Below are 72,089 nucleotides of genomic sequence, written 5' to 3' on the forward strand. Positions count from 1 at the left end.
AGAGAGTGTCAGCTCTCCTGGCACTGGAGTTACAGCTGATTGTAAGGTACAAAGACAGGGCTAGGAATCAAAGTGTGGTCTTCTAGAAAAGCATCACTCTTTACCACGGAGCCATATCTGCTGAGTCATCCTAAAAAGATCTCTCCAGCCAAGCAGTGGTGCTGTCGCTTTTAATCCCAGCACTTGGGGGTTTTTATATTTATTTATTCATTATATGTGCTGAACTTCTGCTCCTCTGAGTTCTTACTGATCTTGGGTTTGCTTCAGCCAGCAGGAGTTCCAACAGGAATTCCAGGAATGAAAACAAGCTTTAAGACCCTAGACCTGGGGATAGTGGGCAGGGCCTCCATTCACCAATGAATGTTGCCCTGGTGCATAAAACCACATCATAACCAGCTTGTGGAAACTGGCCTTCCAGAGCCTTGGTGACAGTGGAGGGAGGCACACAGTAGTCTTGCTTCTAACGTGTGTTGACTGCTGTCTTTGGCTGAAAGTCTCTGACACTCATTGTGATTTCCACAATTTCAGGTTCTACAGAGGCTCCTTGTGCCCTAGAGCGATCCTTCTCCCTCAGTAGGGAAAAACAAAAGGCAGAGTCGGAACTCCACTGACCTTTCTATAGCGGGACTGAGGAAATGCCACCTGAAAGACAAGATTAGAGAAGATCAGCTATGTGAGAAGTGTCCTTTGACACTGCCACCTCCTTCTGTCTTGGTGGCCTAACTGACCCCAGCGCCAAAAGAAACCTGTGCTCTTCCCCTGCGGATTCTGACCTTGAACCACCATGTCTGGTGTGGATAAGACATCTCCCAGTTGACTAAAGGACCCTTCAGCCATCAAGGGGACAACCCAAGAACTCCCACAGAACGACCAGCTGACCTGCACTTTGACTTGGACATCAGAAAGCTGTGTTGCAGCAGGCAGCCAACACCTGAGCAAAGACAATCCAAGTAGTCCCTCTATAAGGCAGCCTTCCAAGCAGGGTAAAAGAATGAGCCCTGAACAGCCAGAGAAAGGCCAGAAGAGGAAATGCCAAGAAGACAAAGAGGATGATGTGTGGTCCGAAGAGCCAGTCCAGTCCTGGAAGAAGCTGAAACAGGAACAGCATGAAACAGAGCTTGGGGATGAAGAGCCTGACAAGAGCCGAATATGGACACCCCAGGAAAAGGGTCCGTTACAGCTAATGGCCCCAGAGTGTGCCAAAGGCCCTGAGGAAGAGGCTGTGACTGAGGAGTCTGTGGGTGGAGGCCAGGGTCTCAAGCCCCCCCACAGCAACAGGGAGGAAGAAGTTCAGAAAAACCACAATGAAAAGTTCCCAGGGCTGTTGGAACTCCTCCAACCTGACGTCCCCGTGAGCTCTGGCCCTCACAGCACTCACACAAGCACCATGGACACCTCCAAGACTCTCAAAGGTTGTGCTGAAGGGCAGAATCATGAATCGGAAACACCTCAAATCTATACAGACAGTGTCAGCAATGGCATGCCCAACAGCAAAGTGTCAACACCTGAGGTCAAGAAAAAGGCTCTTGAAGACCAAGAGAAGGGCAGAGGGCTGGACTGTGGTCCTGATATCACAGTGGACATGGAGAAAGAAATCGGCAGTGTGCTAGGCCCTGGGTCAAAAGATGAGATCTTGAGCTGTGCCTTCAAACTGCAAATGACTCGAGGAGACCTGTGGACCCTAAGGAACACCCAGTGGCTCAACGACAAAGTCATCAATTTTTACATGAATCTTCTCATGGAAAGAAATCAAAGTCAAGGCTACCCGGCACTTCACGCATTTAATACCTTCTTTTACACCAAGTTAAAGTCTGGTGGCTACAGGTCAGTCAGAAGATGGACCCGGGCAGTAAACATCTTTGCCAAGGAACTTCTCCTGGTCCCAGTTCACCTGGGCATGCATTGGAGCCTGGTGGTCACAGACCTAAGAAAGAAGAGTATTGTCTACCTGGACTCCTTGGGACAGAAGAGACCCGACATCCTTGAGCTGCTTTTCTGCTATCTGCGGGAGGAGAGCAAAGCGAGAAGGAACAGCGACCTGAGCCCTGCTGAGTGGAAGCAACGTAGCATGTCGGCAGAGGAGATTCCTCAGCAGCTGAACGGGGGCGACTGCGGCGTGTTCGCCTGTAAATATGCAGATTACATTTCCAGGGACCAGCCCATCACCTTCTCCCAGCAGCACATGCCTCTGTTCAGGAAGAAGATGGTGTGGGAGATCCTGCACCAGCGCTTACTGTAGCAGCGCCCCCTGGCGGCCACTGCGAAGCAGCTGCTCCAAGCTCTTTCCCAGGTGAGGCTAAGGACTGCAGGTACTGGGTGTGGAAGAGCCTTGAACAAGTTCTGAGTGTAAAGACTGCGGCCAGGACAGCCACGGCTGCACAGAGAAACCCTGTCGGGACAGAAACAACAACAACAACAGAAGACACGTGTGCCCACCGAAAGTTAGAAACTATCCGGCCTGCACAGCGCATGCTCACAAGCACGTGGCTTTCAAGATTTATCTGTGACTGAGGTCGATGCTGGATTGAATTTTGCTGTTCTTGTTCACAAGTTTTAGCTAACTGGCAGTGGACGGCTTCCGGTGCTTTTCGGCCTTTCGTTCTCGACTGCTTGTTTGCATTAGTTATTACTGAAAGGAAGGCCACCAGTTGCCTGTCTCCGAGTGAATCTCAGGTTCCTTCCGGTACTGTGTGCTACCACAGAAGCGTCACAGTGTGCTGCTGTTCACGGGACCCGAGCAATCCAGGAGAAGTAAGAAACCCACCGGAGGCATCTCAAGATACTTCCCAGCCTGGAAGTAAAGACACCTATTTTATTCTCCGAAGAGGAGTAACTAATGATAGATGTGCATTGTAAACCCGGGACTCCTTGAAGCCTCACCCTCCTGAGGGCTGTACTAAACTGTTTATTCCAAAAAAATAAATATATATATTTTTATATATATATATGTAAATAAACAAATATTTATATATAAATAAAAATATATTTTATATATTATATATATAAATATATATATTCTTAAGCTATTTTTAAGATTTTTAAGCTATTTTTCTTTGTATATATTAAGCTGAAATTTAATATGTCATGTTAATATTTATATTCTGTCATCTTAGCCCCACTATTGGTATAGACTTAATATATTTAGTGTGAATATTGCCAACTACATGATAATCTATTTTTATACAGGAAACTTTAATTTTTTATTAGCAGTAAATCTTACATTTGTGTTGTTATTCATTAAAGTTTTTATTTAATAAAGTTTGGAGTTTTTTGAACATACTTCTCAAGATCCTGTGCCTGCTGTTCCTTGCATGGTGTAGTGAGGTTGTCCGAGAGAACTGGAAAGCAGATGTCCGAGACAAGATCCAACAGTGTAAGCCGGAACCTGTTCATACATCTGCATGCTGAGATTGCTCTCGTTCCAAACGTCTGACCTGAAGACAGGGCACTTTAGCCAAGACCTGTCCTCCTCCTGGGAGAAGCTCAATATCGCAGCCACGGCTGCCTTGAAAAACCAAACAGAACAACCAAAACAAACAAAAAAAAAAATATGTGATATCAAGACTTCAAAAATTCAAAGTTTTAACATAATAATCAATGGAGTTCTGATACCTAAAATTACTTCTCATCATGTTAAAACCACCTCTGTCCAGACCTCTGGACAAAAAAAAGAATGTTGATTTTTTTAACCCCAGATATTTTTTTTTTAAATCCCCAAGCTTTTATTATGACTTAAAAGTAGAAGGCTCCAGAAGTTCATCTTTTGTAACTTAAAAGAATTCATGAGAGCCTCACGGAGTTTGCAACTTGGATCTATCTACCTGTCACAGGTCAATTGAACTCCAATCAACAGACTAAAATTTCCCAACTTTTGCCTGTTCCTGATGGAATAGGTGTGTGTGTGTGTGTTTGGGGGGTGCTCCAAATGTAAGAGTTTCCTTTAAGTTCCTTAACTTTAGCTTCTGTCCCTAGTCTGAATATGTCTCAGCAGATTTCCACTCACCTGACAGTCACCACCCAGGAACCAGAATCAGACAACAAAGCACTCCAAAAGTGATCTACAGCACCCAAGCCCCAGGCAGTCCTACAAAAGTGGAGAGCCTGGGCTTGCTAGGTGATGTGCTCCAGTCCAGCTGCCGTGATTGCTTCCTGTCTTTTACCTTGATCAGGAAACCAGATGCTTCTGATGAGTGCCCCATTTCCTGAATGAATCCCCTCCCAGGCTTTGATTAACATTCCAGCCTTCCTGGGCCCCTACAATGGCATCCTAATTTCAGTTGAGGCCCATTTACAAAAGCATCTATGTCACCCTTATCCTCAAAAAAAGACTGAAAAAGTTCAGTCCAAAGGAAACTCTCTGGCAAGGAAGACAAATGGCTACTTGGTGTGCCTACCCAACAAACCAGGCTGGCTCATACTGACCTCCAGGCTCCCTTGTTTGAAAAAAATAAATAAATAAATAAAAAGGTACCTGTAAAAAACAACTAGATCAAGATCCATCAGCAGGTTGATCCATTAGCTGAAGCAGTTTTGCAACATGATAGAGCACTCACCATACTCTTTGCAGAACAAGGATGTGATTGTGTGGCTGTAAGAGAAAATGTTGTTCTATGCAAACCACTCAGCAATCATTAGAGATTCCTGTACTCTCAGGAAAACAAAAAGAAAAACCAGCAAACAAACAAACCCCGTACACTGCAGACAGAAAAATGACCCAGAACAGGGCAAGCCCATGGTTGCCATTCTCATTTCTTTGATTTTCCTGGTGATAACTCTGTCTTCAGCTACTGCAGAACACCAGACACTTCTGCTTCTGCTGATCATCGCTGGCTTGTGCATCATAAATGTCTTAACTAGATACAGAAATTTTGGTCTGGGTGCCAGTATACTGATGTTTATTAAATCCCCATGTGAACAGATGTTAGGCCCACCGAGAGCCCAATTACCAGAGAGACAGATGAAGGTAACTTGGAGATTTTTTGCCGCAAACAGAAGAGGTTTATTCAGGCCAGTGAGTGATGGGGCTGCTTTGCAAGTGAGCAGGGAACAGCCCCGAGAGACAAAGGCATTGGGTTTTTAAAGGAAAAAGCAAGGGAGGTGTGGGGGTTGCAAGCTTGGCAGTACATGATTGGGTGAATGGGGTTATGGGGTAGTTGACTTTTAATATCATTGGTTCCTTTTAGGCACCCACGTCCAGTCAGGCCTGCCCCCAACATCTGGTGGATATCTGATCTTCAAGTTACACCCAGAATGTCCTGGATGGGGGAGCTGTGGCCATCGGACCAGTTGCCAGGCACCCTATCTCATACTGGAGGCCTGGACATTCTTCTGCAGCAGGGTGGGTCTTGTCCCCATTCTCCCACTTCTCCTTTTGTCTGTGTCCTTCTGCTTTCTGGAAAACTACCAGGAGAACTTAGTTTAATTAATATGGGGTATAGAATTCATAAAGAAACCTGTAAAGCTAGCCTGTTCCTTTCATAGGTAACCACCACAGGGTCAATAACTTTACTCAGGATACAACTTAAGTGGGGGATGGAAGTGATGGTGAACATTATGTTTAAAGTTACTGTGCTTAAGAGAACTATCAAACAAAAAGCATGTCTAGCCTGTAAGTCCTACTTGTCCAAGGACAGAGGAGGTCTCAGAATGCTTGGGGTTGTTGTTGTGATTGCCTGGTCTTGTTCATGGAGGATACAGACAATGTGTGGTCACTCCTGTGAATAAGCTTGTTTGCCCTTGACTGCACCTAGATGGAGGTGTCTGAGGATATGCAGGCAGGAAGTCTGCCAGTGTTCCTGCCTCTAGGTGCACAAGGCCAGGATGGACACAGCCTGTGAGACTTTAGGAACACATGATTATTGTACCTTGGGACTGCATCTTGAGAGCACTCTCAGGCACACTCTTCACACCGGGGGTATCTGGTGCTAGCATCTGAATGAAGTTTCTTCTTTGTTAAAATTTTAATAAATAGATAAAGAAATAAAAAAGCTTTGTTTTCTGAAAGTACGGAGATCTGTGTTTTTGGAAGTTGAATGAAGTATTTCCAAATGTACATTTTCAACACTGGTATCTTCAAATATAAGTCTCAGCCTTGTTTTAAGTGCTGTACCAAACTGTTTATTCCAAAAAGGGTACTCAACTTAAAGCTACTTTAACATTTTTGGTACAGATTAAACTGAAATTAATTTGTTACTCATTAAGAGTATTATTCCCCTTCACATCCTCACTGTGATTTAGTATTTAGCCTCAATAGTTCCAGTTTCATAATAATCAGTTTTACATGTAATAGTTCAACCTTTTCTGTTCATTGCATAATTTATAATGGTATTATGAAGTCTTTATTTTATAAAGTCCAGAGATGTCCAGAACATACTTTATAAGATTATGCTCCCACTGCTACTTTTATGATGCATTCAAGATTTCCTGACACAACCTAGATAGCTAGGGGATAACCCATCAGCATTTCTGTCATTCAAGCATCCTACATCAAGTTCTGATTACAGTACTTAAGGGCTTTGTTGCCTGAAATTCTCCAATCTTCCACATTTCTTCTGCAAATCACTTCCAAAGTATTAAGAATCACATGGTCAGGGTATTGTAACAACAGCCCAACTCCCATTACCGATTTTCCGTATTAGTTCCTTTTCTTGTTTACTATGAAAAAATGTTTTGACAAAGCAAGGAGAGAGTTCATAATGTATTCCACAATTCAAGGGTATAGTTGATATATATAGGAAGACCTAGTTGGTAGCTGGAGCTCAAGCAGTTGGTCACATTGTCAACTGGGACCAGAATAAGTTCCTTTGCAAAGAGGTTTAGTGCCTGTGTCCATATTTTGACTAACCTGTAGCCCCCGTTCCATTTTTAATTGGATTATTTGCCTTTTTTTTGTTATCCAGTTTCTTGAGTTCTTTACATAGTTTGGATATTAGTCCTCCATCAGGTGTGGAGTTGGTAAAAATATTTTTGCATTCTGTAGGGTGCTACTTTAATTGATAGTGTCCTTTGTATTACAGAAGATTTACAGTTCCTTGAGGTTCCATTTATCCTAGTGCCTGTGAGATTGGTGTTCTGTTCAGAAATTCATCTCCTGTGCCAGTTAAGTACAGAGCTGTTGCCTGCTCTTTCTCCTATCCAGTTCAGTGTATCTGTTTTATGTTGACTGAACACAGCTGTATCTGTTGGTCTGGTCAAGTTTTGAAAGGTATTTCGGTGAATAATAGTACTATTGAACTTTTAGCATGATTTCAGCAGAACCCGTTGTAAAAGATTTTAGATCACCTTTTAAATTTCCTCAAGCTCCCCCAAAGCATCTATTTTGCCTGATTCCCTCCTTTTATCACAAATTCAATTCTGCAAAAAGGGATAGACCTGACACTCTTACAGATAAACACTGAAAATCCTTTCTTTCTTTTTTCATCCTGAGATCCAAGGTAATTGGCTGCTGGACTGATGGGACACACAGCAATCACCAGCTAAGATAGTCATCAAACCATCTTCTGTAAGACAGCAAGCAGCAGTAAGCTAACAGCTCCAGGAACATGACCTGGTGTCTCAGGTATTGCCAAGTTGACAACTGTTGGCTCCTAACCTTCCATGCTTACACTATCCTGCCATCTTCCTAGGATGAACACTTACCGTCCTGAACTCTAGTCACAGCATGGAGTCTGTTCTAAAGGCTGTGGAGCCATTAGAAGGGGACTGGCTGGCAAAGCAGGTCCTGTGAGACTTTTACACACCTCTCTGTAGTCTGGCGTTCTTCTACCTGGTCAGCCATGATGGAAATAGTTGATGCCTGACAGTTCTGCTAGGCTGGATACATCTATTCTTGCCTCCTTTCTGGCCTTGGTACCCTGCAGATGTCACAAACTATGAGCCAAAATAAACCTTTCCCCACTTGTTCCTGCTGGCTATTTTGTTACTATGTTAAGGACACAGATGCTTTTCATTCTGAGAAGAGAGTATGACCAGTTAGTTGGCTTGAGAAAAATCGTCATGGAAACAAGTTTTTAATGTTTTTTTTCTGACTGCAATAACCAGTGTTTTAACATATAATGCTGTTTCCCTAAAGTTTGCAATTTCTAATATCGGTACATAAAATAGAACGTGTTATCAAGTGCAATGTTTTGGGACTGTATACATTGTATACTAGCCACAACTAGCTAATTCACATACAAATCACCTCAGAGTTGATACAGTTTGTGAAAGCATGTAACACCCACTCAGGCACCTTTCAATTATATTAAAATAATTTCCATGTTGTATAGAAGAGCCATTAAGTTCATTGATGCTATCTAACCTTGCAGCCATTGTTCAGCATATATCCTGTTACTGACATGACCAGATGTCAGCCCTAGTAAATAGTACTCTATCAGTTAGTTCTTTATTTTATGTGTCATATGCACTTGTGAGCATGGAAGACAGAAGAACATGTCAGGACCTACTGAGCAATACTTACAGATGGCTGAGTGTGTGCCATGCATGCTGGGCACTGAACTCAGGCTATATGCAAGGATAGTGAGCACTTTCAAACACTGAGCCAGCACTCCAGCCCCTAAAGTGGGTTAAAGTCATTGAGCACGGTCAGTAAATGCTGGCTTCTTGATCTCGGTAGAATTGAACCTGAGTCACCTGTCTACCTATCCATCCATCCACCAATCTATCTATCCACCTATTTGATGTGTTTGTGTGTGCATGCTGTTGGGCGGTCACATGACAGCCCATGAGACTCACTTCTCCCCTACCGTGTAGTTTCTGGGGGACTGAACTTAGCTCATCAGCCTTGGCAGTAAGCACCTTTAACCACTTAAGGATCTTGCCAGGTCAGCCTCAGTAAAATATCGCCATTTCTTTGATCTTGTATACAGCAGTAGCCAAAAAGGAGAACATTTGGTCCCTTCTGTGAAACTGAGTTGATGGAGCCGCCTTATCAAGTGCTGTACATATTCACTCTTAGGAACACACACTTACAGCTAGGTATGATTAACCTTTATCATTCATTAAAAAATGAGCTTTCTAAAATATTAGTAAATTTCCACTTTAGTTCTGTTTTGAAGTATTGGTACCAGTGAAGTAACATTTTTCTTCTTTGAATCTTTTCTTGTAAAGTTAGTCTTCTCCTTTTCTAAAATGGCAGGAAGCTCCTTCCAGTCCTTGATGAAGATAAAGGGGGCACCCATGGCCTTGAGTAACTGCAGAGGAGCGCTGTGGTGACTGGACATGTTTCCACAGTGGCCAGCTGTCATCACATCTTCTACCACAGGAATGGAGCCAAACGAGCAGGCCTCATATATTCTGTAACACTCTGTGTTCACTCCTACAGGACACAAAGTGAGGTCACTCTGAAGCAAAGCATCTTGGTAATTCTTAAGACTTTCATTTGTCTCCTGAGGCTACCACCTAGGAAATTAAACAAACAACAAGGAAATCCCTGTAAGGTTTTACTTTCCTATGGCATCTTTTTTGAAGCAAATCTTTTAATGTCATTTATCAAAAATGTGAACACATCAGAGAGATGATAAATATGAGAGGCATTGAAAATGTTGGGCCAAACACATTTCTTAAAACTTCTTTAATGTTTGGGGGTGTGGGTATAGCCCAGCTGCTAGAACTCAGACCTAGTATTGATCATCATCTATCCATAAACTGGGTATATAATTCCCTAATTCTACAAGTTGGGAGGCATAGGAAGAATCAGGAGTTTAACATCATCCTGGGCTAAATACCGAGTTTGAGGCCAGCCTGTGCTACGTAAGACTACCTAAAAAAAGTTTTTTTTTTGTTTTGAACATTTGGAAATAATCTGAACATTTTATTACTTTATATTTAAAAATATCCAGTGATCAATCTTCGAATGGGTAGTATTCATTCAATCGTATTTCCGGAGTGTTGTGTCCTCTTGTCTTACTCTGATGCAGCTGTGCTTTATCCAGTGGTGGGCATTAGGTCTTTCAGTTAAGTCAGGACATTTTCTAGAAAGTCTGAAGCCCCAAGAACTGGTAGGGAGGCCAGCAAGGTGGAAGTAGGGGAACTTAGGCGAGCAGTCAAAAACCATGAAGTCTGCTTACAGAAGACTCAACTGTAGTGTTCTGAAGAGGGAACGACATAAGCAATAAACATTTTAACAATCAATCTGGCTGTGGTCTTGAGAATGGAATGAATATATAGGCCACATACATGCAGAAGCTGAGCCTGGCATTCTTTTCTATTTGTATTCTCTTAGTGAAATAAGCTCCAATCTCTAAAGGGAGACTGAGGAGGTGTCAAGAGGTTAGGACAGAAGGTATAAAGCAGTCTTTGAGGACGAAGGGGGAATACTTTAGGAAATATAAGAGTGATGGGTTCTTCAGCTTTCAGACTGTCTAAACTTATGCACAGCTGCGTGAGTATGGCTATGGGGTGGGCAGAAGGGGAGACTAGACAGGTAGGGCTCGCTAGATGGGGGAATTAGAAAGGGGAACATATATGCAGGGCTGGTTGACTGTAGAATTTAAGCTGTGTAATTCAGAAGTTGATACAGGGACAGGAAGAACAATCTGGGCATAGTAAAAACCATGTTGTAAATTCCAGCTGAACTGTGGAGTCCCATTACAGAGAATGAGTTGGAATGGCAAGATAGGATGATTACCAACAAAAATGCTAGAATTCCAAGTCATGGAGAAACCTTGTGGTATGTGAAATTAGGTCATTTCCTAAATGACCACAACAGGAAATGGCTGATTGAAGCCTATGATCTATAAAGGGGAGAAAGGAAAGAAACCTTATACCAAGGTGATAGAAGGATTGGCTAGACTTAGAAGTCACCAAGAATTCAGACAAGACTGGTGTCAGCCAGAGGGGCAATGGAGCTCCAGTCTTTAAGGAATCAGGGAGGTAAGGTGAAGGTGAAGGCTCAGGGCTACAGAGTTCCAGTTACACACACTGGCATGAGACTGAGAACTGGGGTTCCGGGTGCAGAAGGACAGAATGGTCTAGAAGCAGCAGGAGCACAGAGGGTACTACCTGACCTCTAGCTCAGCTCAACCAGAACCATTTTATTAGTGCTTGTCCTCCAGTAAGACTTTGCTCTCTCATACCACCTCTCACTCACCAGCCCTTCAGCTGCTGTGTAAGCACCCCCCTGCCTTATGTCCTTTGCCTTGGCTCCCCTCTCTAAATGGACCCTGCTGACTCTTGTGCCCTCTTCAGGCCTGTATATAATATAGCCCTCCACCTGGTGCTCTCCTTCGCTACCTGAAAACAAATGTTCTACCCTCCACCTCAGTCCTCTCTGTGGCCTTCTTGTCTTTAATTCTCTTCTCACACGTCATTACCATCTCCTGACACACACTGTTTTACTTGTCTCCTCCAACAAGTGCTATGAGGGCAATGTTTTTGTTTTGTTTTCACTGTTTTTATGAGTAAGATGGTTTTTGTCATTTGGCAGTTGTTTGATAACTCAGAGTAAATGAATTTAATACAATTACATTAACAGTAATTGTATTAAATTCATAGTAATTAGTGATATCCATCTAGAAGGCAATTTCTGTCACAATTAAAAAATAAATTTCTAGATCTAGAAGCATATGTTTTAGGCATCCATTCCCTGGCCACTCAGCTTTATACTCCATGTGTTTATTTAATAGCAAAAGAAATTATTGCAAAATGACTTTCATTACTCCATCAATACTTGCTTCTGATTATAATGGGAAAGACTGGAGAAAAGTCAGTTTCCTAAGTTTTAGTTACTACTGTACCTTTAGACAGGAGGCTGGAATAAGCAGTTACCACTGTTTCTCTGGAAACCTATTTGTACACAAGGTGACATTCGGATTGGAGAGCAACAGGAAGGAACCATGCAAACATTGAAATTACTGCTCTCTTGCAGAAACCCAACAAAGTTTATCACTTCCATCTTGTTTCAAAATGTTCATTAGTGCTTGTCTTGATGAGTTTTCATAGACAGTTCCTAAAAAATTACATATGTAGGGCCTCTCATCATGCAGCATCGACCAGCTGGCTTCAACCATGGGAAACTTTCTGTATCTATAAAAGCAAGTAATGAATTACTATATGGTAGGATGCCCCTCAGCTTGGCTTGTTAAGCCATCTGTTAAGGACAATGATTTCTAAGCACATTGTACACCATAGACATAAACAGTCCAATTTGTCCACTAAAAAGAAAATATACTGTTATAATCATGATCTCTGAAGAGTTAATTTCAAAAAAATTCCAAAGAATAAAACAATGAATAAAACCTGTGTTGGTATAACATTCTTTTGAAATGTATACACCTTACCCTTGTTCATTCAAATGCTGATTCCCCCCCCCAATCTGTCTGGTTTCAATCTGGATATTGCCTTGTGATACTTATTTTAAGCATACTGTCTCAACTGTGTGCAAACATCCCAAAATAAAGAAATTAGACACAATATTGAGCTGAAAGGAGCCAGAGGACAGGAAAGAGGGGAGGAGCCAGAGGGCAGTGGGAGGAGAGGAGAGCTAGGAGAGAGAGCTGGAGGAGAGATCTTGGAACTACGTGGAGATGGCCTGGACATAATATTTCACAAAAAGCAAGTATAACATGGGAAATCTAAATGTTAGGAAACTATGAGGGCTTGGATGTTTAGGATGGAGTAATTATTGCCCAGCACTGTGTTCTAGGTTAACTAAATAAAGCCAGTCTCTATGTGGTGATTTCGTTATACAGATGTTAGGACTATCAGCAGTTTACTAGAAGATATATTAATCACTGCTTACAACAAACCTGTTATTCTACAGAGGGGGCTCATTCCATGGGCACTGGTTTGCATATAAATGTGTGCCTGTAGTCTATCCTGTACACAAGATTATTATGGCATTTTGGGTCAAATAACTTTTTGTTTTAAAGAGTGCCATAGACTGCACCATGTTTAATAACATTCCTGGGCTCTACCCCCTTGACACCAGTTGTTATAATTCCCCCTCTTCAGTTGAGACAACCAAAAGGTTTCCGGATGCTACCCAATGTCTCCTCATCGGGAACAGGGTGAGGTTGGCAACACCAAAATGACTATGCTTCTGTCTTCTATTAGGCGAGTAGGTGATGTTATACAATGTGGAAAAAGTATAAACATTTCTACAAATACAGGCTCTTTTCAATAAATAGATTTTTCTGAAGGTTGGCTGTACTTACAAAGTTTTTGAAATTTTAAGGCTGGTCCCAGCCTAAACCTGTTCGCCTGGAATGTTGTCCACATAGGGGTGGGAATACCTGTCCCTGGCATTTCTCTAGTGACATTTGTACAGCTAAAGCAGTCTGAATTCAGACATGGTGGTAACCAGTGACATAATAACGAATGTCGGATTTAATTCTATCAGTGAGATGATTCATTTCCTCAACAAATATGTGAGTACCTACTGTGTATAAGCATTATTTTAAAATTTACTTTTTTTAAATTTATGTGTATATTAGTATATTTGTGTGCCTGCTTGTCTCCATGTGTAGCCAAGCACCCACAGAGTTCAGAACAGGGATTCAGAGCCTTGGAACTGTAATCACACATGGCTATGAGACACAGAATGTGGGTGCTTAGAACTGAATCTGAGTTTCCTATATGAGCAGTAATTGTTCTTAACTGCCCCAGCCACCTCTATAGCCCATTTCTACAGAACTATTTTAAATCTGGGAAGAAAACTCCTGACCTCAGAAAGTTTATATACTACTGAGAGCCTATCTCTTACTATTAAAAATCTATCCACAGAAAGTTTAAAAAATGTTTTCCATTTTTTTTTTAAACTGGAGGATGATTATATATTGAGGATCCTAAACTATCATTTAATTAACCTCTGCTTTTACAGTTGAGATTAACATCAAGTCAGCCAATCACAAACCCAAGGGAAGTCTATACAGTATATAAAAATATTGCCACAACAGTATTTGTTTAAACTAGAATTATGGCTCTGTCTTTGTTCATTCTCTGCTAAACCTCTCTTCAGGGCACTATTAAGCTTAAATTTTTATCCTATATCCATTTTTAGAACAAACAAGTACTCTTCATTTCTCCTCAGAAGATGGTAAAATACAACAAAGTAGTTACTATTGCCACTGAGGCTCTAGGCCACTCTTTTTGATGGTAGGAAAGATAGGCCTGCCTCATCACCAGTGAACCTACTGCCATTTAAAACACCATCTTCATGTGTGATGCATTAAATCAACCACTTTCTTTCAAATATGCAAATATTTCATAATCAAATATAACAGTGTATCAGAGGAAAAGATAACTGACTAGATTTGGATTTCTGCTTAATAGCACATGGGGAGGCTAAAGTCATAAATTCTATTATGCCAAATTGTCAAGCACATTACTAATTATGTAAGTCTGTATAAAATCTACAAACAAATTTGCAAATTCCAAACAAATTCAAATTCACATTATGAGTTTAAAAATAAAATAAAATAAAACACCATCTTCCCTGTTCTGTTCAGAACACCCTAGGGTTGCCTTTCTTATCTTGTACTTACGTTGCTACACCTAAAGGCCACTGGAAAACATCTGTGCCATTAATCCAAGGGCTGTCGTATGTTATGAAAAGTAGGTCCACAAAGCCTCCATTTCTTTTGAGGAACTGCATTATCCAGTCATTGTCACAGTATTCATTTCCAAGCAAGACAACAGCCAGATGCTGCAGTTTCTGGGTTTGCATTAAATTCTGTGCATAAAGTAACCACTGGGTGGCATGGGAGATCTTTGCTTTTTCTCTTCCATTTAACACAAGGACCACATTGTCCACCTCTATGGAGAAGTACCCTGGAACCACACCCGGGCCAGTGATGAAGCTGTTGAAAACAACACACCACAAGCAAGAGATAAACAAAACTGAACAAAGAAAATTTCAATCGTTTTATATAAAATCTAGAATAAGATTTAATTAATATTCTTGTTGGAAGTGCAATTTGTATAATGCAAGTTCTTCTGAGCAAGTGGGACAGAATAATAGAAAGCTTTGGATGTAGAAATTCAGCTAGTATATGAGAGTGGACTCTCATTTCTTCACTGAAGGCAAGGCATTAAGATACAATGTAAAGGAATGCATCAAGCTTCAGGAGATTCTGAGCATAATTAAAAGGATTTATGTGCATGCGTGCCAAGGCGTGCTTGTGACAGCCAGAGGACAACTTGGAGGAGTTGGTTCTCTCCTTCCACCATGCAGACCTTGGGGTTGAATTCAGGTTGTCTGAGTTAAGGGCAACCACTTTTACCTGGCAAGTCATCTTACCAGCCCTTAAAGGATAATTTTATGTAAATATGAAAGTACATAAAAATAAGTATTGAAAAATACTTATATATCTTCCATCAGTAGAAATATAAAAATCTGAGTGAGATTATACATTAAGTTCCTAATAGCAATTCTTTAGTGAAGAATAAAAAGAGTAAGAAACAAAGAAAAGGTTTTATTGGAAACTATTCTGTTAGGAGGAAAGTTAAACATAGAGAATTCCTGACAGCTGAGATATATTAAGTCTGAATGGTTAGCAAGTTGGAGAATGTTGTATTTTCTTCTTTGCAATATATTTTTAAGAGTCTTCATAAAAGGAATAGACATGCTCCAAAACTCACACTGTCATCTGCTGCCCCAAGCAATCACTGCCGCCGAATTGTTCTGAACTTTGGGAGTCAAAGTGCAAGGGAATGAGCAGTTGGGAAGTGAAAACAGTGAGTGGGGACAACCATTCTGAAATTCCAGATGAGGATCAACAGAATGTAGTGGGGGAGGAAAATGAAGGAGAGAGAGGCAGCACCTGACAGAACATGGTCTGAGAAGAGAAGGATGGAATGCACAGAACATCCTGGAGTAGGGAGATCACCTCCCAGAGAGCTCAGGGTGAGGGAAGGCTCGAGAGAGAAGGGGTATAGATGCCTGCGCATCTAGTTAAGGGAGAGAATTACAGATGCCCTCACTCTCAGTGTGCTAGGAATAAGAATGTGCGCCCCACTCCCTGTCCATGTGGCGCTGGGAACCAAGCGCAGATGTGCGCATGTTCAGTGAGAGTGCTACTAACTGAGCTGTATTTCCAACCCTTAGCTTAAAACACGAAAATACACTAACATTATAAAAATAAGGCTTGTGTATGAGTAGTATAATGTACAGAATGAGTGTTGTGTTCTTTGTGTTCTAATTATCTAAGGTTATTACTGAAAATCCATTAACTGAAAATAATCATGTACAGAATTCTAATTTGCTCTTGTGGGTTACTCAGCATATGTGTAAGCATCAGAACTTACAATGTTCAATATATTTTTCTACCGCTTGCTTCAACTGAAAAATGTCTTCAGAGTAAGCACTTCCATATAGCGAGCCCAAGGAATCATTTCAGTCCGAAGTAACTGTGCAAACAGTAGAGTTTTGAAACTCACTTAAGTTAGCTTAAGTGTAACTTGACTGAGACTACAACTTGCGATTCCATGAGACTTCATTCACTTTGCATACATTATCTACTACTATTCATTTTTTAATAAGGTATTTTAAAAGTGTGTCACAGAACTTGACTACAAAGTTCTCTAAGAGGAAAGAACAAGGTTTCTTCCATGATTGTAAAATCTTGCGTACAAACCTCAGAAAGGAAAACTGGGCTTAGACTTTCTTCGTGGTAGTTAACAATGTTTTCTATCACTGTGGTAATACCAAGTAATCATAAGCTTAGGGTGACAGGCATGACTGTGCCTTCAGGGAAGAAATGAGAGTCTCACATATTCCATTCTATAGACTAGTTGAATTCCAGAAACGTCTCTGCAAAGTTAGTCCACTGACATGTTCACAGCTCAACTACAAACACAGAAAGCAATTTATGCATGCAATAGACATTCACTTTTTTTTTTTTGTACTGGCCATTGAACCCAAGGTGTTGCACATTCTATGACAGCCTTCATGCCACTAAGATCCACTTACTCTTTCAAGCAGTGAAATCTAACTAGTATGAAGCTTAGGAGTATACACAACCTACAATGAGATTAGAACAATGAGGCTAAATACTTGTTTACACTGCATGCATGATTCCTTTGAGAGAGTCAGCAATGACAGGCTAGGGAGCTAGCTGGGTTGGCAAAGTGCTTGTGCCGTGAGCATGAGGACCTAAGGACAATTCTTGAACTAAGATGAAAGGCTGATGTCGTGATGGAGAGGCAGATCCCTGGTGCTCACTGTCCAGACAGCCTAGCCTAATCAATGAGCTTCCACATAAACCTGTTCTCAAAACCAGCTGATAGCTGCAGGCTGCCGAGGTGTGTATGTGGGCACACATGTGAACATAAGGTTGAAGGGAGAAGTGATGGGTTGTACAGAGAAGGAACTGGAGGGGAGGGAATGCAGGTTGGATTGGATCATGTATTCATGATCTAACATGTATTCATGTCCTCATGTACTAACATTATATAAAATATTTAATTGAAGACAAACCGGGACAAGCCGGGTTCAGTGATGTACACCTGTAATCCCAAAACTGAGGAGGCAGAGGCAGGCAGATTGTTGTGAGTTTGAGGCCAGCCTGGTCTACAAAGCAAGTCCAGGGCAGCCAAGGCTACACAAAAAAACACTGTCTTGAAACAACAACAATAACAAAAATGAAGTAAACATGTAAAAACAACTAATATTTATTTCCGTTAAAAGCCAACTGGAAACAGTACCTTCATGATAAAACTAAGTTTTTTCTAATTAAAATCACCTTAATTCTATTTGAAAATTAAGAAATTATACAGTGATATGTAAGTTAAATAAAAGTAAAATCCTTAAAAGTCTTGGCATTGCACTGGTTTTTTAGAATCTAAAAATCAAAACAGAAACAGTTTTGAATTTTGGAAAAAAAAGGAGCCTACATAATTACGTAAATCATAGTAGATATGACATAAAAATGTTTTAATAAGTAACAGTTGGACTCTGGGTATTTCCAGGTTAACCTAACTATGAACGAAAAGAAAATCATGAAAGTAATGTTTACTTTCGTCCTCTAAGGCATAGAACATTGTGTTCATTTACCAGTAAAGTGTATGAAATGCGGAACATGAAGTTTTCCATATCATTAGCTAAAACCAAAATAGAAATAAGACTCCCCAGGATTTATTTACAGACTTTTAGTTTCAATCTTCTCTGCACTGGGGACTGACCCCGGGGCCTGGCACATGCCAGGCAACTCATCTGCCACTGAGGCAGGTCTCCAGCTTTCCCTCCAAAATTACCTTGAAATGTCTAATTCAATAAGCAAACGTTTACTAAAGTGTAAGCTGGACCTATTTATTTATTTATTCATTCCCAGGATTGATTTCTGTTTTCTTCCCAAGCTGAAGCATAAAAATATAAAATAGGTTTATAGAAGTATAAATATACTGTGCATACTATATGATAAAATATAGAGCATACTTATGAGAGTATATTCCCTCCAGTAGGTCCATGAGGCGTCACGCGGCAGGCAAGGTCAGTGTTGTCTAATAGTACCTGTACTGTGTTCTTCCTACAATCAACTGTCCTTCCCTCCATTGCGCAGTCACGTCTGGGGGATCAAGAGTGCCTTCGAAAACATGTTCCCACAGATACAAACCTGGTAGTCAAAGAACAAAACCAGACACATCTGCTGTCTCATCCATTTTAGAATGTTAGGAAAATGTATGTTTTATTCTTTTCTCTTTTTACTCTGAGCTGAGACGTTTCTCTCCATGGTCGGTTGCAGGCAGTGACCGAGACAATCCTCGATCATGTGTGGCAGCTTACTGTATGCGGGGCAGACTTCAGTGGCTGTAGTTGTAAAGATGACAGGACATTGTACTTATACCGAGGAACCCCAAATGTTCCTGAACCCTGGCTACCCATCATATTCTGAAGCAAAATGTATATTATAAACTAAAATACCATCATTATTAGAATTAATTTAATATCGTGACTGGAGAGACTAATTGTCTTGCGCTGAAGCTACAAGTACACCAAAGCATTTAGTGTGTCAAGGGGATAGATATCACCTCCCCATTTGCTCAGACATCCTTGATGGCATGATCCCATCTGCAAGCTGACAGACACTTCATCCTGTCTCCTAAGGGCAACCATGATGCTTTGTTTTGTTACATGAGGTAACATTAATATGCAGGCCTACAACCTCTGAGAACCCCTTGTCAGTTATTTTGAAAGATATTCTTTGGTCCATTTCCATTATGCCATGCTCTTAAAGCCACACTAACAACCAGTATGAAAATGTGGGCCATTGTATAAAACATCCAAATGTGTCAGGCTAAATAATGCCCCGCTTCTCCAGGTCATACCCTAATCTCTAGATCCTTTGACTATTGTCTTACACAGCAGAGTGTCTCAATGTGACCTAGCTGCTGAGGTGCAGAGCCTTCCAGAGACACAGACACTCCCGCCTTGAGGAAGGCAGAAGCTGAAACGTTCTCAATGGCTCCATTGGCAGTTCGCTACAGCAGCCTCAGCAAACTGTACTATGTGGGTAGAACACCTGGAAGGGAGGTGCCACTGTAACAAACAGTTATATGTGGAAGGGGCTTGGAAACTGGGAAATGGGGGTGGCTGGAAGAACTCTGAAGAGTAACTTTATTTTTATTTTTATAAGCAAAGTCTACTTTAGATTGCCTGAAACAGACTGCAGAATAATTCAGATGCTCACAGTTCATTTAGTGAGCAAGACTCAGAAGAGAGCAAGGAACACAGTACAGAAAACCTACATTGCCTTAAGAACAGACTCCCTGAAACTGACTTCGTTAAAGGAAATACACAATCTAGCAAATTCCATACCAGGACAGGATACACTTTACACTGTCTTCTCATGCTTTTCCTCTTACACTGACTTACCAATGGCTGCTTTGCCCCACATTTGTACACTGTGTTCATGTTTCTCTTTTGTGTGTTTCTTTAATATTTGCAGATGATCTTCTGGACTCCTCCAAGGGTCTTGGGTCACTTCTCCAGCCCCACCCCCTGCAGCACACACAGCTTGTATTCTAAGCTCCAGAAGGCTCTATTCCATTGCTGTTGCTCTTCTTGGTGGTCATCTTATGTCACTGCAACTGGGATGGACTTCCCCAATAGCCTCTCAGAGGCTCTCTGCATGGTCCCTTTAATCCTGGGTCTTCAACTGCTGCTGAGGCTGCACCTTCAGCAGTGGCCTCTCCTGGCTTCTCACAGAGCCAAGTCTCAGCTGATCTCCACACTCCTTCATGCCTTCAAAACCAGTACCACCTGGGTGACTCGTACACTACCAAGTTCTGTTGCCAACAGCCTTGGCCACCTCTGGAACACAGCACCTGTGTGTTGACTCCGAGAAAACACTTTCCAGAAGGGTTTACGTTAATGATGCTGGGCTCTTAAGCACTGCTAGTTCCTCAGCTGAGGCTGACCAGCACTGATTGTCTCAGTCACAAAAAGCTTTGTCTTCAACGGTGCTGGCCTTTTGTTAATCACAGCTGATTCTTCAGCTCCAGCTGTACAGACACCACAGATTCCTCACACAAATAGCCCAGCAGAGTCTTTGCTTTCCTCTGAAACTTGACAAGCCAGGCCTCTATTGTCAGCGCCACTCTCAACATCCTTATCTTCCAAGCTCCACCAGCTGCCCACTAAGCTGTCAACACTCAATGGTTTTTTCATCCAAAGTTTTAAGTCCTTCTGCAAACCTCCCAAAACATCACGGTCAGCTCAGTCTCACAGCAACACCCTACAATCCTGGTACCAACTTGTCTTAGTTAGGGCTGCTATTACTACAATGAAACACTGTGACCAACAAGAAAGTCAGGGAGGAAAAGGTTTATTTGACTTACATATCACTGAAGGAAGTCAGGACGGGAACTCAAGCAAGGAAGGGACGGACCTGGAGGCAGGAGCTGATGCAGAGGCCATGGAGGGGTGTTGCTTACTGGCTTGCTCCTCATGGCTTGCTCAGCCTGCTTTCTTATAGAACTAGGACCATCAGCCCAGGGATGGCACCACTCAGGATGGGCTGGGCCCTTCCTCATCAATCACTAATGAAGAATATGACCTACAACTGTATCTTATGGATCAATTGAGGCTCCCTCCTTTGAGATGACTCTAGCTCATGTTAACAAAAGACTAGACAGGACAGATACCAAGGGACCTTGGGGATCTTCCTGCCTCTGCCTTTCCATCCCTGGGATTACTGTGTCCTGGGACAGAACTGGGACCTTTGGACCTTGTTCTTCTTTGCAAGCACTTTACTGATCGAGCCTTTTCTCCAGCCTGGATGTTCTAATGTCTTTCATTAAACTCTTTATTTATATGCATATTGGATCTTTTTGTTTCATTTTTTATTTTTTTTTCATGTGAACTTAGTTAATTTCTATTGTGATTTCTGAGAAACCTGGGCAGTTTTAGTAGCACAAAAACTTTTATAAATGTTGATAAGAGTAGAAAGGCTCTTTAGCCTAAATTTAAATCATACATTACAAAATGTTTTTACTTATCCTCTTTATAAAATTACTGGTATTTTGACCCAGAGAACATCTAAAATTCATGATACCATACATTCTATTTTTCAGTACCCGTGGTGTTATTAATCCCCTATTATTAGTACCAGAGCAATGTTAATTAGTTATTAACATTTTTTCCATCCCCACAGAAGAATCTTATGTACTTGTCCTGTTGTTTGGTCTGATCTGTGGCCATCTAAAATTGCTTTGATTAAGTTTTGTTTTGTTTTGTTTTTTGGTCTCATGGCTCATGTCCAGTAAAACAGACTTGCATCTCTCTTTAGAAAACTGTTGGAATCTGGAGAATGTTCTTAAACACATGTGCAGTCAGCAAGTAGTTATTTAGCACCCTACATCCTCATCACTTGTTTGAGCAATGTGGGAGAGCAAACAGAAACTTGGTTTTGTCAAAATGCAGTGTGTGGCCACCTTTGTCTTGTAGATGACCCCTGTGTGTGCCTGACGGCTACCATGAGCAGGTACCGGTTAATATTGACTAGCATAGGTCATCCTACAAACAGGAACCATGCCTGGGAGATGGTAACATAGTCAACCTGGAGAAACATTATTATAAATCATAAATCTTGCGGGTTTTGGAAAAAGAACTCAATCTTTGTAATACATTTCTTCCATGCTGTAGCTTCTTAACATAGCAACAAAAGAAGTCAGTAGAACAAAATGAGTAAACTGTCATTAATACAAAAGAAGTCAGTAGAAATAAACTGTCCAAAATTTGCAAAATTTTGCAGTCGAACACTTTTGCCAAAATAACTTTTCTTCTAAAAGGTAGATGGGAAACTGCACTTACCTATAGTTAACAGAAGAGGGCACTGCAGGCACACTCTTAAAATATATGACCATGGTATTAGAGGTTTCTGATCTAGTCTAACAAATTCTTTAAAAAATAGATTATAGAAGTTGGGTGCTTATGTGTCAGTGAATTTGTGATGCTTGTTCTGAGTTAAAAAATCAGAATGTTACAAAGAAAATTCTGGGTTTGTTATTAAAGAGATCTGTGTGCGTAAATGTGGCTAATCTTTTATGAACAAGCTGTTTCTAGGTCACTCCAACTGAGGGAACAAATGGAATAAAAATGATAAAAAGAAAGATTTCTCTTGTTGGCCCCATCAGCTGTGCACTGAGGCTTGTCCCCTCCCTACTCTTCCTGCTCTCTGATGTGCGAGTGACCTCCTCCTTCATCATGGTTGGCTGTATTAATGTCTTCCACGTGCCACACCGGGCTAAACCCAGACAAATAGCACTGTTCCTCGCTCTGGGAGACGTGTACACTGCCACAGTGATGTGGATGCCAAAGGGCACATGGCACTGTCAGTTCTGTTGATAGGGCATGCATGCGGCCCTAAGGCGACTTGATATGCTGGCGTGGGTTGGTGATGGTGGGGGCTCCCAGTTTGTAAGGAGAAGGGGAGGGGGTCAAGGGAAAGAATGAGGGGGTGGGATCAGGAGGAGAGGGGGAAGGGGGCTACAATTGGCAGGAAAGTGAATAAATAAAAAGAAACAGCTTTTTTTTTCCTTTTTTTTCTTTTTTTTTAACTAATCAACTCATTTCATTACAAACAAAACAGTTTAATCTTGTTTTGATGAACCTCAAAATGTGCCTGGCCTTGCCTCCATTCTAGAAGAAAGACATTTTGGAATCAAACTTGCAAAGGTAGGGGCCTGTGTGATCTCTTGCCGGTCCGTGGCTTGAGCTCGCTCAGGCAGGTCAAGATGAGAATTAGCACTAGCAGAGCATTTCCATGAAAATTTCTGCTCCTTTCATAACAAAGAGGGCTGTGCTACCCTGCACTCAGTCTTAACTGCAGCTCGGCTGTGTATGTCTGGAGAAGCCCAACCTTGAACTCTAGAAGCAATATTTATCTGTGTGCTGTGTTCTCACACAATAGGAGTAGGACAGTTGGGATCTCTGAGCACTAATTCACTTTCACACCACACTGCACCAGGACTCACCTTCCTCTGTCAGCTGTTTATTTATTTTTGACTCCCTGCTTTAAAAGATAACAGTTTGAAAACTCCCAGGTTGGTGATGCAGCTTGATTTCTATGTCTGTATTCTGGGGCTTCTGACTAAACTTCCCTCTTATTAATCAACATCTAGACTTAGGGCTTAGTTCTATAATTTCATAGTGGGCAGGGTAAGTTTCACTTCTGATCCCTACCAAAATGTCACCAATGTTTGGCACTCCTAGCTCATACACTTTGTCTTGTTTGCCCAGGTCTTCTACTAGTGTGACAACATTTCCGGTTCTTTGAACTGTACCTCATGTGACACAATGTCAAATCATTCCCCTAATACTTTCAGAGAGAGCCACTGTGGAAAACAGCATGTCATTTTCCTACAGCCTGGCAATGTAGAGTTGCCAAAGAAAATAAAGTTTCCATCTTACTATAGTTCCAAAAATGGGAATTAACTTAAGTCCATAGAAGCATGCAGGAGAATCTTTATGATAAAATACAATGAGAATAAAATGAAAAGGAAAGACCCAAATTGCTGAGGACATATAGCACATGCATTCATCAGAGAACATGTGCTTGAGGTAACAATTATTCCCTAAATTATTGATGGAATTCAGTAAATCCAAATAGATAATGAATCTTGAGGCTTTAGAAACACGGACAAGTAAAAGCACATGAGGGAAGCACAAGAATGACAACAGTCTGGAAAAGTGAAAGAAATATGGAGGAGGCACAGTACTCCAGACAGAATAAAGCCACAGCGACCAAGGCACTGTGTTGTCAGTGAGCCCAAGCATTCAACAGAACATCTTAATGTCGATGTGCAAGTGAACAGTTAGTTGGTTTTTGACACTGGTGCAAAAACAATAAAGAAAAGGTAAATTTTTTCAAGAAATGGTGTTGGAATAATTAGATATCCATGAGCAAAATAGTTACACTTTTTGCAGCCTATGAAAAGTTACCTTGAAAAGGACTGTAGATTAAACATAAAATTATTATAAAGTGTTTAAAAGAAACCATAGAAAATGATCTCCATTACCTTGAGGATTGATGATAAGTTTCCATATATGACTCCAAAAAAAAATCTCTGAAAAAAATATCAACAGCAGCAGTTTGAAAGGAAATGTTTGCGAGTCATATACACGAACATTGCAAAATGTAGTCTCAGTACAAAAAAACCAATGCCTGGTGGAAAAAAATGGGCAAAATATTGGAAGATATTTGTATCATTTTTTTCTTTGATGTGAAAAACAAATAAACAAGCAAACAAACAAACAAAACAACAGACAAAAGCAAGCTAAGAGCAGCCAGGTGTCTGTTGGGTCCTGGTTTGCAGGTCCTGTCGAGCAGGAGCCCCAGCGGGTGAGGCCGGGCATGCCAACAGACTGTGTCCATCCTGGCCTTGTGTACCTAGAGGCAGGAACACTGGCAGACTTCCTGCCTGCATATCCTCAGACACCTCCATCTAGGTGCAGTCAAGGGCAAGCAAGCTTGTTCACAGGAGTGACCACAAACTGTCTGATTCCTCCATGAACAAGACCAGGCAATCATAAGAACAACGCCTAGCATTCTGAGACATCCTCTGTCCTTGGACAAGTAGGACTTACAGGCTAGACACGCTTTTTCTTTGATAGTTCTCTTAAGCACAGTAACTTTAAATATAATGTTCGCCATCACTTCCATCCCCTACTTAAGTTGTATCCTGAGTCAAATCCTTGACGCTGTGGTGCATATCTGTGAAAGGAACAGGCTAGCTTTACAGGTTTCTTTATGAATTCTAAACCCCATATTAATTAAACTAAGTTCTCCCGGTAGTTTTTCAGAAAGCAGAAGGACACAGACAAAAGGAGAAGGGGGTGAATGGGGACAAGACCCACCCTGCTGCAGAAGAATGTCCATGCCTGCAGTATGAGATAGGGTGCCTGCAACTGGTCCGGATGGCCACAGCTCGCCCATCCAGGACATTCTGGGTGTAACTTCAAGATCAGATATCCACCAGATGTCGGGGGCAGGCCTGACTGGACGTGGGTGCCTAAAATGAACCAATGATATTAAAAGTCAACTACCCCATAACCCCATTCACCCAATCCTGTACTGCCAAGCTTGGAACCCCCACGCCTCCCTTGCTTTTTTCTTTAAAAACCGCATGCCTTTGTCTCTTGGGGCTGTTCCCTGATGACTTGCAAAGCAGCCCCATCACTCACTGGCCTGAATAAACCTCTTCTGTTTGTGGCAATCCATATCCAAGCTACCTTCATATGTCTCTCCAGTAATTGGGCTCTCGGTGGGCCTAAAACCTGTTCACACTGGGATTTAATAAACATCAGTATACTGGCACCCAGAACAAAATTTCTGTATCTAGTTAAGACATTTTCGATGGACAAGCCAGCGATGATCAGCAGAAACAGAAGTGTCTGGTGTTCTGCAATAGCTGAAGACAGAGTTATCACCCGGAAAAACAAGGAAATGAGAATGGCAACCATGGGCTTCCCCTGTTCTGGGTCATTTTTCTGTCTGCAGTGTACGGGGTTTGTTTGTTTGCTTGTTTTTGTTTTTGTTTTCCTGAGAGTACAGGAATCTCTAATGATTGCTGAGTGGTTTGCATAGAACAACGTTTTCTCTTAGAGCCAAACAATCACAACCTTGTTCTGCACAGAGTATGGTGAGTGCTCTATCATGTTGCAAAACTGCTTCAGCTAATGGATCAACCTGCTGATGGATCTTGATCTAGTTGGTTTTTACAGGTACCTTTTTTTTTTTTTTTTTTTTTTTTTTTCAATCAAGGGAGCCTGGAGGTCAGTATGAGCCAGCCTGGTTTGTTGGGTAGGCACTCCAAGTAGCCATTTGTCTTCCTTGACAGAGAGTTTCCGTTGGACTGAACCTTTTCAGTCTTTTGTTGAGGATAAGGGGTGGCATAGATGATTTTGTAAATGGGCCTCAACTGAAATTAGGATGCCATTGTAGGGGCCCAGGAAGGCTGGAATGTTAATCAAAGCCTGGGAGGGGATTCATTCAGGAAATGGGGCACTCATCAGAAGCATCTGATTTCCTGATCAAGGTAAAAGACAGGAAGCAATCACGGCAGCTGGACTGGAGCATATCACCTAGCAAGCCCAGGCTCTCCACTTTTGTAGGACTGCCTGGGGCTTGGGTGCTGTAGATCACTTTTGGTGTGGTTTGTTGTCTGATTCTGGTTCCTGGGTGGTGACTGTCAGGTGAGTGGAAATCTGCTGAGACATATTCAGACTAGGGACAGAAGCTAAAGTTAAGGAACTTAAAGGAAACTCTTACATTTGGAGCCCCTCCACACACACCTATTCCATCAGGAACAGGCAAAAGTTGTGGAATCTTAGTCTGTTGATTGGAGTTCAATTGACCTGTGACAGGTAGATAGATCCAAGTTGCAAACTCCGTGAGGCTCACATGAATTCTTTATGTTACAAAAGATGAACTTCTGGAGCCTTCTACTTTTAAGTCATAATAAAAGCTTGGGGATTAAAAAAAAATTATCTGGGGTTAAAAACTTCAACATTCTTTTCTTTCTCCAGAGGTCTGGACAGAGGTGGTCTTAACATGATGAGAAGTAATTTTAGGTATCAGAACTCCATTGATTACTATGTTAAAACTTTGAATTTTTGAAGTCTTGATATCACATTTTTTTTTTTTTGTTTTGGTTGTTCTGTTTGGTTTTTCAAGGCAGCCGTGGCTGTGATATTGAGCTTCTCCCAGGATGAGGACAGGTCTTGGCTAAAGTGCCCTGTCTTCACGTCAGAAGTTTGGAATGAGAGCAATCTCAGCATGCAGATGTATGAACAGGTTCCGGCTTACACTGTTGGATCTTGTCTTGGACATCTGCTTTCCAGTTCTCTCGGACAACCTCACTACACCATGCAAGGAACAGCAGGCACAGGATCTTGCAAAGTATGTTGAAAAAACTCCAAAATTTATTAAATAAACACTTTATTGAATAACAACACAAATGTAAGATTTACTATTAATAAAAAATTAAAGTTTCCTGTATAAAAATAGATTATCATGTAGTTGGCAATATTCACACTAAATATATTAAGTCTATACCAATAGTGGGGCTAAGGTGACCGAATATAAATATTAACATGACATATTAAATTTCAGCTTAATATATACAAAGAAAACATCTTCAAAAATAGCTTAAGAATATATATATATAATATGTAAAATATATTTTTATTTATATATAAATATTTGTTTATTTAAAATATATATATATATATATATATATATATATATATATATATATATATACATTTATTTTTTTGGAATAAACAGTTTAGTAAAGCCCTCAGCAGGGTGAGGCTTCAAGGAGTCCCCGGTTTACAATGCACATCTAGCATTAGTTACTCCTCTTCCGAGAATAAAATAGATGTGTTTACTTCCAGGCTGGGAAGTATCTTGAGATGCCTCCAGCGCTTTTCTTACTTCTCCTGGATTGCTCGGGTCCCATGAACAGCAGCACACTGTGATGCTTCTGTGGTAGCACACAGTATCGGTAGGCAACCCCGGAGATTCACTCAGAGACAGGCAACTGGTGGCCTTCATTTCAGAAATAACTAATGCAAACAAGCAGTCGAGAATGAAAAGCACCGGAATCCATCCACTGCCAGTTAGCTAAAACTTGTGAACAAGAACAGCAAAATTCAATCCAGCATCGACCTCAGTCACAGATAAATCTTGACAGCCGCATGCTTGTGAGCATGCACTCTGCAGGCTGGGATAGTTTCTAAATTTCGGTGGGCACACGTGTCTTCTGTTGTTGTTGTTTCTGTCCCGACAGGGTTTCTCTGTGCAGCCGTGGCTGTCCTGGCCGCAGTCTTTACACTCAGAACTTGTTCAAGGCTCTCCCCAACCCAGTACCTGCAGTCCTTAGCCTCACCTGGGAAAGAACTCGGAGCAGCTGCCTCGCAGTGGCCGCCAGGGGCCGCTGCTACAGTAAGGGCTTGTGCAGGATCTCTCACACCATCTTCTTCCCGAACAGAGGTGCTGCTGGGAGAAGGTGATGGGCTGGCCCCTGGAAATGTAATCTGCATATTTACAGGCGAACACGCCGCAGTCGCCCCCGTTCAGCTGCTGAGGAATCTCCTCTGCTGACATGCTGTATTGCTTCCACTCCACAGGGCTCAGGTCACTGTTCCTTCTCGCTTTGCTCTCCTCCCGCAGATAGCAGAAAAGCAGCTCAAGGATGCCGGGTCTCTTCTGTCCCATGGAGTCCAGGTAGACAATACTCTTCTTTCTTAGGTCTGTGACCACTAGGCTCCAGTGCATGCCCAGGTGAACTGGGACCAGGAGAAGTTCCTTTGCAAAGATGTTTACTGCCCGGGTCCATCTTCTGACTGACCTGTAGCCACCAGACTTTAACTTGGTGTAAAAGAAGGTATTAAATGCGTGAAGTGCTAGGTAGCCTTGACTTTGATTTCTTTCCATGAGAAGATTCATGTAAAAATTGATGACTTTGTCGTTGAGCCACTGGGTGTTCCTTAGGGTTCACAGGTCTCCTCGAGTCATTTGCAGTTTGAAGGCACAGCTCAAGATCTCATCTTTTGACCCAGGGCCTAGTGCACTGCCGATTTCTTTCTCCATGTCCACTGTGATATCAGGACCACAGTCCAGCCCTCTGCCCTTGTCTTAGTCTTCAAGAGCCTTTTTCTTGACCGCAGGTGTTGACACTTTGCTGTTGGGCATGCCATTGCTGACACTGTCTGTGCAGATTTGAGGTTTTTCTGATTCATGATTTTGCCCTTCAGCACAACCTTTGAGAGTCTTGGAGGTGTCCATGGTGCTTGTGTGAGTGCTGTGAGGGCCAGAGCTCACGGGGACGTCAGGTTGGAGGAGTCCCAACAGCCCTGGGCACTTTTCATGGTGGTGTTTCTGAACTTCTTCCTCCCTGTTGCTGTAGGGGGGCTTGAGACCCTAGCCTCCACACACAGACTCCTCAGTCACAGCCTCTTCCTCAGGGCCTTTGGCACACTCTGGGGCCATTAGCTGTAACGGACCCTTTTCCTGGGGTGTCCATATTCGGCTCTTGTCAGGCTCTTCATCCCCAAGCTCTGTTTCATGCTGTTCCTGTTTCAGCTTCTTCCAGGACTGGACTGGCTCTTCGGAGCACACATCATCCTCTTCCTCTTCTTGGCATTTCCTCTTCGGGCCTTTCTCTGGCTGTTCAGGGCTCATTGTTTTACCCTGCTTGCAAGGCTGCCTTATAGAGGGACTACTTGGATTGTCTTTGCTCAGGTGTTGGCTGCCAGCTGCTACACAGCTTTCCCATGTCCTAGTCAAAGTGCCGGTCAGCTGGGCGTTCTGTGGGAGTTCTTGGGTTGTCCCCTTGATGGCTGAAGGGTCCCTTAGTCTACTGGGAGATGTCTTATCCACACCAGACATGGTGGTTCAAGGTCAGAAACCTCAGGGGAAGAGCACAGGTTCTTTGGGAGCTGGGGTCAGTTAGGCCACGAAGACAGAAAGAGGTGGCAGTGTCAAAGAACACTTCTCACTGAAAGACTCCCAGGAGCCTATCTAGAAGTGGAGACCCCGCTTCCCAAGGAACAGCGAGACCAGCCTTCAGATGCAGGCCGCAAGAGGTTTATTTTGATACACGGGTACCCGGGGCGACCAAGCCTATCGGAGGACTTGTGCGCCTCTTGGTTGGGCTGACGGGTTTTTATAGGCCTCGGGAGCAGGAGGCGCGGTTACAGAAGTGAGAAGCATAGTTACAGGGGTCTGATTGGGTGGTTTGAACAAAGCCATAGTTAAGTCACGTACCCAGAACAGGGAAGGCGGGAATGCAGATTGTGAGCCCAGTCACGTACCCACCCAGAACCGGAAGGCGGGAAAGAATGCAGCGAGGTAGCTCTTGCTATACCGCGCCTACTCTCCATAGTGTTAACAATTGCTGCTTATCTTTTGGTCTTTCATTTCCCCCTTTCCTATGATCATTTGAAGACCCAATCTTGGGTCTTCCAGATATGACCCCTTGTATCTTATAGATTTATTTTTTTATAATGGGATCTGGGGTTCCTTCAGGGTGGATATAGGGGTAGTAAGCCAAGGAGAACTATTACAGGATCTCTCTAGGCTTTTAGCCCAGTTGCTGCAATATTAGTGTCCATTTCAGCTAAGCAGATGTCCAAGACAATAGCTAATGCCAGGGAGCCCCTTTTGACTTAGCATTTCAGCCTGCTAGGGGGGATTTGGGCATAGATCGGTCTTCTGGAGCTTCTTCGAGCTGACCGTTGGACCGTAGGCATCAGGGGCTAGGAAGGCTGAAATGCCAGTCAAAGGCTGGGCAATGGGGAAGTCCCAAGCATCTGGTTCGTTGATCCACCTGAAGAGGCAGGGAGCAATCCTGTCAGTTTCCAGGAAGTCCAGATCTCAGCTTGCAGTCCACAGCTGATCCTGGACAGAGTTAAACAGGTGAAGATCTGCTGAGACAAATTCAGACTGGAGACAGGAGTTAAAATTTGTCTATTAAATGGGTAAGATCAGGGAAAATCTCATCTGCGATCCTTTTGAGCTATGCCAGATCCAGGTCACATCCCTGAAGCTCATATGAAATTTTAGTACACAAAAGAAAATATACATAATTTTAAATACTCAGAAAAGTAACATATCAGCAAATCAAACATTTTGAGAGGAACAGGTAAAACTGCATCCCACTGAATGAGTATCAGTTAGCTGTTTGTTTTATAACCTTTATACACAACCTAAGTATGTCCACAGTAACACATTTTTTTCCTGTGGGCATAGCTGTTTGTAATTAGTCACGAATGAAGCTTGGCCATTTTTATACACTCAGCATATACTTTTAGTTTTCACTTTTACTTTTATGTTTACACTGGAAAGTTAGGCAGAAATACATTACTGGCTTTTAGTGCTAAACCCTGGATGCTTGGACTTTCCTTAACAAAGCAACTAGAAGGAATAGGTTTAGGATATTTCTGTGTCAAAATCTACCCCAGAAATGGCAGATATTAAGAATACCATACTAAAAGCTATGACTTTTGGGTCAGATACACACATTAAACAGAAGTTTTTAAAATAACGAGAAGTACCTTTAGTCTATCTTCAGAAGCCAACAAAGGAAATTAAAATCTTAACCTGGTGACTGAATAATAAGCAGTTATTGCTCCATCCACTTATCAGAACTCTATTGATCAATGTCAACACTCTGAACTTTTAAAATTTTATAACATAAGCACAATAGTAGCAAAGAGGGGGGAGAAATTTAAAATATTTCCCATTTTTAATCTGCTTTAAAATATTTATCTCTTTATAACTTATAATTATATCTTTAAAAAACTACTTAGACTCTCCAATCTTTTGAATTTATCAACCCTGAAACATTTTTTTAAACTAAATAATAACACTCTAGATTTTTACAACCTAAACTCCTGTATTCTCAGACCCTATATAAGCTCCACTTATTTATCTTAAGACATGAGTCCTGTGAGCAAGGCAAACCTGTCTTTTTTTTTTTCTAAATAATGTATCTAGTACTCTGTGGTTCTAGCTAATGATCAATGAGCTAACAGTCGATCTAATTGTCTTTTCTCTAGCTGCAAAGCTACCGTAAGCTTAGCATAGCCGTCAAGGTGTTCAGAGACCTGAGAAGGATAAATTATAAGCTAAATAAATACCAATCCATGTGCCAATCAAAATGACAGGGATGACTAGTTAGCCCATTACCTAGGCTGTGTCCCTGGCTCCTGTGTTTCAGCATCCTGAACAGACGCAGTTCTGCCAGGCACATACGATGAGAGACTGTTTCTGTGGAGAAACTGTTTCTGTGGAGAGAATGGCCTCACCTCGCCCTTAGCAACGTGAAACATTGACTCCAGGTGTCCACAGTTTTGGCTGGGCCCTAACAGTAGGCCAGTTGAGGCAGTATTGCCCAGTGGTTAGCATACCACAATCCAGAGTAGCATTCATCTGTCGTTGTGCCCAAATCTTCTCGGAGACCTTGGGGGACCTACTGCCAGGATTGCGGGACTTCCTGTCACAATAAGCTTACATATGTTAAAATGCCTAATTCAGATTTCTGACAAGCTTGAGGGCCAGCATATCCGAGTTACTCTGTTTTTATCATCTGCTCTAAACTGTGTCCTATAAAACAGAATGCTATGATCTCTGATTCTAGCATATTTTCGAGATGCATGTCCTAGAAGTATATATTTTAAGACAAATAGATAAGAGACTAGGTAAGGCTCAACTGCAGTATTTAGCATGACTTTAAATCTGTTCTTTCTGAACTAAAATCAAAGCAAACCTTTTAATCGGATACAGTTCATAGAGAGGCTAGCTAATCTTGCTGCTCCTACCACTTGCATTAAAATTGAACATTAAAAAGCTTTGCATTTAGCCCTAATGACTAAACATATCTCCGGACCAGCATGGCGGCTGGCCACGTGTAACCGAACTGAGCTGGAATCCTTAAACAAACATGGCAGCCAAACTACAGCTTCACGCGCTCTCTATTGCTGAACCATCATGGCGGCTGGCCACGTGTAACTGAACTCAGCTGGAAGTCTTAAACAAATATGGCAGCCAAACTACAGCTTTACGAGCTCTCCATTGCTGAACCATCATGGCGGCTGGCCATGTGCTAGCATTAGCACAGGCTGTGACTGACAATACCAAACATGGCCATTAGGTGCTGATGATACAGCAAACACTTCGGAGCTTCCATAATCCCCCACAACCAAAAGTTCCCAGTAATCGAACAAGCTTTAGAACCAACTGCAAAACAGAACAATTTTAAACTGTAATTATTTTAGCCATACCAAACCTATCAGCTAGAATTTTTTCCTTAAAAGAGCATAAAAAAACATTTTGTAATGAGGAATCACCAGCCTTTTAAATGAAGTATAACATTTTAAAATACAGTTTTTTTTTAAATCATATTAACTCTCTGGCTTTTTATAACACATCCACTAACCTTCTGCAACATGCTTTATACATTCAGATTTCTAGCTTTTCTTTTCTGGCTTAACCAGACATGCTTACTTTTTTGCTCTCTTTCTTGCTTTTCAGACAACATAAAAACTCTCACTAAAATCCTTCCCATTCTGACATGATCCTGCTGAAGCCCAGAGTCTACGTACGATTTGCTTTTTATAGGCAAAGCAAAAGCAAGTTACATTACTATAAAGAGGAGTTCTGAAACTGCCAAATTTTTTTAAAATAACTTTCCTGCATCTGATAACATAAAGGTAACAACCAAACTCTAAGGAACTTAGAACAAGCTTTAAGGAACTTGGTGAAACTTCCCCTTTTCTTTGTCTCAAGATAAAGAACAGGGTGTAAACATGTTTTTTTATAAACAAAGCAGCTTATCAAACAAACAGCTCTCCATAAGATACATTTCAAAAACTGCAATTTTCTCAGTCATAGTCATACCCAAATGTCTGATAAACTTTAAACAATTTTTTAAAACCCGTTTTTGCAATATTAAAACAAAGTACCCCTTTTGTAGAAGTCACAAGGCATAAACATAATCTTTAAAATTAAAACCAGATTTTAAAACCAGAATTTACCAGTGCAAGCAATTTAATTTTTAAAACCAATACCAATTTAAAATAAGCTATCCTTTTAACCTAGAAGGAAATGAGAATTATTTGACCAAGGTTTTCCTTTTTTTTTTTACCCATACCAAGATGGCGGTTACATTATAAAATCACATGGTGAAGTCAAGATGGCGGCGAGACACTGAGACACTTTAGACCACGTGGCAGCCTATACAATATGCACTTATGGATCTAATAAGGCGCATAGGCACACATTTTAAACAAATTTCGTGAGGCCTTTCAGAACAGAAAACAAAAGGTAGACAGACAAACAACACTCACTACACTTATGACAAAAATCAGGCAGACAGAAGACACAAACCGCGCGGTACGAGATCAGCGCCAAAGCGAACACAAACATTCAGATGGAGACCGTGTCGGAGGTCCGGTTCCTCCGTCTCCCAGATGAAGCACGTAGCCTTCTCTCAGGGGCGTCGCCCCAAAGAGTCCCACTCGGCTCGTGTTTCCAGACAGGAGGGAACCCAAGAAGGGTTACCTTTCAGACGGGGAAGCAAATGATTCCCCTACCAGGCACTCCTGAGACGTCTCCCAGGAGGCACGGAATAGAAGTACGAGCCCGTCAGCTCCTTCTAGTTTCCGTCTGATACAGATGACCTGGCCAAGTCCAGACCACAGGGGGACTCGAACCCCCTGGAAACGAACTCACACAAAGACAGACCGTCTAACACAACGATACACAAGACTCACAGAACAAAAAGCCGGCAGGTCTTACCTCCCGACGCTGGGTCGGTGGTCCCTGGGCGGGGGTCTCAGATCTCGGTGGGACCTCCAAATGAAAGACTCCCAGGAGCCTATCTAGACGGGGAGACCCCGCTTCCCAAGGAACAGCGAGACCAGCCTTCGGATGCAAGCCACAAGAGGTTTATTTTGATACACGGGTACCCGGGGTGACCAAGCCTATCGGAGGACTTGTGCGCCTCTTGGTTGGGGTGACGGGTTTTTATAGGGCTCGGGAGCAGGAGGCGCGGTTACAGAAGTGAGAAGCATAGTTACAGGGGTCTGATTGGGTGGTTTGAACAAAGCCGTAGTTAAGTCACATACCCAGAACAGGGAAGGCGGGAAGGCAGATTGTGAGCCCAGTCACGTACCCACCCGGAACCGGAAGGCAGGAAAGAATGCAGCGAGGTAGCTCTTGCTATACAGGGCCTACTCTACATAGTGTTAACAATCGCTGCTTATCTTTTGGTCTTTCACTCACATAGCTGATCTTCTCTAATCTTGTCTTTCAGGTGGCGTTTTTTCAGTCCCCCTAAAGAAAGGTCTGTGGAGTTCGAAATCTGCGTTTTGTTTTTCTCTACTAAGGGAGAAGGATCACTCTAGGGCACAAGGAGCCTCTGTAGAACCGAAATTGTGGAAATCACAATGAGTGTCAGAGACTTTCAGCCAAAGACAGCAGTCAACACATGTTAGAAGCAAGACTACTGTGTGCCTCCCTTCACTGTCACCAAGGCTCTGGAAGGCCAGTTTCCACAAGCTGGTTATGATGTGGTTTTATGCACCAGGGCAACATTCATTGGTGAATGGAGGCCCTGCCCACCATCTACCAGGTCTAGGGTCTTAAAGCTTGTTTTCATTCCTGGAATTCCTGTTGGAACTCCTGCTGGCTGAAGCAAACCCAAGATCAGTAAGAACTCAGAGGAGCAGAATTTCAGCACATATAATGAATAAATAAATGTAAAAACCCCCAAGTGCTGGGATTAAAAGCGGCAGCACCACTGCTTGGCTGGAGAGATCTTTTTAGGATGACTCAGCAGAGATGGCTCCGTGGTAAAGAGTGATGCTTTTCTAGAAGACCACACTTTGATTTCTAGCCCTGTCTTTGCAGCTTACAATCAGCTGTAACTCCAGTGCCAGGGGAGCTGACACTCTCTTCTGGCTTTAAGCAGGAAACGCACACACACACACACACACACACACACACACTGCTCTTACATATGTGAAAGTAAAACACTCATACACATTAAAAATAAATCTTAAAAAAATAAAAGCTAGGATTTGTACTAAGCCAATTTCTATTTTTTCCCCAGAAAAACAGTGTACCAGAGAACTAAGTAAAAATCTTTGCTAAAATGTACAAAACAAAATTAGAAAAAAATGTAATAAATGAAAAGATAGTTATCCCTTGTAAAAGCTTTTAGAAATAGTTTGAGAAGCTTCTATGTCCTTAAAACTTGAAAGACAGAGACCAAACCATGTGTTTAAACCTGCTTGTAGCTGCTTTTCTCACTCCCAAAACACTAGATACATAACCATATCTCCATAAGACTCATATAATATGTGATTTATCAGTGGCGAAGCTTTGTAGATTATATTTGATTTGATCGTTGCCAAACAGAACGGAGGACCAATGAGATGGCTCAGCCAGGTTAGCTGCTCACTGGCAACTCTGACCAGTTCAGGGCAATCCCTGAGTCACACAAGATAAAAAGACAGAACCCATTCACCCGAATTATTCTCCGACCTCCACGTGTGGTGCGGCAAGCCAGCAGTTGCTGGACCCCAACACAAATAAATGACCAAACTGCAATAAACTCTGAAAGGTGATCTAAGACAGCGGCCTTTTATCCTAGTGGATCACTGTGGAAAGGCTGTGCCTCTCACCCTGCAAATTCAGGCAACGGCCAGAAGAGGGCAGAGAGAAACCACAGAGAAGAGCGCGCCTCTCAGCTCTTTCCTGCCTTCCTTTCTGACCCAAAGGAGCTTCTCAGAGCAGAGAACTGCAGGGGCAGAACAAAAGCATCTGGACAACTGGGCTCCCCTTGTTTACAAGGCTGGCAGGCTTAGTCAGGGGTCTAGAGAGTAACAGAACACACACAGACACACATACACACACACACACCAGATAGATAGATAGATAGATAGATAGATAGATAGATAGATAGATAGATAGATGAGTTTAGATAGATGACTTACAGGCTGAAGTCCAGCTAGTCCAGAGATGGCTGCCTATGAATGGAAGGTCCAAAAGTCCAGTAGTTTTTCAGTCCATGAGTGTGGATGTCTCTGCTGGTCTTCAGTAAAGGCCAGAATTCTACACAAGTAGACCGCAAGGAGAGTGAAGGAATGGACTTCTTCTCAGCGAGGCAGTAACAGGCAAATAGCAAAAGCTCCCTAGTTCCAGCGGCTTTTATAGAGGCATCTAGCGGAAGGTGTTGCCTGGATTAGAGGAACGGCTTCCCTCTTCAAAGATGAGGATTAAAATTAAGCAAGGAATCCCTCACAGGTGTGCCATTTCATTTTGGGGTTTTACATAATACCAGATAACTGGAATCCAGTTGACAGTCAAGAATGGCCGTCACAGCTGCCTTTCCAAACCCCACTTCATGTTCTGGACACAGTTTGACATTTTTGACATTTAACCTTGTGTTCTTTCTTTCTGTAGCTTCTGGTGTGTGTTTGTCTGTGTTCACGTGTGTACGTGTGTGCATATGTGTGTGTGCCTGTGTGCAGGCTCTCTCAAAGAAGTCAGCATGTGTGGGCTGAGTTGTGGGGCAGCAGAGCTGGGCTGGAGTGGAGTGGAGCTCACTTGGTGGAACTCTTGGCCCAGCAAATAAGAACCCTGGGTTTGCTTCCCAGACCACACACAACTGCATGTGATGGGGCATGCCTCTTCTCCTAGCGCTCTGGAAGCAGAGGCAGAAGAACCACAAGTTCAAGGTCATCTTAAGCAGTATAGGGCTTTCACAGTCAGCCTTGGATACAAAGAGCCCCAAATGATAAAATACAGGATATAGGAAGGGAGGTTGTAGATTAGCAATTACTGAGCGTATGCCATGCATAAACAAAGGCCATGGTTTAATCCCTACCACCTTCAAGATCCCTGTATTTTGTTCAGTCTCCAAAGCTGGCTGTCTAAGCTGGTCCTCAGTAAATGTTGAAATCCCAAAGATGTAGGCTGTAATGCCAGTGAAGAAATGCCTCAGCAGCAAGATGGATGAACTTACCAGAGAAAGGGAGGGTGAGTGGACAAAAGGCAAAGAATCCCTTCTTCCATTATCTTTTATGCAGGCTTCCACTGGAAGGTGTGGCCCAAATTTAGGGCGGGTCATCTCACCCCAAAGGATCCCTCTCAAATGACCCAGTCCAGGAAAATCCCGTCTGAAGGGGGCAAGCTTCATGAAGCACTCACCGATTAGATGCCCTGTGCAGAACAGCCTCCCGTAAGCTCCTCACACCAGCAAAGTTTTATGGACTTAGCAGGTTATATTTGGGATTATTCATACTGATATACATATTTGCAATGCCATAACAATTAATGAAAGGAGAGGAGACCATAGATCTGAAGCAGAGTAGGGAGGGGAAATGCCAGGGTGTGGAGGGAGGAAAGGGAAGGGAGAAGTGTAATTATGGTATAATTTCGAAAATCTTTTTAGAAAGCTAAAAAAAAAAGAATAAGAAAAAGAACAGGAAGGTTCTAAAATAAAATAAATAAATAAATAAATAAAGAAAAGAAAATTCCTGACAGATGTGCCCAGGTGCTTGAGTTTTAGTTGATTCCAGATGTGATCAAGTTGACAACCCAAGATTACTCATCATACATGACATGCACACAATGGAAGAATTTTCATATGAAGAAAAATTATGGATGAACATGGATAAGGTATGTCAAGTGAAATAAACCTGATAAATGTTGTATTATCTTACCTCTGTGAGATAATATAATCTGAAAATCTCTGGTTCATGGAAGAGAAGAATACAATGATGGTTTCCCAAGTCTGGGATGCGAGCAAAAGGAGGGGAAGACAGACCTCAGACACAGGTTATGGGTTTTGTGCTTAAAAGCTCACCTTGAGAAAAGCTGAGGGCTACCCTAGGATCCTGAGTGCTCAGTGTAGTTGCCATCTCACTAATATTTTCTATCAGCTTGAACCCTGTGTCCAAGTAGTTTTTCCTGGTGGACACACCACAATTCTACAAGCCTGCTTTAGTTTTAAGATTTTCTATTTTAAATTATCATTTAGCAAGAGAGAGAGTATGTGTGTGCACAGAGTATGTTTGTAGAGAGCATAGGTGTGTGCAATATGTGTGTGTGTGTGTGTGTGTGTGTGTGCATACCTGTATGAGTGCATGAATGTGTCCCATAGTGTATTTGTGGAGGCCAGAGGACAACCTTTAGAAGCTGAGCTTCATTGCATGCTGGATCCCAAGGCTACATCTCAGTTCATAGGCTCACCTGACCAGCACTATTACTCAGTGGACAATCCTGCTGGCCCCAGGCCTGCTGTGCAGCAACAATGAAACAAAGAGTTAGGAAGGCATGAGAAAGGGGCAAGGCTACCTGGTGCTTGTAATCCCAGCTTTATCTGTACCTGCCCTTTTTACTTTATCTTTTTTTTTTCTGTCTTCTACCATCAATATAAAATATCTTCTGGCCCTGTTACTTCTCTTATATCTATTGTATTCATTACAAAAGTAGCTAGAAAATGGCTGTGTAGTGGAAAACACTCTGAGACCCACACTGGAGTCACAGAATCCACATGGTGCCCTACAGCTTCCAGGAGACCAGCTTCCAATGCCTTGTTACGGCTGTCACCAGGCATACAAATGCTGCACAGATATACATGCAGTTAAAACACCCATACACATATAATAAAAAAAAATTAAAGTATGTTAATGTAGGCAACATCTCTTCCCATCTCATCGTGACTTCCCATATTCAAAACAAAAACCAAAACAACAAAACAGCCCAGTTTAAGCATAGGGGCTATAGCCCAGGACCTCCTCTAAAGGGCCAGTCTCCCAAAACCACAGTCAAAATAAAAATTCAGTTTCTTCCACAGTTTCTCCCTTTTTAGACAGTTTCACTGTGTAGCTCCCATAGCTATTCTTTATTGTCAACTTGGCTACATCTGGAATGAACAAACGCCAAGATGTTCTGGGTACATCTGTAAGGGACTTTTCTTAATTGAATCACTGGAAGTGTACAGACCCACCTTTAATCTGGCCACTCCTTATGGTGGCAGCCCATACAAAGGAGGTGAAAGCAGGAAGCTCTCTCCTTGCCTGCTTGCCCTCACTCTGACTGGCAAGTCCACTTCTTCACTGGCATTAGAGCCTACTTCTTCCAGGATTCCAGAATGTGCTGAAGACCTGCTGAGACATCCAGCCTTAACCAAACAGCTATTAGCCTCTTGGACACTCCTTTGGAGACAGCCATTGTTGGAATAGTCAGGCCACAGCCTGTAAGGCACCATAATAAATCCCTTTTACACTTTCCTGTACATATTCATTCTATTAGTTCTGTTTCTTCACTGAACCCCGACTAATACAGTAGCCTAGTATGGCCCCTAACCCAGGCAATCTTTCTACCACACCCTTCCTGAGCTCTGGAATTACATATGAGAATCAAGGGTGTCTCCATCCTATTAATTTACATCGGGGACTCAATTTTTCCTCTAGGACCCACCACAAATCCATTTCCAAAGCATAGTATGCAAATATATTCTATGTCTGTCCATTCTTTTATGACGGAAATAATCATGACTGAATATGACAGAAAGGAGGGTTTAGACCAAGCATTCTGTCTCCCTGCCACTACCCACTTCTGATGGCCTGTGGGATGTGTGACACCTCGAGCAACTCAGTTGATAGGAGTGCTGCTGGTGCTTGGGGTGCCAGGCCGAGGGTTTTCAGGTTCTTGGCCTCTTCCTCAAGAAGGAGTTAAAGCCATGCAAACATTACTTTTCTCAAAAGCTAAGTGATAGTATTGATCAGAAGGAAACATGCTGTCAAGAGTGGCATTGGCCTGTACAAGTGAGGGTACACAGTGCCCCAGTTAGTTTGGGGCTCCTTTTTCTGGGGTTCAGGGGGTGGTTATGCGCCAATCACCAACCCTAGACTGTTCTCCCTGGGCAAATATCTATCAACAAGTCAAGACTAACGCCACAGCCTGTGTCTCTAGGGAAGAGACTAGAAAAACAGGCACCCCCTTAATGCCGTCTACCAAAGTGTAAGGAAAAGAGAGCCTGACCTTTGCCTTCTAGAATACAGGCAGAGATCTGTAGCTGCTAAGAGATCTTTTTGTCATGCTTTGCTCTGAATACTTACTCTCCCACCTTTCACCCTGACTGTTGAATTGCAGCTGACAGTTCTTGTCTGGCCTAACTCTTGTTGCATTCCTTGGAGTGCTAACACCATCTTGTTAAAATAAGGGATGGGATTTAATATTTTCATCGGTATAGCCTCCTGGAATATTCATATTCTGACTACACTGTGCATCAGACACATGGGAAACCTTAGTAGGATTCTAAGAGCAGAAAATAGTTGTCCTAATGAGAGGCTGGTTGGGGTAGGTGTTCAGAATTCCCGAGATGAACGGAATGAAGGCCGATCCATTGTAATTGAACTGTGACTCGTGTAGCATGGAAACAGATGGACCTGAGTACAAGCCCGATGCTCTTACAGGTGAGCAGGTGAAGACGAAAAGTGTACTGAAGAAACAATAAGTTTTTAGAGATGTGTTCAATGAAAAATGTCTTGGCAGCACTGTCACTGGCACTCAGGTAGTAAAACTCTTTTATAAGGTTATTCTCTTGATGTGCTTTAGTTCTGAGCTTCACATGAGTAGACTCACCTGGAGAATTCTTTTCCCCAGTCAATATTTGGAACTTATGGTGTCTTTGCTCCTCAGAATGGCCTTCGTAGCACACCTCCTCAGAGCTTACTGGAACTTCAGCATCTCAGGCTTCCCTCCGAAGAAGGACAAGATCTCCCTGTGCCCCATATGCGCATTGGTCCTGAGAAGTGTCGTCTTAAATGTGAAGTGGTGTGTCTGAGTTTAAGACAGACTCTAAAGTGCTCTGATGCTGGTTATGAAGTGTCCCAGGACTGGATCCCAAACACTATCACTGAACGTGTAAGTGCAAGCACTTTGTGAGGTCAGGGGTCACTGGGAGTCCAGACAGTGCTGGACATGTGTTGAGAGTCTGATGTGTGCTGCGATGGTCTGGTCTGATCCCTAAACACAAGGGAGCATGCTGGCTTCACCTGCTTCATTTGTAACCAGTCCCCTTGGGGGCACAAGAATGTACACTTTCATTTAAGGGGTTCCCAGGTCAGCCCATCAGACAGGAAATTCATTAAAGCCACAATTATAGCTAAAAACTATGTGAACTTGGTGCTAATGGTGCATTTCCATTTGCTATTTTAAAATTTGTTTCAAGGTGGGAAGATGGGTCAGTTGGTCAAGTGCTCACCGTGAAAGCTTGAGTTTGGATCTCCAGCAAAGTAAAAAGTCCTCAGTGTGATGGGGTGAGTCTGTTGGCTCCCAGCTGGGAAGGCGGCAGGAGAACGCCTGGGCCCCACTGCCTAATCAACCTAGCCAAATGGGTGCACCCCAGGTTAGGAGGGAGACCCTGACGCAAAAGCTGAGGTTGAAAGGGGCTGAGCAACACGTGATGTCAGTCTATTTCCTTCACATGTAGTCTTAGAAAGATGATGGCACTGAAGGCCAGGTGAGGAACAAGATCCATTGGTATAAAGCCGTGATCAGAAGTCCTCATTTTCCTTGCGTGAACCTGCTTCCCAGTGGCAAGGATGTTCAGGAAACATCAGACAGCAAGAAAGAAGAGTCAATCCAGGTGAAGGAAGATGTGTGCTGGGATTACATCCTCGTTATGTCTGATTTACAGAATCTTTAGCCTCCAGATTCCATTATAGGAATATTAGGGGAATATTGGTGTCATCTTGTAGGGTTCTTGTGAGAATGTGTGCAAAATGCTCACATTTAGCGATTAATTCCCAACTTGTAAATGTTAAGCCACAAACACTCAACATGTCATATTGATTTCTGAGTGAACACAGTGGTAGTTAATGTTGTCAACTTGTGGGTGTCCAGAGGCATCTGGAGACAAACCTGTAGGCACGCCTGTGAAGGATTACCTACATGGGAAAACACACCTTAACCTTGTGGGGGGCTCCATTCCATTTGCTGTGCTCCTGGACTGAATAAAAAGCTAAGCAAAACTGACTATGAGCATTTAATTCTCTCAAGATTGAACAAAATACCACAGGTTCCCCCTGATATCCCTTCCGCAGGATGGACTGGAATTCAGAATAAAACCCGTTATCTCTTGTGCTGTTTCTCACGGGATACCTTATCACAACTTCCAGGTAAATTTGCATTACAGAAACCCTGGTGAAATCAAGCATGGTAAGGCATAGTCTCTCATTTTTAAAATGTTTCCTGTTAAAGTCTGTTGAAGCTGAGTGTGGTGGTCGAGGAGAGGAGGCACCATGAGTTTGAGGGCAGCTGAGCCACACAGCATCTCTCTCAACAGGAACAGTAAGAGGCACAGATTATAGATGATCAAATGCAGTTGGTGTGTAGAAACTGCTCGGCTGCTGTGGCTGAGGCTGTAGGCCGATGCTTCCTGCGGTACCTATGCTGGTCTCAACCCCCGGGAGGAAGCACCCTTCCTTTCTTAGCCTCTAGATGGTTCAAGTATAGGCCCCATAGAATTTGTCCCCCTAGGCTCTGCTGTTTGAGTGTTTAGGTCTCTTTCTGTTTGTCTCTCGGTTGCTGACTCAGTATGGAAGCCCTCACTGCCACTCCACCCCCATGCCTGCCTGCCTCCCTGTGTGACACCGTGCTGGCCATGGACTCACCCTCAGAAACTGTGAGCAAGCCCCCGGGGAAGGCTTTCTTTTATGAGCTCCCTTGGTCATGGTGTGTCTTTACAGCAACAAAAGAGTGACTAAGACAAGGCCTAAGCCAGAGGCCCTTCTGTTAAGCAATTTTAAATAATCATCTCAATAAGAGTTTATTCCATTCCAGGGATCTAGGAACTATCACATTTTCAAGATGAGGAAACTGAGGCCTAGGCAGGTAGTGATTTTTTTTTAATATACTATTTAGCAGCAGAGCTAGGATTCACCCCTGAGCCCTCTGTACCTCCGACTCCATTCTGGGCTCAGGCAACAATTCCTCTCTAGAAGTTCAGACTCTTCTCTCACATTGCTTTTCTCAGGTACAAATACGGAATAAACCCCAACAGCACCATGGGTGATAGGAATCCCTGGTCCAGGCTAGAGAGATGGCTCAGAGTTTGAGAGCACTGGCTGCTTTTCTAAAGGTCCTGAGTTCAATTCCCTGCAATCACATGGTGGCTCACAACCATCTATCATGAGATCTGGTGCCCTCTTCTGGCCTGCTGGCACACATGCAGGCAGAATACTGCATAATTGATAAATAAATAAATCTTTTTTAAAAATGGGGTATTCACATTACCTTAAAAAATATGAAAGGAAGAATTCCAGTTCCATTTAAATGAGTCCCACTTAAATGTGACTTTGATTGTGACCCCCTCAGGCTGCCTGTGTCAGCTCTTGCTCTCCCCAGGCTGACCCATCCTTTCTCTGCCAGTTATCATTACAGGAGACCAATCTCTTCATGGCACTTCTCTGCTTAAAAGGCTCCCTGTGCTCTGCCCGGCACAGGAGGGCTCCATTGTGCTGGGCATTCTGGAGCTTCTCTGTACACCGGCTCCTTCTTCAGATCCTCATGCCATCATGGCAGCCCAGAACTGAGTTTCAGACCCCGAGGGCTCATCGGTGATTCCTAGCCCCCCCCCCCCCACTTCCTAGCATCAAAAAAAAAAAAAAAAAAAATCACAGTCTAACCTCATTTGCAGTACACAGAAACACAAGTCCTTTGGTGCTAGAGCCCAGCTGCCAGAGGGCTTAGCTAGAATGCCCCAAAGCCTGGGTTTATTACCCAGGACTACAGAAAAACAGTTGTGGAGGCATCTGCCTATAATCTCACCATTTAGTGGGTAAAAACAGAGTCATCAGGAGTTCAAGGTCATTCTTTCCTACTTTGCAAATTTGGGGCCATCTTGGGCTCCATGAGATCTTGTCTCAATAAACAAGTTCAAGGCCAGCCTGGTCTACATGAGACCTGCTGTCCAAAATAAAAGAGCCTTACTCTTACACCCTATTCTGATATAGAACAGAACATCGCTAAAAATTAAATTGAGGCAATTAGCAAGTTAAAAAATGCCAGCTCAATGTACCTGCATATGTTTAAAAAATGTGAAGTATTTTTTGTCTTCTATCATACCTAAACTTTGAGTGGATCTCTGGAAAAGCTATTTGCAGTGACCGAGGGTAAAATGTGTCTTTTCTCTGGAATGCATTTTCCTCTCTCATAGATGGCCAAGTACTTACTATTCAACCTTTAAATGCAGGAACAGGCGGCTGCAGAGTGATGGGTGGGAGGTGGGGTAGAGAGGTGGAGGAGGGGTGGTGATGGCTCAGGAATAGTCTTGCATGTATGAGGCCTTGGTTAATCCTCCACCACTTCAAAGTAACAATCAATTGTTGAAGAGCTGTTCTTTCTATAACACCTTATTCCCCAATCTGCCTCACGCACAGTCTGCTTTTCCTCCCGTCCATCTCCCCAAGTCCTGAATTTGGATGACACTATTATTCCCACAGCCTGCAACTCTTTACTTATGCAATACACGGTTAAGATACTTCAGGAGAGCTGCCTAACGCCGACTCCCTGTTCTTGGCTTATGTTTGTTCATTGACTAAAGGAGCAGTCGAAAAGTCGCCAAGCCACTGCCCGAGATCGGGCCGTCAGACAGGGTGATGTGTGAGCAGCCAGTCAGGGTATGACACGTCACTTCACGTCACTTAGGTGGGACCAGGGCTTATATAAACAGCACCACTTCGGGGCTCGGTCTCTCCTCCTTTCATCGCTTGCCTGTAATAAAGCCTGTTGCAGAAGGATCCTGTTGTCAGTGTGCGTTCTTGCTGGTGAGATGATCACGAGGCTCGCAACATCTGGTGCCGAAACCCGGGATTGAACAACCCGAGAAGCAGGGAGCCTGCCATCGCCGGTGCCCAAGAGAGCCCTGTTTGCGGGGAGGATTCAGAACTGCAGCATCGAGGTTAGTTCTGAGAGGCATGTTTGGTCTTGATTTATCTCATCTTTCATTTCAGCTAGCAGAAGCCCTTATTGCTTTCCCTGTTGTGATCGTTGCCCTCGTCCTCTTTCTTTTGGTTTCGTACAAGCTTGAGGGTGACCTCAGAAGGGAAGAGATTAACAAAAAGCTAAGAGTAGGCACTAAGGGAGTGTTAGAGGAGATACAAGACGGCATGTCAGAAACAGAACGTGACAAAAGATTAGGGGCCCCAATGGATAGAAATAGAGACGTCTCTAAGAAAAAAGGCCCTTCTGTGGATGTTAAAGCTGCAGGAGCGAGAGGTAAGGGAAAGAACGCCCTGGGGGAGAAAGGTGAGAAGGGAAGGAGAAACCCAAAAGAGAAGCCTCTTTATCCGATAAAAGAATTGGAGGCTTTGGGGCTTGATAGCTCTGAATCTGAGCAGCTAAATCCCTCTGAGGAAGAGGACTTAGAGGGGGAAGCAGCCCACTATGAGGAAGAACAATACCACCTGGATGAGCAGCCATTACTGTTGTATCAGAAGCAAAGTAGTATGAGGAACAGGAAGGGCGCACTTTCTCAGTCGGCCACTCCCGTTGTCTCTAGTGCTCCTCCACCCTACACCGGGAGGCACTGTCCTGATTTCTTCTTTTCAACAAAAGATAGACACAAAATTTTTTAGACTTTTCCAGTATTTGAAGATGTGGAGGGAGGCCGTGTCCACGTACCTGTAGATTACCTGCTAGTCAAGGAACTGGCAGAGTCAGTTAATAAGTACGGGGTGGATGCTAATTTCACAATTAAGCAGCTTGAGAGGCTAGGCTCTACAGCAATGACCCCAAATGACTGACAGACTGTAGTGAAAGCTGCCCTCCCTAATATGGGAGTGTATTTGGAATGGAAAGCCTTATGGCATGATGCCTGTCAATCCCAAGCTAGGGCTAATGCCAATGCAGAAGACAGTCAACGATGCTGGACATTTGAGCTACTAACAGGACAAGGTCCACATGTTCAGCAACAGACAGATTATGATTGGGGAGTGTACGGCCAAATATCTGCTGCTGCAATTAAAGCATGGAAGGCCCTTTCAAAGAAGGGTGGGACCGAGGGCCATTTAACAAAAATTATCCAGGGTCCTCAGGAGTCATTCCCAGAATTTGTGGCCAGAATGACAGACGCAGCAGGCAGAATATTTGGAGACCCGGAAAGGGTCCGACCAATGATAGAGCAACTGGTGTATGAGAATGCTTCACCAGAATGCAAGGCAGTCATTACCCCCAGAAAGAGCAAAGGACTAACAGATTGGATAAAAGTTTGCCAAGGACTCGGAGGCCCGCTTACCAACGCCAGCCTGGCGGCAGCCATATTACAAACCAATAACCGCCCAAGTTTTGGAAACAATAAAGCTTGTTTTAATTGTGGCAAAATGGGTCATTTAAAAAGAGACTGTCATGTGTCTGTGCAAAAGAAAGTTCCTGGTCTTTGCCCTAAGTGTGGAAAAGGCAATCACTGGGCTAATGAATGCCATTCAGTTAGAGATATTGAGGGAAAACTTATCCAGCATGAAACCCCCCCTAATGAGAGGAATAAGAATATTAAAAAAAAAAAACGGGTCTCAGGGCCCCCCCAAAAAATGGGACACAGGCAGAAAACAGGAGGGTTTATCCAGCTGTAGAGCAACAAGAGGATCAGCAGGGCTGGACCTCCATTCCACCTCCCAATTCTTATTAATGTCACACATGGGGGTGCGACCTGTCCCAGTGGAGTTTGAAGGCCCCCTGCCTGAAGGAAGTGTCGGTCTTATTTTGGGTCGCTCCTCTCTCACTTTAAAAGGACTTATGGTCCATCCTGGAATTTTAGATCAGGATTTTACGGGACAGCTCCAGGTACTTTGTTCCTGCCCCCAAGGCGTATTTTCTATTTCTCCTGGAGATGGGATTGCTCAATTAGTCCTTCTCCCAAGCCTTCATGACTGTTTTCCATCTACCGGAACACCAAGGGGCACAAAAGGACTCGGTTCCACAGGAACAGATTTTGCTCATTTGGTAGTTGATCTTAAGACTAGACCTACCCTACAAATACAAATAGAAGGAAAAAGTTTTACTGGTATTTTGGACACAGGGGCTGATAAAAGCATTATCTCTTCCACCTGGTGGCCTAAGGCGTGGCCTGTTACACAATCATCCCACTCCTTACAAGGGTTGGGATATAAGGCCAGCCCTGCAGTTAGTTCACGCTCTTTGATGTGGCAAGCACCGGAAGGTCAAACAGGAAGTTTCATACCATATGTTCTTCCTCTCCCTGTCAATCTCTGGAAAAGAGATATTTTGCAGGATTTAGGATTAGCATTGACCAATGAGTACTCTCAACAAGTGGTTGATATAATTAAAAGGATGGGTTATAAGGTAGGAAAAGGCCTTGGTAAACAGGAACAAGGGAGATTACACCCGATTTCACAGGAAAGTAATACAGGGAAACAAGGCCTGGGTTTTCATTAGCTGCCATTGAGGGTTCCATGCCCATATCTTGGCTCACAGAGGAAGCCGTATGGGTTCCTCAATGGCCCCTTTCCTCTGAAAAGTGGGAAGCCGCTACAAGGCTGGTTAAAGAACAGGTACAGCTTGGTCATTTGGAACCTGTACTACTTCCCCCTGGAATACACCCATTTTTGTTATAAAAAAGAAATCAGGAAAATGGAGGCTTCTCCATGATTTGAGGGCTATTAATGCACAGATGCGATTATTTGGAACAGTGCAATGAGGCTTGCCTCTGCTTTCAGCCCTGCCTAAGCAATGGAGAATTATAGTAATAGACATCAAGGATTGTTTTTTCTCCATTCCATTGTGCCCACGAGACAGACAGAGATTTGCCTTTACCCTACCTGCTGTTAATCACTATGAGCCAGACAAAAGACATCAATGGATGGTTTTACCTCAAAGCATGGCTAATAGCCCCACCATGTGTCAATTGTATGTGCAGATGGCTCTTGAACCAGTTAGACAGCAATTTCCTTCCTTGTTGCTGATTCATTATATGGATGATATTCTCTTGTGCCATGAGGAGTTAGGCATCTTGCAAGATGCGCGTATCCTTTGTTGCAAAAAACCCTGCAACAATGGGGATTGCATATTGCCACTGAAAAGGTCCAAATTTCAGAAGTAGGTTCCTTTCTAGGGACTGTTATTTATCCGGAAGGAATAGTTCCTCAGAAAATAGAAATTCGCAGGGATCATTTGCATACCTTAAATAATTTTCAAAAATTATTAGGTGATATAAATTGGCTTAGGCCGTTTTTAAAGATTCCTTCTGCTGAATTAAAACCCCTATTTGATATTTTGGAAGGGGATGCTCATATTTCTTCACCCAGAGCCTTATCACCGGCTGCAAGCCGTGCCCTACAAGTGGTAGAAAACGCTTTACAAGATGCCCAATTAAAACGTGTAGATGAAACTAAGACCTTTGACCTGTGTGTCATTAAAAGTAAACATTTACCAACTGCTGTATTATGGCAAGATGGACCCTTATTGTGGGTTCATCCCAATGCTTCTCCTGCAAAATTATTGAATGGTATCCAGATGCAGTTGCTCAACTTGCACTTCGTGGGTTAAAAGCAGCCATTACATACTTTGAGAAGGAGCCAAAGTTCTTTTTTTTTTAATTTTTCATCAATTACACTTCATTCATTCTGCATCCCCCCAGAAGCCCCTCCCTCCTCCCCTCCCAATCCCACCCTCCCTCCTCCCTCTGCTTGCATGCCACTCCCCAAGTCCACTAATACGGGAGGTTCTCCTCTCCTTTCTGATCTTAGTCTGTCAGTTCACATCAAAAGTGGCTGCATTGTCCTCTACTATGGCCTGGTAAGGCTGCTCCCCCCCAGAGGGAGGTGATCAAAGAGCAGGCCAATCAGATTATGTCAGAGGCAGTCCCTCTTCCCATTACTATGTAACCCAATTGGACTCTGAACTGCCCTGGACTACATCTGTGCAGGGGTTCTGGGTTATCTCCATGAATAGTCCTTGGTTGGAGTATTGAGTCTCTGGTAAGTTCCCTGTGTTCAAATTTTCTTGTTCTGTTGGAGCCAAAGTTCTTAATAGTGCCTTATACAGCTCACCAAGTTCAGGTATTGACTGCTACCTCTGATACTTGGGCAGTGCTAGTTACCTCCTTTAGTGGTTTGATTGATAATCATTATCCTCGACACCCCGTTTTGCAATTTGCTTTAACTCAAGAGGTAGTCTTCCCTCATGTAACGTCCCAGGAACCACTTCGGGATGGACTGGTGGTTTATACAGATGGGTCAAAAACAGGAGTGGGAGCTTATGTGGTTAATAATAAAGTTGTTTCTAAGCAATATCATGAGACCTTGCCTCAAATTGTGGAATGTTTAGTAGTGCTAAATGTTTTGGAAAAATTTCCAGGTCCTTTAAATATTGTTTCTGATTCTAGTTATGTGGTAAATGCAACCAAAATCTTAGAGGCTGCTGGATTGATTAAAGCATCTAGCAAGCTTGCAAAAATTTTTCAAAGGATTCAGTTTGCCTTAATTACCAGAAGATCCCCTGTTTATATTACACATATTAGGGCTCATTCCAGTCTACCAGGGCCCATGTCCTATGGAAATGACCTGGCAGATCGATCCACAAAGATGATTGCATTTGCCCTCCTTTCAAATTTAGAATTGGCTAAGGAGTTTCATAAAAAATTTCATGTTACAGCTGAGACATTGCGTCATCGATTTGACATAACTAGAAAAGAAGCTAGAGATATTGTTACCCAGTGTCAGAACTGTTGTCAGTTCTTACCTATGCCTCATGTTGGGATTAATCCCAGAGGAATCCGTCTGCTACAAGTGTGGCAGATGGATGTTACCCACATTTCATCTTTTGGTAAACTTCAATATTTGCATGTTTCCGTTGATACTTGCTCTGGAGTTATGTTTGCTTCTCCCCTGACTAGAGAAAAGGCAGCCCATGTTATTCAACATTGCCTGGAGGCATGGAGTGCCTGGGGAAAGCCGAAATTCTAAAAACTGACAATGGGCTGGCCTATACTTCTCAGAAATTTGGACAGTTTTGTCATCAAATGGGAGTGACCCACCTAACGGGTCTCCCATATAACCCTCAGGGACAGGGTATTATTGAACATGCTCATCGCACTCTAAAATCCTACTTAAAACAAAAAGGGGGAGTCGAGGAGGCTCTGCCCTCAGTGCCACGAGTGACTGTTTCCTTGGCACTCTTTACTCTCAATTTTTTTAAATTTGGACAGTCAGGGCCACTCGGTGGCTGATCACCACTGCTTAGAGCCTGATAGGCCTAAGGAAATGGTCAAATGGAAGGATGTCTTGACTGGTCAATGGAAAGGCCCTGATCCTATCTTAGTAAGATCCAGGGGAGCTGTCTGTGTTTTCCCACAGCAAGAAAACAATCCATTCTGGGTACCGGAGTGCCTCACGCGAAAGCTCGTTACAGCTGAAGATGATCTTTCAACAAATACACCTGCAACTACTTGAAGAACTAAGGGCAGCGGTGGTGACCACTAATTCTACTCGAGTGAATTTATTGCTCACAGATGGCTCATCATCCTGGGTTTCTTCCGCCTTTTCTTATTTTAAAGAACGGGTGGTGGTTGGAATGTTTGGTGCAGCATTATGTTGTGGGTTAGTGTTTTTTACTCTGGTTGTTCTGCAAACTCAAAACCCAACAAAAACGTGACAAGGTGGTGATCACACAAGCACTAGAAGCCCTAGAGCAAGGCTCGTCTCCCGAGGTTTGGCTTTCCATGTTAAAAGAATGATAAAGAGCAAGGTTACCTCTGCCTTTGTAGTTGTAGTGCCACAAAATTGGATGAGACTGGATTAGCAGCCCTTGCACTCCCGGGGACGTATTCTCATTGCACAGGGATGGGTGCAATTCCATGTTGTCTCCTCATGAGTATAAAAATCAAACGGTCTGGAAAGTCAGTGACGGAAGAGTGCAAATAAGCCTGTACAAGTGAGGGTACACAGTGCCCCAGTTAGTATGGGGCTTCTTTTTCTGGGGTTCAGGGGGAGGTTATGTGCCATTCACCAACCCTAGACTGTTCTCCCTGGGCACATATCTATCAACAAGTCAGGACTAATGCCACAGCCTGTGTCTCTAGGGAAGAGGCTAGAAAAACAGGCACCCTCTTAATACCTTCTACCGAAGTGTAAGGAAAAGAGAGCCTGACCTTTGCCTTCTAGAATATGGGCAGAGATCTGTAGCTGCTAAGAGATCTTTTTGTCACTCTTTGCTCTGAATACTTACTATCCCACCTTTCACCCTAACTGTTGAGTTGCATCTGACAGTTCTTGTATGGCCAAACTCTTGCTGTGTTCCTTGGAGTGCCAATACCATCTTGTTAAAATAAGGGATGGGATTTAATATTTTCATCGGTATAGGCTCCTGGAATATTCATATTCTGACTACACTGTGCATCAGACACATGGGAAACCTTAGTAGGATCCTAAGAGCAGAAAACAGTTATCCTAATGAGAGGCTGGTTGGGGTAGGTGTTCAGAATTACTGAGATGAGTAGAAAGAAGGCCGATCCATTGATAATGAACTGTGACTCCTCATGCAGCATGGAAACAGATGGACCTGAGTACAAGCCCGATGCTCTTACAGGTGAGCAGGTGAAGAGGAAAAGTGTACTGAAGAAACAATTAGTTTTTAGAGATGCGTTCCATGAAAAATGCCTTGGCAGCACCGTCACTGGCACTCAGGCAGTAAAACTTTTATAAGGTTACTCTCTTGATGTGCTTTGGTTCTGAGCTTCACATGAGTAGACTCACCTGGAGAATTCTTTTCCCAGTCAATATTTGGAACTTATGGTGTCTTTGCTCCTCAGAATGGCCTTCGTAGCACACCTCCTCAGAGCTTACTGGAACTTCAGCATCTCAGGCTTCCCTCCGAAGAAGGACAAGATCTCCCTGTGCCCCATATGCGCATTGGTCCTGAGAAGTGTCGTCTTAAGTGTGAAGTGGTGTGTCTGAGTTTCAGACAGACTCTAAAGTGCTCTGATGTTGGTTATGAAATGTCCCAGGACTGGATCCCAAACACTATCACTGAACGTGTAAGTGCAAGCACTTTGTGAGGTCAGGGGTCACTGGGAGTCTAGACAGTGCTGGACGTGTGTTGAGAGTCTGATGTGTGCTGCAATGCTCTGGTCTGATCCTTAAACACAAGGGAGCATGCTGGCTTCCCCTGCTTCATTTGTAATCAGTCCCCTTGGGGGCAAAAGAATGTACCCTTTCATTTAAGGGGGTGCCAGGATAGCCCATCAGACAGGAAATTCATTAAAGCCACAATTATAGCTAAAAAGTATGTGAACTTGGCGCCAATGGTGCATTTCCATTTACTATTATAAAATTTGTTTCAGAGTCTGTGAAGATGGGTCAGTTGGTCAAGCACCCACCGTGAAAGCATGAGTTTGGATCTCCAGCAAATGTAAAAAGTCCTCAGTGTGATGGGGTGAGTCTGTAGGCTCCCAGCTAGGAAGGCGAGAGGAGAACGCCTGGGTCCCACTGCCTAATCAACCTAGCCAAATGGGTGCACCCCAGGTTAGGAGGGAGACCCTGAATCAAGAGCTGAGGTGGAAAGGGGCTGAGGATCACGTGATGTCAGCCTATTTCCTTCACATGTATAGATGCATATATACACATGCAAGTGCGCACACAGACACACACACACACACACACACACACACACACACACTGACACCATTCAATTACTCAGCACTGAAGCAAGGAATGCTTCTGTAAGTGACACTGTTTGGCCACAGGCCCTGGTGAATACCCCTACCTCCACCAGGGGTAAAGGGTCACATGGGACAGGAAGCTCTGCTTCTGGAAACTTGGACTATCCAGAGAGGGCTAGAATCTCACCAGCATGCAAGGTTCTCATCACATACCTCTGAAGAGTGAAAAGATGTAAATGAGGAGGCTGTAGAGAGGAGCAGAGGGCTAAGAAAACAGCCACCACAAGGTGGAGCCAAGTCACACAGGACTGATGGGGGAACCACACTTCAGGTGGCCCAGACTTTAGCTGTCCACCATTTTCAAATTTGGGAGTCGGTTTGGTTCTTAAGTCTGAGAAAGATGATGGCACTGAAGGCCAGGTGAGGAACAAGATCCATTGGTATAAAGCCATGATCAGAAGTGCTCATCTTGCGTGCATGAACCTGCTTCCCAGTGGCAAGGAGTTACAGGTCCACAGGAAACAGCAGACAGTGGGAAAGAAGATTCAATCCGGGTGCAGGAAGATGTGTGCTGGGATTACATCCTCGTTATGTCTGATTTACAGAATCTTTAGCCTTCAGATTCCATTTAGGAATATTAGGGCAATATTGGTGTCATCTTGTGGTGTTCTTGTGAGAATGTGTGCAAAATGCTCACTTTTAGCGAGTGATCCCCAAACTTGGAAACGTTAAGCCATGAACACTCAACATGTCATATTGATTGCTGAGTGAAAACAGTAGTAGTTAATGTTGTCAACTTGTGGGTGTCCAGAGGTATCCGGAGACAAACCTGTAGGCATGCCTGTAAGGGAGTACCTACATGGGAAAACCCACCTTAACCTAGTGTGGGGCTCTATTCCATAGGCTGTGCTCCTGGATTGAATAAAAAGCTAAGCAAAACTGACTTTGAGCATTTAATTCTCTCAAGATCGAACAAAATACACCAGGTTCCCCCCTGAAATCCCTTCCCCAGGATGGAATGGAATGCAGAATAAAACCTGTTATCTCTTGTGCTGTTTCTCACGGGATACCTTATCACAACTTCCAGGTAAGTTTGCATTACAGAGACCCTGGTGAAATCAAGCATGGTAAGGCATTGTCTCTCATTTTTAAACTGTTTCCTGTTAAAGTCTGTTGAAGCTGAGTGTGGTGGTCGAGGAGAGGAGGCACCATGAGTTTGAGGGCAGCTGAGCCACACAGCATCTCTCTCAACAGGAACAGTAAGAGGCACAGAGTATAGCGATGATCAAATGCAGTTGGTGTGTAGAAACTGCTTGGCTGCTGTGGCTGAGGCTGTAGGCCGATGATTCCTGTGGTACCTAAGCTGGTCTCTTCCTTCCTTTCCCGGGAGGAAGCACTCCTCCTTTCTTAGCCTCTAGATGCTTCAACTATAGGCCCGAGGTGGTTTGAATTTGTCCCCATAGGCTCTGCTGTTTGAGTGTTTAGGCCTCTTTCGGTTTGTCTCTCAGTTGCTGTCTCAGTATGGAAGCCCTCACTGCCACTCCACCCCCATGCCTGCCTGCCACCCTGTGTGACACCCTGGTGGCCATGGACTCACCCTCCAAACCTGTGAGCAAGCCCCCGGGGAAAGGCTTTCTTTTGTAAGCTGCCTTGGTCATGGTGTCTCTTTACAGCAACAGAAGAGTGACTAAGACAAGGCCTAAGCCAGAGGCCCTTCTGTTAAGCAATTTTAAATAATCATCTCAATAAGAGTTTATTCCATTCCAGGGATCTAGGAACTAACACATTTTAAAGATGAGGAAACTGAGGCATAGGCAGGTAGTGATTTTTTTTTAATATCCTATTTAGCAGCAGAGCTAGGATTCACCCCTGAGCCCTCTGTACCTTCTGGGCTCTGGCAACAATTCCTCTCTAGTAGTTCAGTCTCTTCTCTCACATTGCTTTTCTCAGGTACAAATATGGAGTAAACCTCAACAGCACCATGGGTGATAGGAATCCCAGGTCCAGGCAAGAGAGATGGCTCAGAGTTTAAGAGCACTGGCTGCTTTTCTAAAGTTACTGAGTTCAATTCCCAGCAATCACATGGTGGCTCACAACCATCTATCATGAGATCTGGTGACCTCTTCTGGGTCGCTGGCACACATGCAGGCGGAATACTGCATAATAGATAAATAAATAAATCTTTTTAAAAAATGGGGTATTCACATTACCTTAAAAAAAAAAAAAACACAAAATGAAGAATTCCAGTTCCACTTAAACGAATCCCACTTAAATGTGACTTTGATTGTGACCCCCTCAGGCTGCCTGTGTCAGCTCTTGCTCTCTCCAGGCTGACCCTTCCTTACTCTGCCAGTTATCATTACAGGACACCAATCTCTTCATGGCACTTCTCTGCTTAAAAGGCTCCCGGTGCTCTGCACGGCACAGGAGGGCTCCCCTGGGTGGCTCTGACCTTCCTTCCTGGCTTCTGCACTGGGCATTCTGGAGCTCCTCTGTCCACGGGCTCCTTAGTCAGATCCACATGCCATCAGGGCAGCCCAGAACTGAGTTTCAGACCCCGAGGGATCAGCGGTGAGTCCTAGCCCCCCCATGTCCTAGCATCAAAAAACTCACAGTCTAACCTCATGTGCAGTATACAGAATAACAAGTCCTTTGGGCTGGAGCTCAGCTGCCAGAGGGCTTAGCTAGAATGCCCTAAAGCCTGGGTTTGTTCCCCAGGACTACAGAAAACCAGTTGTGGAGGCATCTGCCTATAATCTCACCATTTAGTGGGTAAAAACAGAGGCATCAGGAGTTCAAGGTCATTCTTTCCTACTTTGCAAATTTGGGGCCATCTTGGGCTCCATGAGATCTTGTCTCAATAAACAAGTTCAAGGCCAGCCTGGTCTACATGAGACCTGATCTTCAAAATAAAAGAGCCTTACTCTTACATCCTATTCTAATATAGAACAGTATATCGCTAAAACTTAAATTGAGGCAAATAGCAAGTTAAAATAATGCCAGCTCAGTGCACCTGCATGTTTAAAAAATGTGAAATATTTTTTTCTTCTATCATACCTAAACTTTGAGTGGATCTCTGGAAAAGTTATTTGCAGTGACCGAGGGTAAAATTTGTCTTTTCTCTGGAATGCATTTTCCTCTCTCATAGATGGCCAAGTGCTTACTATTCAACCTTTAAATGCAGGAACAGGCGGGTGCAGAGTGATGGGTGGGAGGTGGGGTAGAGAGGTGGAGGAGGGGCGGTGATGGCTCAGGGATAGTCTTGCATGTATGAGGCCTTGGTTAATTCCCCACCACTGCAAACTAACAATCAATTGTTGAAGAGCTGTTTTTCTATAACACCTTTTTCCCCAACCTGCCTCATACACAGTCTGCTTTTCCTCCTGTCCATCTCCCCAAGTCCTGAACTTGGATGACACTATTATTCCCACAGCCTGCAACTCTTTATTCATGCAATACACGGTTAAGATACTTCAGGACAGTTGCCTAACGCCGACTCCCCGTTCTTGGCTTATGTTTGTTCACCGACTAAGGAGCAGTCTAAAAGTCTCTCCGACCCTTAGATCTTGCAGTGAAAACATTTTGGCATGAGACACGCCTTTGCTATCTATCACCCAGCATTTGCTAAACTGGTTGAGAGGAGCCAGAAAAGGTCCTAAAGGGTAAACACAGCCGGATGAAAGCCAGCGACACTTAAGTGTGACCAATGCCAAGTATACCGCTCTTTCCCTGTCATCCTAGTACCTGAGCTACATCTGGGATCGAGAGGGCGATGGCGCGCGCTCAGGCAGTTTTCCTCCCTGCCTCACGGGACAGCTTTGCCCTCTTGTGCTTTTTGACAGGCAGGTCCTTCACAGCCCAATGTTCAGTTGCCTCCTGGGGTCTAGCATCTTGGATTCTTTAAGGGGGACACCCGACTCTGGACTTCCTCCCCTGGAAAAAACTATCGAGGGCCCACACAGAAGGAGGCAAGACAGTCTGTCCCGAGGTTTACAGGAGTCTCCAGGCGCAGACCACCCAGTGAAGGAGCAAGGCTCAGCGGGCTCCGCCCAGGGCGGTCACCGCTGGTGCGGGGGCCCCACTCGGGTTGGCCACAAGGGGCCTCCATCTTCCAAGACCAGCTCGGAGCCGGGACAGGGGCGAGGGCGGGGAAAGGGTTTGCCCGGAGCACGGTCCCATCTGGCGACAGGGCCCCGCCTCGCCGAAGTTCCGGGGGCCGGGGCAGCTGCGGCCTTCCTCCCGGTGCCCCGAGCACAGGGCTGAGCGCGCGCTGAGGGCTGGGCGGCCGGGGCGCGGCTCCGGGTGCGGGTGTGGTCGCGGCCGCCAGGGGGCAGCAGCGGGCGGTGGGCGGCGGAGAAAGAGCCCAGGTGCTGGGCGACCAAGGCAGCAGAGGACCCTTGAGGCGCTGGCTCCGGAGATGCGTTTCCCGCTGGCGCTGAACCGGGCGCGTCCGAGGAGCGTCGCCGCCGCCGCCCTTCGAGCCCCGCCGATCGGACTCGCGCGGGGACGGCCATCCCTTCGGCCTGCCGGGCGTCGGCAGCGGCGGCGGCGTCCCAGCCCCGGGGCTCAGACAGGAAGGGAGGAGGCGGCGGCGGCCGGCGGGGCGCGACCCCCGTGAGGGTCTCAACAATGGTGCGCGGCGCTGGCGCGGTCCCCGCGTCCGTTCCGCGGCCATAGAGGAAGCGGCCGGGAGCCGCCCCCACCCCGGACCCCCCACCCATCGCTTGCCCGAGTTGGCATGGCCGGCCTCGCGGGCTGGGGCTCCCGCTCGCCAGGACCTGCAGACCAGGACCCAACAGACACCTTGCTGCTCTTAGCTTGCTTTTGTCCGCTGCTTTGTTTGTTTGTTTGTTTGTTTGTTTGTTTTTCACATCAAAGAAAAAAGTGACACAAATATCTTCCAGTATTTTGCCCATTTTTTCCACCTGGCATTGGTTTTCTTGTACTGAGACTACATTTTGCATTGTTCGTGTATATGACTCGCTAACATTTTCTTTCAATCTTCTGCTGTTGATATTTTTTTCAGAGATTTTGATTTGGAGTCATATATGGAAACTTATCATCAATCCTCAAGGGAATGGAGATCATTTTCTATGATTTCTTTTAAACACTTTATAATAATTTTATGTTTAATCTACAGTCCTCTTCAAGGTAACTTTTCATAGGCTGTGAAAATTATAACTATTTTGATCATGGATATGTAATTATTCAAACACCATTTCTTGAAAAAAAAAATCACCTTTTCTTCATTGTTTTTATACCAGTGTCAAAAACAAGCTAACTGTTCACAAGCACATCGACATTAAGATATTCTGTTGAATGCTTGGGCTCACTGACAACACAGTGCCTTGGTCGCTGTGGCTTTAATCTGTCTGGAGTACTGTGCCTCCTCCATATTTCTTTCACTTTTCCAGACTGTTGTCATTCTTGTGCTTCCCTCATGTGCTTTTACTTGTCCGTGTTTCTAAAGCATCAAGTTTCATTATCTATTTGGATTTACTGAAGTCCATCAATAATTTAGGGAATAAGTATTACCTCAAGTACATGTTCTCTGATGAATACATATGCTACCTGTCCTCAGCAATTTGGGGCTTTCCTTTTCATTGTGTTCTTGTTGTATTATATCATAAAGATTCTGTGCATACTTCTATTGGACTTATGCTAATTTCCATTTTTGGAACTATAGTAAGATGGAAACTTTATTTTCTTTGGCAATTCTACATTGCCAGGCTGTAGGAAAATGACATGCTGTTTTCCACAGTGGCTCTCTCTGAAAGTATTAGGGGAATGATTTGACATTGTGTCACAAGAGGTACAGTTCAAGGAACCGGAAATGTTGTCACACTAGTAGAAGACCTGGGCAAACAAGACAAACTGTGTGAGCTAGGAGCGCCAAACATTGGCGACATTTTGGTAGGGATCAGAAGTGAAACTTCTCCTGCCCACTATGAAATTATAGAACTAACCTGTAAGTCTAGATGTTGGTTAATAACAGGGAAGTTTAGTCAGAAGCCCCAGAATACTGACATGGAAATCAAGCCGCATCACCACCCTGGGAGTTTTCAAACCATTGTCTTTTAAAGCAGCGTGTCAAAAATAAATAAACAGCTGACAGAAGAAGGTGAGTCCTGGTGCAGTGTGGTGTGAAAGTGAATTAGTGCCCAGAGATCCCAACTGTCCTACTCCTATTGTGTGAGAACACAGCACACAGATAAATATATCTTCTAGAGTTCAAGGTTGGGCTTCTCCAGACATGCACAGCCCAGCTGCAGTTAAGACTGAGTGCAGGGTAGCACAGCCCTCTTTGTTATGAAAGGAGCAGAAATTTTCATGGAAATGTTCTGCTAGTGCTAATTCTCATCTTGACCTGCCTGAGCGAGCTCAAGCCACGGACCGGCAAGAGATCACACAGGCCCCTACCTTTGCAAGTTTGATTCCAAAATGTCTTTCTTCTAGAATGGAGGCAAGGCCAGGCACATTTTGAGGCTTCATCAAAACAAGATTAAAGAGTTTTGTTTGTAATGAAAATGAGTTGATGTTTAAAAGAAAAAAGAAAAAAAACGCTGTTTCTTTTTATTTATTCACTTTCCTGCCAATTGTAGCCAGCTTCCTCCTCTCCTACTGATCCCACCCCCTCACTCTTTCCCTTGCCCCCCTCCCCTTCTCGTTAGAAAGTGGGAGCCCCCACCATCACCAACCCACGCCAGCATATCAAGTCGCCTTAGGGCCGCATGCATGCCTTATCAGAAGAACTGACAGTGCCAAGTGCCCTTTGGCATCCACATCACTGTGGCAGTGTACACATCTCTCAGAGCGAGGAACAGTGCTATTTGTCTGGGTTTAGCCAGGTGTGGCGTGTGGAAGACATTAGCACAGCCAACCATGATGAAGGAGGAGGTCACTGGAACATCAGAGAGCAGGAAGAGTGGGGAGGGGACAAGCCTCAGTACACAGCTGATGGGGCCAACACAGAGAAATCTTTCTTTTTATCGTTTTTATTCCATTTGTTCCCTCAATTGGAGTGACCTAGAAACAGCTTGCTCATAAAAGATTAGGCACATTGAAGAACACAGATCTCTTTAATAACAAACCCAGAATTCTCTTTGTAACATTCTGTTTTTTTAACTCAGAACAAACATCACAAATTCATTGATCCATAAGCACCCAACTTCTATAATCTATTTTTTAAAGAATTTGTTAGATTAGATCAGAAATCTCTAATACCAAGGTCATATATTTTAAAAGTCTGCCTGCAGTGCCCTCTGCTGTTAACTATAGGTAAGTGCAGTTTCCCGTCTGCCTTTTAGAAGAAAGTTATTTTGGCAGAACTGTTCAGCTGCCAAATTTTGCAAATTTTGGACAGTTTATTTCTATTGACTTCTTTTGTATCAATTACAGTTTACTCATTTTGTACTACTGACTTCTTTTGTTGCTATGTTAAGAAGCTACAGCATCTAAGAAATGTATTACAATGATTGAGTTCTTTTGCCAAAACCCGCAAGATTTATGATTTGTAATAATGTTTCTCCAGGTTGACTATGTTACCATCTTCCAGGCATGGTGCCTGTTTGTAGGATGACCTATGCCACTCAATATTAACCAGCACCTGCTCGTGGTAGCGGTCAGGTACACACAGGGGTCATCTACAGGACAGAGGTGGCCACACACTGCATTTTGACAAAACCAAGGTTATGTTTGCTCTGCCACATTGCTAAAACAAGTGATGAGGACGTAGGATGCTAAATAACTACTTGCTGCCTGCACATGTGTTTAAGAACATTCTCCAGATTCCAACAGTTTTCTAAAGAGAGATGCAAGTCAGTTTTACTGGACACTGGCCATGAGACCAAAAAACAAAACAAAACTTAACCAAAGCAATTTTAGATGGCTACAGATCAGACCAAACAACAGGACAATTACATAAGATTCTTCCGTGGGGATGGAAAAAATGTTAATAACTAATTAACATTACTCAGGTACTAATAACAGGGGATTAATAACACCACGGGTACTGAAAAATAGAATGTATGGTATCATGAATTTTAGATGTTCTCTGGGTCAAAATACCAGTAGTTTTATAAAGAGGATAAGTGAAAACATTTTTTAATGTATGATTTAAAATTTAGACTAAAGATCCTTTCTACTCTTATCAACATTTATAAAAGTTTTTGTGCTACTAAAACTTCCCAGGTTTCTCAGAAATCACAATAGAAAATAACTAAGTTCACATGAAAAAAAATAAAAAATGAAACAAAAAGATCCAATATGCATATAAATAAAGAGTTTAATGAAAGACATTAGAAGATCCAGGCTGGAGAAAAGGCTCGATCAGTAAAGTGCTTGCAAAGAAGAACAAGGTCTAAAGGTCCCAGTTCTGTCCCAGGACACAGTAATCCCAGGGATGGAAAGGCAGAGGCAGGAAGATCCCCAAAGTCCCTTGGTATCTGTCCTGGCTAGTCTTTTGTTAACCTGAGCTAGAGTCATCTCAAAGGAGGGAGCCTCAACTGATCCATAAAATACAGCTGTAGGTCATATTCTTAATTAGTGATTGATGAGGAAGGGCCCAGCCCATCCTGAATGGTGCCATCCCTGGGCTGGTGGTCCTAGTTCTCTAAGAAAGCAGGCTGAGCAAGCCATGAGGAGCAAGCCAGTAAGCAACACCCCTCCATGGCCTCTGCATCAGCTCCTGCCTCCAGGTCCCCGCCCTGCTTGAGTTCCCGTCCTGGTTACCTTCAGTGATATGTAAGTCAAATAAACCTTTTCCTCCCTGACTTTCTTGTTGGTCACAGTGTTTCATTGTAGTAATAGCAGCCCTAACTAAGACAAGTTGATACCAGGATTGTGGGGTGTTGCAGTGAGACTGAGCTGACCGTGATGTTTTGGGAGGATTGCAGAAGGACTTAAAATTTGGATGAAAAAACCATTGAGTGTTGACAGCTTAGTGGGCAGCTGGTGGAGCTTGGAAGATAAGGATGTTGAGAGCGGTGCTGACAACAGAGGCGTGGCTTGTCAAGTTTCAGAGGAAAGCAAAGACTCTGCTGGGCCATTTGTGTGAGGAATCTGTGGTGTCTGTACAGCTGGAGCTGAAGAATCAGCTGTGATTAACAAAAGACCAGCACCGTTGAAGAGGAAGCTTTGTGTGACTGAGACAATCAGTGCTGGTCAGCCTCAGCTGAGTAACTAGCAGTGCTTAGGAGCCCAGCATCATTAATTCAAAGCCTTCTGGAAAGTGTTTTCTCGGGGTCAACACACAGGCGCTGTGTTCCAGAGGTGGCCAAGGCTGTTGGCAACAGAACTTGGTAGTGTATGAGTCACCCAGGTGGTACTGGTTTTGAAGGCATGAAGGAGTGTGGAGATCAGCTGAGACTTGGCTCTGTGAGAAGCCAGGAGAGGCCACTGCTGAAGGTGCAGCCTCAGCAGCAGTTGAAGACCCAGGATTAAAGGGACCATGCAGAGAACCTTTGAGAGGCTATTGGGGAAATCCATCCCAGTTGCAGTAACATAAGAAGACCACCAAGAAGAGCAACAGCAATGGAATGGTGCCTTCTGGAGCTTAGAAGACAAGCTGTGTGTGCTGCAAGGGGTGGGGCTGGAGAAGTGACCCAAGCCCCTTGGAGGAGCCCAGGAGATCATCTGCAAATATTAAACAAGCCCACAAAAGAGAAACATGAACACATGGTACAAATGTGGGGCAAAGCAGCCATTGGTAAGTCAGTGTAAGAGGAAAAGCTTGAACAGTGTAAACTGTGTCCTGTCCTGGTATGGATTATGCTAGATTGTGTATTTCCCTTAACGAAGTCAGTTTCAGGGAGTCTGTTCTTAAGGCAATGTAGGTTTTCTCTACTGTGTTCCTTGCTCTCTTCTGAGTCTTGCTCACTAATTGAACTGTGAGCATCTGAATTATTCTGCAGTCTGTTTCAGGCAATCTAAAGTAGACTTTGCTTATAAAAATAAAAATAAAAATTAGTTACTCTTCAGAGTTCTTCCAACCACCCCCATTTCCCAGTTTCCAAGCCCCTTCCACATGTAACTGTTTGTTACAGTGGCACCTCCCTTCCAGGTGTTCTACCCACATAGCACAGTTTGCTGAGGCTGCTGTAGTGAACTGCCAATGGAGCGATTGAGAAAGTTACAGCTTCCACCTTCCTCAAGGTGGGAGTGTCTGTGTCTCTGGAAGGCTCTGCATCTCAGCAGCTAGGTCACATTGAGACACTCTGCTGTGTAAGACAATAGTCACAGGATCTAGAGATTAGGGTATGACCTGGAGAAGCGGGGCATTATTTAGCCTGACACATTTGGATGTTTTATACAATGGCCCACATTTTCATACTGGTTGTTAGTGTGGCTTTAAGAGCATGGCATAATGGAAATGGACCAAAGAATATCTTTCAAAATAACTGACAAGGGGTTCTCAGAGGTTGTAGGCCTGCATATTAATGTTACCTCATGTAACAAAACAAAGCATCCTGGTTGCCCTTAGGAGACAGGATGAAGTGTCTGTCAGCTTGCAGATGGGATCATGCCATCAAGGATGTCTGAGCAAATGGGGAGGTGATATCTATCCTCTTGACACACTGAATGCTTTGGTGTACTTGTGGCTTCAGCACAAGACACTTAGTCTCTCCAGTCACGATATTAAATTAATTCTAATAATGATGGTATTTTAGTTTATAATATACATTTTGCTTCAGAATATGATGGGTAGCCAGGGTTCAGTGACATTTGGGGTTCCTCAGTATAAGTAAAATATCCTGTAATCTTTACAACTACAGCCACTGAAGTCTACCCCGCATACATTAAGCTGCCACACATGATCGAGGATTGTCTCGGTCACTGCCTGCAACCGACCATGGAGAGAAACGTCTCAGCTCAGAGTCAAAAGAGAAAAGAATAAAACATACATTTTCCTGACATTCTAAAACGGCTAAGACAGCAGATGTGTCTGGTTTTGTTGTTTGACTACCAGGTTTGTATCTGTGGGAACATGTTTTCGAAGGCACTCTTGATCCCCCAGACGTGACTGCGCAATGGAGGGAAGGACAGTTGATTGTAGGAAGAACACAGTACAGGTACTGTTAGACAACACTGACCTTGCCTGCCGCGTGACACCTCATGGACCTACTGGAGGGAATATACTCTCATAAGGATGCTCTATATTTTATCATATAGTATGCACAGTATATTTATACTTCTATAAACCTATTTTATATCTTTATGCTTCTGCTTGGGAAGAAAACAGAAATCAATCCTGGGAATGAATAAATAAATAAATAGGTCCTGCTTACACTTTAGTAAACGTTTTCTTATTAAATTAGACATTTCAAGGTAATTTTGGAGTGAAAGCTGGAGACCTGCCTCAGTGGCAGATGAGTTGCCTGGCATGTGCCAGGCCCCGGGTTCAGTCCCCAGTGCAGAGAAGAAAGAAATTAAAAGTCTGTAAATTAATTCTGGGTAGTCTTATGTCTGTTTTGGTTTTAGCTGATGATACGGAAAACTTCATGTTCCACATTTCATACATTTGACTGGTAAATGAACACAATGTTCTATGACTTAGAGGACGAAAATAAACATTACTTTCATGATTTTCTTTTCGTTCGTAGCTAGGTTAACCTGGAAATACTCATAGTCCAACTGTTACTTATTAAAACATTTCATGTCATATCTACTATGATTTACGTGATTATGTAGGCTCCCTTTTTTTCCAAAATTCAAAATGTTTCTGTTTTGAGTTTTAGATTCTAAAAAACCAGTGCATTGCCAACACTTTCAAGGATTTTACTTTTATTTAACTTACTTATCACTGTATAATTGTTAATTTTCAAATAGAATTAAGATGATTTTAATTTAAAAAAACATAGTTTTATCATGAAGTTACTGTTTCCAGTTGGCTTTTAATGGAAATAAATATTAGTTGTTTTTACATTAGTTGTTTTACTTCTTTTGTTATTGTTGTTTCAAGACAGTGTTTTTCTGTGTAGCCTTGGCTGCCCTGGACTCGCTTTGTAAGACCAGGCTGGCCTCAAACTCACAACGATCTGCCTGCCTCTGCCTCCTCAGTGCTGGGATTACAGGTGTACATCACCGAACCTGGCTTGTCCCTGTTTGTCTTCAATTAAATATTTTATACAATGTTAGTACATGAGGTCATGAATACATGTTAGATCATGAATACATGATCCAGTCCAACCTGCATTCCCTCCCCTCCAGTTCCTTCTCTGTACAACCCTCCACTTCTAGCTTCAACCTTATGTTAACATGTGTGCCGACATACACACCTCAGCAGCCTGCAGCTACCAGCTGGTTTTGAGAACAGGTTTCTCGTGGAAGCTTAGTGATTAGGCTAGGCTGTCTGTACAGTGAGCACCAGGGATCTGCCTCTCAATCACGACATCAGCCTGTTATCTTAGTTCAAGAATTGTCCTTAGGTCCTCATGCTCACGGCACAAGCACTTTGCCAACTCAGGTAGCTCCCGAGCCTATCATTGCTTGACTCTCTCAAAGGAATCATACATGCAGTGTAAACAGGTATTTAGCCTCATTGTTCTAATCTCATTGTAGGTTGTGTGTATACTCCTAAACTTCACACTAGTTAGATTTCACTGCTTGAAAGAGTAAGTGGATCTTAGTGGTAGGAAGCATGTCATAGAATGTGCAACACCTTGGGTGCAATGGCCAGTCCAAAAAAAAAGTGAATGTCTATTGCATGCATAAATTGCTTTCTGTGTTTGTAGTTGAGCAGTGAACATGTCAGTGGACTAACTTTGCAGAGACATTTCTGGAATTCAACTAGTCTATAGAATGGAATATGTGAGACTCTCATTTCTTCACTGAAGTCACAGTCATGCGCGTCATCCTTAAGCTTATGATTCCTTGGTATTACCACAGTGATAGAAAAGGGATTAAAGCAAAACATCATTAACTACCACCAAGAAAGGTTAAGCCCAGTTTGCCTTTCTGAGGTTTGTATGCAAGATTTTATGTCATCATGGAAGAAACCATGTTCTTTCCTCTTAGAGAACTTTGTAGTCAAGTTCTGTGACAGATTTTTAAAATACCTTATTAAACAATGAAAAGTAGTAGATAATTTATCCAAAATAAATGAAGTCTTATGGAATCGCAAGTTGTAGTCTCAGTCTCAAGTTACACAGGGGCTAACTTAAGTGAATTCCAAAACTATACTGTTTGCACAGTTATTTCAGACTGAAAAGTTTCCTCTGGGCTCTCTATGTGGAAGTGCTTACTCTGAAGACATTTTCAGTTGAGGCAAACAGTAGAAAAATATATTGAACATTGTAAGTTCTGATTCTTACACATATGCTATGTAACCCACAAGAGCAAATTAGAATTCTGTACATGATTATTTTCAGTTAATGTATTTTCAGTAATAACTTTAGATAGTTAGAACCTAGCACTCATTCTGTACATTATACTACTCATACACAAGCCTTATTTTTATAATGTTAGTGTATAGTAGGAAATTTTCGTGTTTTAAGTGTAGTAGCTAGGGGTTGGAAATACAGCTCAGTTGGTAGAACTCTCACTGAACATGCACACATCTGGCCTTGGTTCCCAGCACCACATGGACAGGGAGTGGGGCACACATTCTTATTCCTAGCACACCGAGAGTGAGGGCATCCATAGCTCTCTCCCTTAACTAGATGCTCAGGCATCTTTAACCCTTCTCTCTCAAGCCTTCCCTCACCCTGAGGTCTCTGGGAGGTGATCTCCCTACTCCAGGATGTTCTGTGCATTCCATCCTTCTCTTCTCAGACCATGTTCTGTCAGGTGCTACCTCTCTCTCCTTCATTTTCCTCCCCCACTACTCTCCTTTGATCCTCATCTGGAATTTCAGAACAGTTGTCCACACTCACTGTTTTCACTTCCCAACTGCTCATTCCCTTGCACTTTGACTCCCAAAGTTCAGAACACTTCGGCAGCAGTGATTGCTTGGGGCAGCGGATGACAGTGTGAGTTATGGAGCATGTCTATTCCTTTTATGAAGACTCTTAAAAATATATTGCAAAGAATAAAATACAACATTCTCTCACTTGCAAACCACTCAGACTTAATATATCTCAGCTGTCAGGAATTCTTTATGTTTAACTTTCCTCCTAACAGAATTATTTCCAATAAAAGCCTTTTCTTTGTTTCCTACTCTTTTTATTCTTCACTAAAGAACTGCTATTAGGAATTTAATGTATAATCTCACTCACATTTTTATATTTCTACTGATGGAAGATATATAAGTATTTTTCAATACTTATTTTTATGTACTTTCATATTTACATAAAATTATCCTTTAAGGGCTGATAAGATGAGTTGCCAGGTAAAAGTGGTTGCCCTTAACTCAGACAACCTGAATTCAACCCCAAGGTCTGCATGGTGGAAGGAGAGAACCAACTCCACCAAGTTGTCCTCTGGCTGTCACAAGCGCACCGTGGCACACGCATGCACACAAATCCTTTTAATTATGTTAAGAATCTCCTGAAGCTTGATGTTTTCCTTTACATTGTATCTTACTCCCTTGCCTTCAGTGAAGAAATGAGAGTCCACTCTCATATACTAGCTGAATTTCTACATTCAAAGCTTTCTATTATTCTGTCCCACTTGCTCAGAAGAACTTGCATTATACAAATTGCACTTCCAACGAGAATATTAATTAAATCTTATTCTAGATTTTATATAAAATGATTGAAATTTCCTTTTGTTCAGTTTTGTTTATCTCTTGCTTGTGGTGTGTTGTTTTCGACTGCTTCATCACTGGCCCGGGTGTGGTTCCAGGGTACTTCTCCATAGACGTGGACAATGTGGTCCTTGTGTTAAATGGAAGAGAAAAAGCAAAGATCTCCCATGCCACCCAGTGATTACTGTATGCACAGAATTTAATGCAAACCCAGAAACTGCAGCATCTGTCTGTTGTCTTGCTTGGAAATGAATACTGTGACAATGACTGGATAATGCAGTTCCTCAAAGGAAATGGAGGCTTTGTAGACCTGCTTTTCATAACATACGACAGCCCTTGGATTAATGGCGCACATGTTTTCCAGTGGCCTTTAGGTGTAGCCACGTAAGTACAAGATAAGAAAGGCATCCCTCGGGTGTTCTGAACAGAACAGGGAAGATGGTGTTTTAAATGGCAGTAAGCTCACTGGTGATGAGGCAGGCCTATCTTTCCTACCATCAAAAAGAGTGGCCTAGAGCATCAGTTGCAATAGTAACTGCTTTGTTGTATTTTACCATCTTCTCAGGAGAACTGAAGAGTACTTGTTTGTTCTAAAAATGGATATAGGATAAAATTTTAAGCTTAGTAGTGTCCTGAAGAGATGTTTAGCAGAGAATGAACAAAGACAGAGCCATAATTCTACTGAAAACAAATACTGTTGTGGCAATATTTTTATATACTGTATAGACTTCCCTTGGGTTTGTGATTGGCTGACTTGATGTTAATCTCAACTGTAAAAGCAGAGGTTAATTAAATGATAGTTTAGGGTCCTCAATATATAATCATCCTCCAGTTTAAAAAAAATGGAAAACATTTTTTAAACTTTCTGTGGATAGATTTTTAATAGTAAGAGATAGGCTCTCAGTAGTATATAAACTTTATGAGGTCAGGGGTTTTCTTCCCTGATTTAAAATAGTTCTGTAGAAATGGGCTATAGAGTTGGCTCAGCAGTTAAGAACAATTACTGTTCATATAGGAAACTCAGATTCAGTTCTAAGCACCCACATGCTGTGTCTCATAGCCATCCAAGGCTCTGAATCCCTGTTCTGAACTCTGTGGGTGCTTGGCTACACATGGAGACAAGCAGGCACACAAATATACTAATATACACATTAAAAAAAAAGGAAATTTTAAAATAATGCTTATACACAGTAGGTACTCAGATATTTGTTGAGGAAATGAATCATTTCACTGATAGAATTAAATCCGACATTCATTATTATGTCTCTGGTTACCACCATTTGTAAATTCAGACTGCTTTAGCTGTATAGATGTCACTAGAGAAATTCCAGGGACAGGTATTCCCACCTCTACATGGACAACATTCCAGACGAACAGGTTTAGGCTGGGACCAGCCTTAAAATTTCAAAAACTTTGTAAGTACACCCAACCTTCAGAAAAATCTATTTATTGCAAAGAGCCTGCATTTGTAGAAATATTTATACTTTTTTGACATTGTATAACATCACCTATTCACCTAATAGAAGACAGAAGCATATGTTCCCCTTTCTAATTCCCCCATCTAGCGAACCCTACCTGTCTAGTCTCCCTTTCTGCCCACTCCATATCCATACTCACGTAGCTGTGCATAAGTTTAGACTTAAAGAATGCCAGGATCAGCTTCTGCATGTATGTCGCCTATATATTCATTCCATTCTCAAGACCACAGCCACGTCTGCACTAGCCTGCCTGTTCACATACAGCTCTTGATTTTGAGCCCTTGACAGTGAAACATTCAGTAATCACCCATACGAAATTGCAGCCCTGTAACTCCAGAAGCCCCTCTGTGCTTTTCCTCACAGGGCTTCAGACTTTCTAGAAAATGTCCTGACTTAACTCAAAGACCTAATGCCCACCACTGGATACAGCACAGCTGCATCAGAGTAAGACGAGAGAACTCAACACTCAGGAATTACGGAGTGAATGAATACACCCATTCGAAGATTGATCACCGGATGTTTTTAAATATACAGCAATAAAATGTTCAGATCATTTTCAAATGTTCAAAACAAAAAACTTGTTTTAGGCATTCTCATGTAGCACAAGCTGGCCTCAAACTCGGTATTTAGCCCAGGATGATGATAAACTCCTGATTCTTCCTATGCCTCCCAACTTGTAGAATTAGAGAATTATATACCCAGTTTAAGGATAGATGATGATCAATACTAGGTCTGAGTTCTAGCAGCTGGGCTATACCCACACCCCCAAGCCTTCAAGAAGTTTTAAGAAATGTGTTTGGTCCAACATTTTCAATGCCTCTCATCTTTATCATCTCTCTGATGTGTTCACATTTTTGATAACTTACATTAAAAGATTTGCTTCAAAAAAGATGCCATAGGAAAGAAAACCTTACAGGGATTTCTTTGTTGTTTGTTTAATTTCCTAGGTGGCAGCCTCAGGAGACAAATGAAAGTCTTAAGAATTACCAAGATGCTTTGCTTCAGAGTGACCTCACTTTGTGTCCTGTAGGAGTGAACACAGAGTGTTACAGAATATATGAGGCCTGCTCGTTTGGCTCCATTCCTGTGGTAGAAGATGTGATGACAGCTGGCCACTGTGGAAACATGTCCAGTCACCACAGCACTCCTCTGCAGTTACTCAAGGCCATGGGTGCCCCCTTTATCTTCATCAAGGACTGGAAGGAGCTTCCTGCCATTTTAGAAAAGGAGAAGACTGTAACTTTACAAGAAAAGATTCAAAGAAGAAAAATGTTACTTCACTGGTACCAACACTTCAAAACAGAACTAAAGTGGAAATTTACTAATATTTTAGAAAGCTCATTTTTTATGAATAATAAAGTTTAATCATACCTAGCTGTAAGTGTGTGTTCATAAGTGTGAATATGTACAGCACTTGATAAGGCGGCTCCATCAACTCAGTTTCACAGAAGGGACCAAATGTTCTCCTTTTTGGCTACTGCTGTATATAAGATCAAAGAAATGGCGATATTTTACTGAGGCTCACCTGGCAAGATACTTAAGTGGTTAAAGGTGCTTACTGCCAACCCTGATGACCTAAGTGCAGTCCCCCAGAAACCACATGGTAGGAGAGAAGTGAGTCTCATGGGCTGTCATGTGACCACCCCACCAGCATGCAAACACAAAAACATCAAATAGGTGGATAGATAGATTGGTGGATGGATGGATAGGTACACAGGTGACTCAGGTTCAGTTCTACCGAGATCAAGAATCCAGCATTTACTGACCGTGTTCACTGACTTTAACCCACTTTAGGGGCTGGAGTGCTGGCTCAGTGTTTGAAAGTGCTCACTATTCTTGCATATAGCCTGAGTTCAGTGCCCAGCATGCATGGCACACACTCAGCCATCTGTAAGTATTGCTCAGTAGGTCCTGACATGATCTTCTGTCTTCCATGCACACAAGTGCATATGACACATAAAATAAAGAACTAACTGATACAGTACTATTTAGTAGGGCTGACATCTGATCATATCAGTAGCATGATATATGCTGATCAATGGCTGTAAAGTTAGATAGTGTAAATGAATTTAATGGCTCTACTATACAACATGGAAATTATTTTAATATAATTGAAAGGTGCCTGAGTGAATGTTACATACTTTCACAAACTGTATCAACTCTGAGGTGATTTGTATGTGAATTAGCAAGTTGTGGCTAGTATACAATGTATATAGTCCCAAAACATTGCACTTGATAACACGTTCTATTTTATGTACCGATATTAGAAATTGCAAACTTTAGGGAAACAG

At 43.1% G+C, this 72,089-nt stretch overlaps 1 protein-coding gene and 2 pseudogenes across 1 annotated transcript; 1 reads left to right on the top strand and 2 right to left on the bottom strand.

The window, feature by feature from the left end:
• Positions 1–1,519: 1,519 nt before the first annotated feature.
• On the top strand, positions 1,520–2,239 carry LOC132648683 (sentrin-specific protease 2-like; the record flags this gene model as incomplete). The annotated part of the gene is made up of 1 exon (XM_060370901.1): positions 1,520–2,239. A coding segment is annotated over one exon (720 nt), but the record flags the coding sequence as incomplete, so codon positions are not given.
• Positions 2,240–8,982: 6,743 nt separating this feature from the next.
• Positions 8,983–25,091, bottom strand: LOC132648662 (ribitol-5-phosphate xylosyltransferase 1-like; annotated as a pseudogene).
• A 3,289-nt stretch (positions 25,092–28,380) lies between these two features.
• LOC132648580 (sentrin-specific protease 2-like) lies at positions 28,381–29,120 on the bottom strand (annotated as a pseudogene).
• Positions 29,121–72,089: the final 42,969 nt, after the last annotated feature.

Source organism: Meriones unguiculatus, chromosome 17 (assembly GCF_030254825.1).
Source record: "Meriones unguiculatus strain TT.TT164.6M chromosome 17, Bangor_MerUng_6.1, whole genome shotgun sequence".
In the NCBI taxonomy this organism is placed as follows: domain Eukaryota; kingdom Metazoa; phylum Chordata; class Mammalia; order Rodentia; family Muridae; genus Meriones; species Meriones unguiculatus.